The sequence below is a fragment of the Canis lupus genome, chromosome 26 (genome assembly GCF_048164855.1).
Source record: "Canis lupus baileyi chromosome 26, mCanLup2.hap1, whole genome shotgun sequence".
Classification (NCBI taxonomy): domain Eukaryota; kingdom Metazoa; phylum Chordata; class Mammalia; order Carnivora; family Canidae; genus Canis; species Canis lupus.
In genome coordinates, this window is record NC_132863.1 from 22,958,343 (window position 1) to 23,029,129 (window position 70,787).

Sequence of the window (70,787 nt, forward strand, 5' to 3'; positions counted from 1 at the left end):
AAGACACATTTGTCTACAAGACCTCCACCCACTGCCCTGTGCATCCATCCCACTAGTCCAGGGCCCCCTCTGAGCCTGACATAGAACAGACGAAGTCATGGCTCAGCCCAGACTCTTCAACCCTCCCTCAGTGGTCTCAGGACATTCTCTCCCATCTCCCATGGTTTGTCTAGATTCCCTACAGTTTTCTAGCCTTCTCTCCTGTAGGGCTGGATCCGAAATGGGATGGATCACCATACAAAACTCAGTCTCTCACCATGTTTTCCAATGGATGAAAGACAGACAAGGGTAACAGATGCATGAATTTTAATAAGGGGTCTTGACAGCAGGTTGAAGATGGTGATCACCAGCACTCAAGATATTTTTGGCCAGCGGTTCTGTTGACTCCAATCATCTTTCTCCTCTCTGCCAGAAATACTTATCCTCATGTAGGACTGGAGGCAGCATGACTGATAATTTAGGCAGTAGAGGTAGGGCTGTTCAGTCTTTCTGCAAGAGGGTCTACAGATTCCGGTGTTTCCCATGCATCGAAGGATGTGATGTTTGCCTGGCCGAGACAAACAAACAAAATACAAATAGTTAATTTCCACTCAACACCAACCTAGATGTGAGGCATCAAGGAACATAGTCAAAATAATGATAATGAGATGCCACTGCACACCTATTAGGATGACCAAAATCTGGAACACTGACAACACCAAATGCTGGCAAGGATGTGGAGCAACAGAAATTCTAACATGCTGCTGGTGGCAGTGAGAAATGATGCAGCCACTTTGGAAGACAGCTGGTCAGTTTCTTACAAAACTAAACTTACGCTTACCACACAATCTGGTCATTGTGTTTCTTAGTGTTTACCCAAAGAACTTGAAAACTTATGTCTACACAAAGATCTGCACATGAGCTGCTTCATGCAGACAGTTTGAAAATAAAGTTCCAGAGAAACAAAAGCTATTTTAGGAGGATAATGGAATTCCAGCACATCTAAAGGGCAGATGCCCTCCTGTATAGAGCTTGTGTGATGCATCCTGGACGATGCTCACAGTTGGTGGAACAGCATATGCCATATATCAGCTAGCTGTGGCTCCATTTCCCAAGAAGCAGGAGTGATTTCAGTTTATTATCTCAGCAGGATCAGTTTCATGTAGCTCTCTATGGACCACTAATGAATAAATTACTGAGTGCTTCTTTGAAGATCAATATTTATTGATTTATACTATACTAACTGCCACGAATAAAGCAGTCTTTAAAAAAAAAAAAAAAGCAGTCTTTACCATGAAAAAAAAGAGCTATACATGATGTTTGTAGTAGCTTTATTCACAACTGCCAAAATTTGTAAACAACCAAGGTGCCCTTCAGTAGGTGAGTGGATATAAACTGCGGCACATCCAGACAAGAGAATATGATTCAGTGCTAAAAAGAAATGAACTACCAAGTCATGAACAGACTTGGAGGAATCTTAAATGGCTATCACCGAGCGAAAGAAGCCAATCTGAGAGGACTACATATTGTGTGGTTCCGACGATACGACGCTTTGGAAAAGGCAGAACTATGGGGACAATAGAAAGATCAGTGTTGCTAGGGGTTGGGGTAGGAGACAGATGAATAGATAGAACAGAGGATTTGGAAGGCAGTGAAATTACTCTATATGATCCTCTATTGATAAATTCATGTTTTTACGCGTTTGTCCAAACCCAGAGAATGTACAACACCAAGAGTGAACCCTAAGGTAAAACGTGGACTTTAATGATGTGTCAGTGTAGGCTCATCAGTTGGACAAATGTACCACTCTGTGGGGGAATATTGATAATAAGGAAGATTGCGCATGAGTGGGAGCAGAGGGTGTGTGGGAAATCTCTGTACCTTCTTCTTGATTATGAAGTGAACCTAAAACCGGTCTAAAAACATAAAGTCTTTTAAAAAAAAAATGAAAGAAAGAAAGAAAGAAAGAAAGAAAGAAAGAAAGAAAGAAAGAAAGAAAGAAAGAAAGAAAGCCAGCCCTGGGCACTCAGGTGGCTCAGTTGGTTAAGTGTCTGCCTTCCACTCAGGCCATGATCCTGGGGTCCTGGGATCAAGCCCCACGTCGGGCTCCTTGCTTACCAGGTAGTCTGCTTCTCCCTCTGTGCTCTCTCTCACTCTCACTCTCTCTCAAGTAAATAATTTTTTTTAATCTTAAAGAATCCCTTAAAAAACAAATAAAGATGTTATGTTATGTTATGTTATGTTATGTTATGTTATGTTATGTTATGTTATGTTATGTTATGTTATGTTTGTTATGTTATGAACATTCATCTACAAGGTTTCAAAACTAAATTTTCACTTCTCTGGAATGAATGCCCAGGAGTGATTTGCTAGGTAACATGGTCAGTGTATATTTAACTTTTAAAAAAGGAAACTACAGGGCACCCCGGGTGGCTCAGCAGTTTAGCGCCGCCTTCAGCCCAGCCCTGGGCGTGATCCTGGAGACCAGGGATTGAGTCCCACGTCAGGCTCCCTGCACGGAGCCTGCTTCTCCCTCTGCCAGTGTCTCTGCCCCCACTCCTCTCTCTCTTTCTCTGTGTCTCTCATGAATAAATAAATAAAATCTTTAAAAAATAAAAAAGTAAAAAAAAATAAAATAAAAAGGAAACTACAGAACTATTTCCCAGAGTTTAACCACTTCACACTCTCACTAGCAACGTGTAAAAGATCCAGTTTCTCAGCATCATTGCCAGCGTTTGATATTGCCACTATTTTTAATTTTAGCTTTCCAACTAGTTATGTAGTGAAATATCATGTGGTCTTAATGCACGTATCCCTAATGGCTAATGATGCTGAGCATCTGTTGGTGTGCTTATTTGCTTATGTGCTTATTTCTGTATATCCTCTTCAGTGGAATGTCTTTCCTTCTAGTTTGATTGGTTTTTACTGTTGAGTTTTGAGAGTTATTTCTATATTCTAGATACATGTCCTTTGTCAGATATGTGGCTTGCAAATATTTCTTCCACTCTGCAATGTCTTTCCATCTATCCTTTCCACAGGCCTTCTTGCAGAGTGAACATTTTAAATTTTGATTAGGTCCAATTTATTGATTTTTTTCTTTTGTGAATTGTGTTTTCTTATATAAGAACTTTTCACCCTACCCCTAGGTCTGAAAGATTTCTCCTATATTTTTTAGAAGTTTTATATTTTTATATCTTATGCTTAAATCTATGATCCATTTTCAGTAAATTTCATATGTGAGGCTGAGATTGAGGTTCTTTCTTTCTTTCTTTCTTTCTTTCTTTCTTTCTTTCTTTCTTTCTTTCTTATGCTCCAGCACTATTTTTTGAAAATGGCATCTTTCTCCCACTGAATCGTTTTTGCACATTTTGAAAAATCAGTTGTACATATGTGCGACTAATTCTGATTTTCTATTCTGTTCCATTGACCCATATGACTATCTCTCTACCAATACCACACAGTCTTGATTATCTTAGCTATATAGGCCTTGAAATCTGGTAGAATGCTTCCTCTGACTTTGCTCTTCTTCTTTAAACTTGTTTTAGCTATTCTCATTGTTTTGTCAATTTCTCTACAAGCAAGATATAGAGAAAATAATCTTATCTGTATCTACAAATGATGTTGCTGGGATTTTGATAGAAATTGTGTTAAGTAATTTGCTTCAACGTGGATGGAACTGGAGGGTATTATGCTGAGTGAAGTAAGTCAGTCGGTGAAGGACAAACATTATATGTTCTCATTTATTTGGGGAATATAAATAATAGTGAAAGGGAATATAAGGGAAGGGAGAAGAAATGTGTGGGAAATATCAGAAAGGGAGACAGAACGTAAAGACTGCTAACTCTGGGAAACGAACTAGGGGTGGTGGAAGGGGAGAAGGGTGGGGGGTGGGAGTGAATGGGTGATGGGCACTGGGGGTTATTCTGTATGTTAGTAAATTGAACACCAATAAAAAATAAATTAAAAAAAATAAAAAATAAAAAATAAATAAATTGTGTTAAGAATGTCTCAATTTGAGGAGAATTAGCATCTTTGCTTGTTGAATTTTTTTTGAAGATTTTGTTTATTTATTTAAGAAAGCAAGTGAGAGTATGAGAGAAAGAGAAAGAGAGAGCAGGAACAGAGGGAGGGGCAGAGGGAAAGGGAGAAACAGACTCCACAGTGAGCAGGGAGCCAGATGTGGGGATCAGAATGTGGGGCTCAATCCTAGGACCCTGAGATCATAACCTGATCTGAAAACAAACACTTAACTGATTGAGCCACCCAGTTGCTCCTGCTTGTTGAATCTTACAATCTATAAACATGATATGTCTCTTCATTTATTTAGATCTTTGATTTCTTTTATCAACATTCTGTAGTTCTCAGCATACAATTGCTACACGTGTTTTATTAGATATACATGTAAGCATTTATATTTTTTGGAGTGATTGTGAATGGTACTGTATTTTTCATTTGAATGTTCACATGTTCGATGATAGAATATAGAAATGTAATAAATTTTTTATGTTTATCTTGTATCCTGTGGCCTTACTGAATTGAATTATTAGTTCTTGATTTTTTTTGTAAATTCCTAGGTATTTTCTACAGAAACCATTATCACATCTGTAAATAGGCAGATTTCTTTCTTTCTTTCTAACCCATATGCCTTTTTTTTTTTTTAAGATTTTATTTATTTATTCATGAGAGACACAGAGAGAGAGAGGCAGAGACACAGGCAGAGGGAGAAGCAGGCTCCACGCAGGGAGCCCGACATGGGACTCAATCCTGGGTCTCCAGGATCACGCCCTAGGCTGAAGGCGGCGCCAAACTGCTGAGCCACCGGGGCTGCCTTTATTTCTTCCTTGCTCGAATGCATTGGCTAGAACTACTCAGATTTAAAAGGAATGATCTTTTTTAAAGATTAAAAAAAATTGATCCACACAACTTGGATGAATCTCAAGAGCATAGTGCTGACTTTAAAAAGGCCAATCTTGAAAGATTACATATGATTCCACTTATATAACACTTTTTAAATGATAGAAATTAGAGAGATAAGAAATGGATTAGCAGTTGCCAAAGGTTATAGTGGCAGAGAGTGGAGTCAGGAAGAGAGTCTGTGCTGCTATAAAGGAGGAGGAGAAACGAGGTGTCTGGGGGGCTCACTTGATTAAGCAGCCAGGTCATGATCTCATGGGCTGTGGGATGGAGCCTAGCATTGGGCTCCGCGCTCAGTGGGCGTGGGGGTTGGGGCTGCTCAAAGATTCTTTCCCTCTGTCCCTTCCTCCACCGGCTCTCTCACTCACTAAAAGAAATAAATAAATCTTAAAAAGGGGCGGAGCGGGGGAGGAGGAGACTAGTAGAGGGAAGATCTTTATGCTGATAGAATAGCTCTGTATCTTGATCACAGTGGTGATTACACAACTCTACACTTGCAATAAAATATCATAGAAGTCTGCACACCCATTGCAGCAGTATCAGTTTCCTGGTTTGTATATTGTACCATATATAGTTCCGTATAATATAATCTTTGGTGGGAAGAAAACTGCATGGAAGGTACATGGACCTCTCTGTGTACTATCTTTGCAACTTCCTAAGAATCAACAATTATTTCAAAATAAAAAGTTAAAATAAAAAATTGATAAGGGTGTGAAGAAAAGGGAACCCTTGTGCATTGTTGGTGGGAATATAGAATTGGTGCAGCCACAAGAGAAAACAATATTTTCCTTGAAACATTACAAATAGAATTAGTGTATGATCCAGCAATCCCTCTTCTGGGTATATACCCAAAGGAAAGGAAAACAGACTCTCAAAAATATACCTGTACTCCTACGTCTACCGCAGCAGTATGCACAGTAGCAAACCTATGAAAACAATCCAAGTGTCTGTCAACAGATGAATGGCTAAAGGTGATGTGGTATAAATATATAATGGAATATTATTCAGCCTTGAGAAAGAAGGAAATTCTCCATTTGCAACAGCATGGATGGAACTCGAGGGAATTATGTTAAGTGAAATAAGCCAGAGAGAGACAAATACTGCATAGTATCACTTATACATTTAATATAAAAAAAAAAAGTCTAACCCCTAGAAACAGGGAGTGGAAAAGTGAATGCCCAGAGGTAGAGTGGGGGATATAGGGAGAGGTTGGTTAAATGGTACAAACAGTCAGCTATGAGATGAATAAGGTCTAAGGATATAACGTACAACATGGTGAGCATAGTTGATAACACTATATTGTATAATTGACATTTTCTAAGAGACTACAACTTAAATATTCTCTCACACACACAAAAAGATAAATTTGTGAGGCAATGGATGTGGGGAATTAACTAGACAGTGGAATCTTTTGCAATCAAATCACCAAGATGTACAATTTAAATATCTTATATGTTTACATGCTAATTATATCTCAATAAAGCTGAAATAAATTAGAACACAAATAAAATAACCTAAGGAACTATGGAGTGGTTAAATGAACAGGAAATGAAGTCAAGAACTTTCAAGTTCAAATCCTAGCTCCTGCTTTACGTGCTGGATAACCTTTAGCAAATTTCTTCACTTCCTGCTTCCACCCTTTCCTCATCTACAGAGTGTAGCCTATAATAGTCCCTCACATTTAGAGCTGTGTTAATAGCTTAATAAATAAATGGTGGGGTGCCTGGATGGCGCAGTCAGCTAAATGTTCAACTCTTGACTTCTGCTCTGGTCACAATCTCAGAGTCGTGGGATCAAGCCCACATGTTGCTCTGCATTCAGCAGGGAGTCTGCTTGAGATTGTCCCTCTCCCTCTGCCCTCCCCGCTGCTCACTCATGTTCTCTGTCTTTCTCTCTCTCTCTCAAGTAAAAAAATAATTCTTTTTAAAAAATAGCTTAATTGGGATCCCTGGGTGGCTCGGCGGTTTAGCGCTGCCTTCAGACCAGGGCATGATCCTGGAGTCCCAGGTCAAGTCCCACGTTGGGCTCCCTGCATGGAGCCTGCTTCTCCCTCTGCCTGTGTCTCTGCCTCTGTGTGTGTGTGTGTGTGTGTGTGTGTGTCTCATGAATGAATAAATAAAATATTTTAAAAAATAGCTTAATAAATGGAAAGCAATTACGGACTGGCACATAGTACTAAATAAATGTTTTCATTATTACATAAAGGTCCTCTCTGAAGGACCCATTTCTGCCTATGCTATAACGATGAATGATTAGATCGGGAATACACTCATGAAATCAGACAGACATTTAGACATTTAGTCCCTCAGTGGTAGCCAAAGTTTTTTTTTTTTTTTTTTTTTTTTTTTTTTTGGAGGCTGTGTACACATAGAAACCAAAGACACAGTTCCTAGTCTACAGTAAGCATTCAGTAAATGTTAGCCATTAATATTACTATTCTTCCCCCTTGGGACTAAGGTCTCTGAAACAGGAATGATCCTTTGACTGGAAAGAAAAATAAAAATAATGACCATTACCATTTGCAAAGCACCCACTGTGAGTCTTGTGATTTATGGTAAGTTGTTAAATGTTTACTATAACCTTCTGAAGTAGACATCTCTATTTTTCCTTCTTGCATTGTAGAACAGAGGCTCAGAGCAACCGTGTTCTGGCAAAGGCCCCGTAACTGTTGGAGACAGAAGGAGGCCTCAGACTCCACTCAGTATGGCTCCAAGCCCATACTCTTTTGGAGGTGCAGCGCCACCTTCTCCACATTCTGGGACATGGCTGGGAAATGTTGGTACCTCCCTGGAAGTAACAGCTGGAGCCCTGGCCAGCTATTATCTTCAAAGTCAAGCCCAAACTTCAGAACCTGGCATGCATGGGCCTCTCCTCCATTCAACAACAATTAACAGCACCCAGTCTTTGCCAGGCCTTGAACTTGGTGGTAGGCACATAGGGTCCTTTGTGTCCAAATGGGCTTAATACAAAGCCTAATGTGCACACACATACACACACACAGCCTAATCCCTTGTATTAAGTAACAAGGATCTACTCCATTTAATTTTGACCAGAGAAGCCTTTCAAGACACCCTTTCTGTCACAACCCCCAGAGATAAGATCTTTTTCCATCTTCCCTGAGAAGAAGGGCCCTTGTGAGATTAACATCCAAAAGAGGGGTGTACATGGTGTACATCTATCTGAGAAGGTGGATCAGATGGGCCAGCTGGCTTCAACTTTTACCCCTGGAAAGAGACTGTGGCACCCAAGAAAGGGCTTCAAAACTTTTGTCAGGGGTTTGCAGCTCCTAACTCCTGGCCTCCTGTCAGCTCCATGTCACTCTGTGCCACCACTCAGTGTATCACCCACATCTCTATCACATCCTTTCCATGTCCCCTCTGGCCCCCCACCAGAAACCAGAGAAACTGTTTAGGAATCCCAGCACTGTCTCAAATCTATTTATGAATGTAGGTGATGGTGCCTCCTTGGGGCTCATTTTCCTCACCTATGAAACAGAAAGACAAGGGGAAATTGCCCAGATCAGAGATTCTCACATTATGAGGGCTATGAGGAAAGAAACAAGTTTGGCAGGGGACTTGGGGGGGGAGGGCGTGGAGCTTTATCTCCCAAGGGAATAGTCTCAGGGAATTTTCAAAATTTCACATGCCCAGACTCCAACTGCAGAGACTCAGACCCAGGTTAATTAAGCACTGGAGTTGCTTTTTACTTAAAAACTTCACATGGCTCGAGGATGAGTTCCAAGCCTATTTATCACCTTCCCATCCTATCACTTTCCAGAGTTGTCTCTATGTGCATGTGTAATGAATTACGAGTGAATTTGATGGGGGCGTGATGGCTGTGTGTGGAGACATTAACACCAGGCCCCAGTATTGGCCACCCTTCGACTCTCCCCAGACCACCTCCCACTCTGAAATCTATTATGTCTTCTGAGAGCAAACTAACTGGTGAATGATGAGAACCAACTTGAGCAAGCCCCCAGAGCTGCTCTGCATCCTTTCTAACACTGCCAGCCAGACCCATATATATATATATGTTTTTGATACCACAGCTCTCTGATCTCTCTTACCCAGGAAGGAACCCATCCTGATTCCTGGAAGCTGGCATCACCAGGCATGCAGATATAAATAAGATGATGTCTCAATTGCTGAGGATTTCCACCCAGTCTGTATGTGTTTGAGGGGATTGGTGAGAAGTGAGCAGGGACGAACATAATTCTATGATAATGTGACGTGTCATCCCTGCTTAAGGGTGACACTTTGTGAAGCCGATCAGAACTTACTGTGAACCCCTGCTCTATCTTACCGTTGTGTGACCTTGGCCAATTATACCAGTTGTCTAGGTCCCAGTTTCTTCTTCAGTAAGATAGGGATAATCAGAGGGCTTTGGGGGGAATGGAATGATTTCAGGCCCCTAAACACCAAGCACAGTGTCTGACACATAAGGAGTGACAATGGGAACTATTATTAGAGCTATTAGTATTATAATTATTAAGAAATAGTGAGACAACTCAGAGAGGGAGACAGACCATAAGAAACTCTTAACTCTCGGAAACAAACTGAGGGTCACTGAAGGGGAGGATGGGGTGAGTGATGGGCATTTAGGAGGGCATGTGATGTGATGAGCACTGGGTATTATGCACAACTGATGAATTATTGAACTCTACAACTGAAACTAATGATGTACGCTATGTCAGCTGATTGAATTTAAATTTAAAAAAAGGAATAGTGAACCAGAGCTTATGGAAGGCTTTCATGGGTAGGGACATCAACTGTACTTTGAGGGTGAGAAGGAATTCATCACAGAGATCACCCTGGTGGTGAGGACAAGGTGGAGGGAAACCATGAGCAAAGGCAAGGTTGTAGAGGGTTGGTCTGTGAGCAGTGGTCATGGGAAACGAAGCTGGGCTACCAAGGCCATTATACCCAACCCTGGACAGGAAGGGGCAAAAGAAGCTATCTAAGCAGGAGAGTAACATGGTAAGATGAATTTCCTAGAAAGAATCCCTCTGATAATAGACACCAATGTAAAGAAAATCTGGAGGCAGAGAAGCCAGTGAGGAAATATTTTGGGTGGTCTCCTCCAGGACCTTGGGGCCCAGGTAGCTCTGTTGTGCAGATCTAGAGTCTCTCCAGATCACATAGGTGTTAAGAATGTGAAAGCACAGGTGAAGCAGACCCTGCCTCTGAAGAGAGCCTCGAGATGCGTTGTGAGCCAGAGCACGATCCAAATTCCAGACACAACCCTACCGTGGGTCCTGGAACAGGAATGCAAATGGAGGCTCATTTATCATATGTCTGCATACTTGACAGCTATGAAGCAAGCTAATGAGTGGGGTAAATAAAGTTTGTCCCATGGCCCTTCTTCATAATGACCTGAAAGAGCAGATTTGAATTTATAATTCTTGGATTCTTCAGAGTTCTGTGCAAAAATGAATGTCCTGGGCATGAGAGGAGCTGGCTCAGCCCACAGCCCAGCTTTCTTCTCTCATCCACAACTCTTCCCCACACTGTGAAGACTCTCTCATGCAAGACATGGATACTCCATCCTGAACAGCCAAGCTGGCCCCCTGCCTCTGCAAACAGGAGCACCCCTTGGCTCAGGTGCACACACAGTGGGCCCCATCTTCCAGGCGTGGAATTAGAGAAAGTCCATGTGGTCCCTGAAAGCAAGCACAAGTATTCTCTGGACAGGGCTTCCAGGGCCAGCTCCTCAAAGCATGGTCTTGGAAGGAGAAGAAGGCATAGTCTCTGCATGGATATATCCCACTCATTCCCATTGATTCCTAACCCTGCGGGGAGGGACTTAATCCAGAGGATGCCCTAACTAGGACCAGGGCCAGAGAAAGAGGCATCTCTCTTCCCAGAGTCTAAAGGCAGAAATATTGAATTGAGAACAAATTATCTCCATGGATCAGAGTGAACTCCTTCTATCCATCTCCGTCATGCACCCTGCTTTACAGAACACTCCTGGTCTCTGACCTCTGAACTGCAGAGGTTCCGGGGTGAACAATCATGTTGGATAAATGGGGTCCAGAGAACAGGATTTGAGATAAAGCAAAGAAGATATCCAGGCCCTCTAGATTCCTGATCAAATGTTCCCCATGGCTTAGTCTCCTCCCGAGCTAAATTCTTAGTTCAAATGAGACAGGCTTCTGTGTCTCTCAGAGTCTAACACAGCTGGAAGGCACACAGCATGTATTCCTTAAATGCTTGAAGAAATCAATGAGCGATGATAGCAACAGCTAACATTTATTAGGGCTTACAATGTCCTGGGCACTGCAAGCTCCATTCTCTCCTTTCCCACTTCCCCCAATCCTGAGATAGATTCTAGGGTTCCAAAATCACAGCTGGGGAATCTGGAGTGTGGAGAGGGGTATGAACAGAGTCTGACAGCGGTAAGTGGCAGAGCTGGGGTGACTGAAGATCTAAATCCAGGAGAGAACAGAAGAACTGAACAGTGGATGTACTCATCTATAAATGGGTAAGTTCACATGTTTTATCTTTTTTTAGCACTTGGAAACCTTGTGATCCTTGGAGTTGTGGGATCAAAAGCCATCTCAGCCAACTTTCTTAGACACCCAAGGATTTGGGCTCTACTCGGTCCCTGTCCACCCCTAGCCTTTTCACCCCTAAGATGGAGCAATTCTCCCGCCCAAGGGCTCTCCTCCTCTCTTGGTGTCAGCTGTGTGTTTCAGGCTCTTGGCTTCCCCAGGTGTGCTTCTCAGTCCACTCCAGTAGCCTTTCCTGCAGCTGATAGATGAGGAACTACCTTCAAGACTGTCACCATGACCCCCATTGCAATGTCTCTCTGTTACCTCTTAACCTCCATCCTGCCATCCCACCCACCCATCCTCACCCCCACCCTCAATCTGTTTGGAGCATCGTTCCTCATGATTGATGAACACAAGAAACAGCTTGATGAGTTTTAATGGACTGTGGGAGCCAAGGAACCTGGAAACAAAGCCATTTCTATCTACCATGTACATTTCTGTTCTGTTTACTGTCAGGTCTGTGCTTATGTTTCACAGGTTTGGGTGTGTGAGGAACGGTCTCAGGTTCTATTCTTTCAACAGTCATTGGCTGGACCGTTAAGTAGCGACTAGGGACACAGCACCGTTTACGATTTTCGCAGCGTACGACACTGTCTTCATCACTTTTGCACACCAACCGGCATTTTCCATTCATCCAACACTCTTCTGTTGGGCACAGGAACAACCAGTAAGCAGATAGATGTTAGTATTCCTCAAATGGCAAGGTGAGAGGGGCAAGGGGAGGAACAGGGAAGGGGAGAAGAGGAGACAGCTGTGTAAGTAACAGTGAACACAGTCCCAGGAAAGGGGAGGAGTGATCTTGAGAGAGGAGGGAATTGGGACTATTCCAACCTTGGAAACTCCAAGGCTTTTAGGAAAGCCTTTTTCAGACATCCCACCCTCTATCTTCCTATGCTCCAACCTGCTACTCCTAACTTTGGGATCAGGTAATGCCGATGAAGATCCCCCCCGCCCCAATGGAGCTTAGGAAGGATGGGAACGGACAATAAACACCTGTAATATTAGGGGATGGAGGGGATTCACCCACACTTCAACAGATCCAACTCTTTATCAATAGCCTAACCCGACTTAAGCCCACCTGGGTCCAGCCACAACCCAACCTCCAATCCACTTAACCATATTCACCCAATTCAAACTAAAACCCCATCCAGTCTTAAGTAGAACTCCCAACTTTACCCAGCTCAATGCCCCTTGAGCCTGAATTCCAAGCCAAACCCAAATTTAATCAAGTCACCAACCTAGATCCTGAGCAGCAGTCATCAGACACCCTGTACTATTTAGTACCAACTCCCAGCTTCAGCCCAAGCTCCAATCTACCCCCAGCACCATCTCCACTCAATCCAACAATCCCATCCCCTCCCCCTCCCCAACCCACCCCAAACCATCATAGGAGCCCAACACCTTATCTCCGACTCACCCTAATTTTCCCCCTGCCACTTCAACCCCAAGGTCTTTCTCCACATCACAGCTCATGCCTAGCCTCTCTAATCTTAATGCCCCAGAGCCCCCAATAAGTCCCCTAATCTGCACCCAACTGGTAACCCCTAAATCCTCTCCCATGATCCCACCAGAAAACCACCCTGCTCTTAAGTGTCAGGTGCTCCAAAGAGCTACCATCCCACCACCTCGGCAAAAAAGAATCAGAGAGATGTGGATGTGAGCTGATCAGGAGAAAACCTCTGAAAGCTTCATAAAATGAAGAAAAAGTTTCATGCTGCCTACAGGAGAGAGAAGAGGAAAGCAAGAAGTTCATGACCAAAATCCCAGACACTTGTGAGAGACCCAAGTTACCTGATATCACTGGTTCCATGGCCAGAAGGATGACAAAAAAGAGGAAAAACTTCATGGCTGGCAGGTCACAGGAGAAGGAGGTGGCTATGCTGCAGGGGATGGATATAGAGTTCTCTGCTGCAGGGATGAGCCTCTCTTTTATTGGCAGGCTTGTGGGCAGTGAATTATCGCAGGAGAGGATTTATATGAGATCAGCCAGGCTGAAGGACAGTGTGTAGCAGATGTCACAGCAAAGCACAAGATGAGAGTGTGGGAAACTGGCCAGCACCTGTGCCAAGAGTGGCTTGCTTTCCTGGTGAGGAGACAGATAAAGGCCCCTTGGCCTTTTAAGACTCACAAAAGGATTAATTAATACATAAATATTTATTTGGGAGTATCTGGGTGGCTCAGTTGGTTAAGTGCCTGCCTTCAGCTCAGGTCATGATGCCGGGGTCCTGGGCTGGAAGCCTGCATTGGGCTCCCTGGTCAGTGGGGAATCTGCTTCTCTCTCTCCTTCTGCCCTTCCCACTCCCCCTTACGTATGCTCACTCTCTCTCTCTCATAAATAAATTTTTTTAAAGATTTTATTTATTTATTCATGAAAGACACAGAGAGAAGGCAGAGACATAAGCAGAGGGAGAAGCAGGCTCCCACAGGGAGCCCAACACTGGACCCGGGATCTCGCCCCGAGCCAAAGGCAGACGCCCAACAGCTGAGCTACCCAGGCAACCCTCTCTCATAAATAAATGTAAAAATACATTTCAAAAATTATGTAAATATGTATCAAGAAACACCTAATTTTTAAAAAATACTTATTTTCAGTTTTCTAACAGAAGAATACATAATAAGCATATAGTTCTGAACTTTGCTTGCCAATCTAGTTCCCAGTTCAGGGCTTTAGCATTTCTTATTTGATTCTTCCTGTAAAGTTCTTCCTTCAGATTCTTCCATGGGTGGCTCCGGTTAATCATTCAGTCTCATCTCAAATGTCACCTCCTGGGTAAGCTTTTCCTGGTCACCCTAGATAAGGGGACCCCCACCTATAGTCACTCTATGTCATTATAACTTGATTCATGACCTGCATAGATTTATCTGTTCTTCTCAATTTTATTTTACATGGTTAATCTTTTGTCTTCCATTAGAATGTCAGAAATTTGCCTTGTAACCCCCAACTGCCCATACCATCAGTTAGATTAGGATATTAATTCAAGTGTTTCAACAGATATTCTCCCCAAACGAGGATTCCAAAAGATAGACATTGGCTTCTTTCTTATGGAAAAGACTGGACAAGCAGTTGAGTGTAGCAGCTTCCTGGTGCTGCAAGGAGCAAATTCCCCTGTGGCCTGATGCCTCTGCCATCCTCCACAGGCAGCTTTGTTTGATGACCCAAGGGGGCTGCTCCAGTTCCTGCTGTCGAGTTCCCATGGTAGCCATTGGAAAGGACGAAGGAGAAAATGAAGTGCACGCTTTTCCCTTTAAGGGACACCACTTAGGATCAGCACATACCACGTCCACTCCAGTCCATTGGCCAGAACTTATTCATTCAGGTGGCCACACCCAGCTGCAGGTAGGCTGGAAACGTTTTCTTTACTCTGGGCAGCCACGCCTACCTAAAATTCAGGGGTAGTCTCACTAAGAAGAAAAGGACGGTAATGAGGAAGAGCTAGCGACCTCTGACACACCCAGCACATCACAGTACTTAATTAATACCTATGGTCTGAATAAATAACATACATTGCGAAAGTGACCTGTGAGAAGCGACCTATTGGGGAAGTAACTCAAGTTCTTTTAGAGAGTAGAGAAAGCACATAGACTGTGTCCCTTCAGTCAGCATCTCAAGAAACTGAATAAGGACTGGGTTTCCTGCAGAACCTCAGAAATTCTGAAGGGAGAAGAAAAAAGAAAAGAATTATAGAATCCTAGAATACCAGCATTGGAGGATAGTTGAGTTTTTTTTAAGATTTTATTTATTTATTCGTGAGAGACAAAGAGAGAGAGAGAGAGAGGCAGAGACACAGGCAGAGGGAGAAGCAGGCTCTGTGCAGGAAGCCCGATGCAGGACTCGATGCAGGACCCCAGGATCATGACCTGAGCTGAAGGCAGACGCTCAACCACTGAGCCACCCAGGCACCCCAGAGGATAGGTTTTGATTTCATATAGATTTGAATTTGAGTGTTGGCCTTGTCGTTTGATACCTTTGACCTGAAGCAAGGTAAATTTCCTGAGCATCCTACAATAAAATTATAACTATCCCTATTTAATTAGGTGGGACAGATAACTTATATAAATCGCTTAGCAAAGTACCTGACACATAGTAGGTGCTGAATTATTGTTAACTATTATTACTGTTGTTTTTCATTGTCTTTATTATTATCATTGTCATCTTCATATCTATACTTTTTGTTATCCTCAGAAGTGGTTATTATAAACCTCCAACTTGGCAGCCCGGGTGGCGCAGAGGCTTAGCACCGCCTGCAGCCTGGGGTGTGATCCTGGAGGCCCAGGATCGAGTCCTATGTTGGGCTCCATGCATGGAGCCTGCTTCTCCCTCTGCCTGTGTCTCTGCCCCTCTCTCTCTCTGAATAAAAAAATAAATCTTTTTTAAAATAAATAAATAAACCTCCAACTCACTTCTTCTTCTTTTTTTTTTTTTTTCCCAACTCACTTCTAACAAAAGTGAGGTTGGGCAGGTGACATGAACCCTCAGGGGCTTCCCAGGGAGAACAGAAGACAGAAAGCCAATTTCCTCAGAGGATGGTCAGGAGAAGGTCAGCAAACAGTTATGGTTGTGAATGTTTGAGACAGAAGGGGAGACCCAGAGGGAGACATGAGGCAGACACCCCATCATCACATGAAGGGGATCCTCTTCGATGCCATGATCAAGGCTGGGGCATCCATCCTGTGGGCAACGGGGAATAGTAAGATCTTTTAGAGAGTGGGCATGCCTGTGGGGACATGGTCAGATTTTTTTCCTAGAAAAATCACTCTGGCAGCCCATATTGAAGAGAATTGCCAGGGCAGAGGCAATTAGAAGGAAAGACTAGCGAGGAGGCTGTTTCTCCTCCGGGGAGAGATTATAAGGCCTGCGTTATAGCCAGAAGAGTGTAGACATAAAGAAAGGGTGTAAAAGGAGTAAACATCCAGCAAGTGCAGTGGAGACCTCAAGCGTTCCATCTGCTGCAGGACTGGGAACTGAGCAGCTTGTGTGTCCTTGAGGATGTCATTCAGTGTCTGCTGGATCCAGCACAGAACGAGACAGCAGAGCAGGAGGTTGGCAAGCCTGGGTTCCAAAGTTAGTCTCCTCGCAGTAGTACCTTGGAAAATGTTATCAACTCTGAACCTGTTTCTTTGGCTATAGGATGGAGGTGATAATAGTACTTATTTTGTTGTTAATGAGGTTAATGAGGTTGTTAATGAGGACCAAATGAGTGAATACACAGAAAGCGTGTAGTGAATACACAGCACACATCTGATACTTCCCAATTGCAATTAAAGTATCTGCTTTATTATTGCAAAGTTCCACCCTGGGGACTCCCGGCCCCTCCCCATGATGGTTCTTGGCAATGCTTCCTAAGCCCCTTGACGAATCCTCAAATCCTCACAGACACAGATTGCCAGGAAGCATGGGGAAGATTCAGAGAAACAGCCTTGACTGAGAAAAGGAGAAACGCAAAAAGATGGGTTAATTGCAACCACACATCTCTAGTTGGGTATCTGAGTTTACATCTGTATTGCATTGTATCTCTGTGTATTTATGCGTGTGTATAAATTTGTGCATAGCTGTGTAGGCTCACATTTTGTGTGTTTCATGTATATTTTGAATGCCTGGATTATTCCTGTGTATTTTATATATCTGAGTATGTGAACGTTTACAAGTGAATATGTTTATACTTGCATATCATTTGCATGTAGACGTGAAATTGAGTGGGTGGGTGTTTGTGTATTCTTGAGTGCGTGTGTGTATGCATATTTGTTCTCAGATCATCAAATGGCAAGACCTAGGGTTCTGTCCAGTTCAGCCCCACTGGGACAGTGCTCTGACTTTGGAGCATGACAGTTCCATGGTGATTTTCTGTTAAGCCAGGAGACCCCAGCCAAGGTGAAGGGAAGTGGGCAGGAGGGGGCAGGGGCTGCCAATGTGGCCAGCAAGCAAAAGCCACTGTGGGAGAAGAGACCAGGAGATAGGGAATGAGGCAGACCTTGGTCAGAGAGCCAGCCTGGCCCGTGGGAACTGTGTAGTATCTCCCACATCCTGCCAAGACCAGAACAAACCGTAGCTTCTGTTGCCTCCCACACGGTACAGCCCGGCCTGGCCAGTTCCCTAAGACCTGCACCACCCACTCCCTGAAATCTGCACAATTGCATTTTTCAGCTCTTGAAAGGCTGCCCACTCTCCGCAGCCTGAATCCCATGATGCAGAGGGTGAGACAAATGCTAGTGCAAGTTCCCAGCAGGTCCCACACAGGCCTTTTTATCTCCACAAACCTTCCCTCTAACCTATGAAGTTAATTATATGACAAGAAGAGGCGCTCCCGGGTGGCTTAAACGTCTGATTTCACCTCAGGTCATGATCTCGGGGTCCTGGGATCGAGCCCTGCATTGGGCTCCCTGCTCATATATCTTTAAAAGATAATGACAAGAAGGTGGAAGAAACTAGAACCATAAATCACAGCCTTTTACAGATTTCTTTGACTTGCATGCACTCACATCTTCCCCTTACTTTTCCCAGGGAGGCAGGAAAAGTATCCAGATGAGGGGTTTTGGCTTTCGAGAGGTGATATGAGGCCAAGTTTGCATAAAAGTGTGGCGAGGCTGTGACAGGGGGGCTGGCAGCAGGAGGAACCCCTACACCAGTATAACCCCCATTGTGTCTTGCAAGCTTCAAGCAATGTGCCATGACGCAGATGCTAGTGAGCGTGTTGCTTCTAAAAGTCATTAACACATTAATGATCACATACCAGTTATGAATGCTCTGCCAACACTCAAGCCTCAACGAGTGCTTTCTTTATTTATATGTATTTCAATCTCAGCTCCAAGACACAACTTGCGAAGTTGGGGAGATGTCCAATGTCAGTTGCTGTTGGGGTTTCCTGCCCTCCTCCACTTGATCCTATCAGGACTCCATGATTCCGGGAAATGAAGAGGAACCTGTTCCTTGCTTCATCATGATGATGCTCATTTCTCTTGCTCCTCATGCTCAGGTTATTGCTAATGAATTCCACCTGCCATTAATCAGGCAGCTCTGGGCATTGGAGAATTGTTCCTCCCCAGGGCCCAACCCCAGAGGCCTTGCTGTTTCTCCCAGGACTACACCTTAGTGGCTGTCTCCACAATGGTTGTCTCCATGCCGGCAGTCCCATGCAAGTACTTATCAGCTCAGGGCGCTTTATCAAACAGCCTGGGAGCCAAACCCCCATCTCTTCTCCCAGTTGGGTGGAGATTCAACACCTCCAAATACCAGGCCACTCCTCTCCAGAACCTGAAGCTAAAATCTCCATCCCACTGCTCCTAAGACAATCCAATCTAACAGCCCTCCTTGTGCCTGGGCCTCTCTAAGGAAATGAGGATGGGGGGAGGAAGGAGAGTTGTCTTCAGGGCAGCCCCTGAAACTCTAACTCTCTCTCTCTCTCTCTCTCTCTCTCTCTCTCTCACACACACACACACACACACACACACACACACACCTATTTTTTTTTCACTTCCCCAGTGGCAAAGGAAGATCAGGATTCAGAACATAAAATCTTGGCCCCCCTTCCAATAACTGGGCAGGAAAAAAAAAAAAGATAAAAAAAAAGATCCTTTCCCTCTCTATGTTGATGCTTGCTCAAGTAACATGGGGAAAAAATTATCAGGTAATTGCTACATTAAATTCTTAATATGGCGGATCCCTGGGTGGCTCAGTGGTTTAGCGCCTGCCTTTGGCCTGGGGCGCGATCCTTGAGTCCCGGGATCGAGTCCCATGTCGGGCTCCCAGCATGGAGCCTGCTTCTCCCTCTGCCTGTGTCTCTGCCTCTCTATGTCTATCATGAATAAATAAAAAATAAATCTTAAAAAAATAAATTCTTAATATGTCACCCTGTCACAACATGTGTTTTAAAAATACAAAGTATATTTGTATAATTGATCTCATTAATACATAATGATTTTACTTTTAAGACAAAGCATGGTGTCCACAAATACTCCAGACATTTGGAGAAGTCATCACCTGACTCACACAAGTGCACCTTTCAATCCAATCCCATAATGGAAGTGTTGCCCAATGGCCATCACAGTGATGGAAGGTGTAACTGTACCCATCCTGCTAAGTGTCTAGTCTTACAATCGCAATGTGTATCTCTAATACCATTCTGTGGTTTTTGACTGTCAAACACTGACTCTATTCCGTTGTGAAATGATGCCTGAAAGAGGGAATTCTCTTGTGAGACCATTCTTGCTATCTATTTTAAGTCAAACATATATCTAATTAAGTCAAAATTGTTCAACTAATATTGACTGAATGCTCAATTTGTGCTAGATTCTGTCCTGAGATACAGAAAAAAAGTCAGCCATGGTCTCTGCCCTCATGGGAATGACAGTCTATCATGAAGACAGACACTGAACAAATATAAACACAGGCATGGTGCATGGTGCAAAGGAGAAGTGCAGGATGCCACTGGCAATGCTGGGACTCGGGGGAGGCGAAGGAGGTACAAGGAGACACTCACATGACCCTGAGGGTGAGTGCCCCCTTCTATGTTACACCATAACACTTCCCCCTGCTCACCTAATCAAGGATGTGGCGGTCAGAAAGGTCAAAGTGGAAAAGAAACATTCCAAGTGAAGGCAAAGGCTTGGGGTAAGATTCCCTGGTAGGGATCACTTGCAGCATCTTCAGACACTCAGCTTCTGAGAAACTTTCCATTCTTTGGCTTTTGATGGAAAGGAGGGCTGATGTCCTACTACAGAAAACACTAAAGGCAAATATTATTTTGCCCCACTTCAAGAGTTAGTGGGCAGGCATATAACCCAGGCTCAGCCAACTGGGTGCTCCAGCAAAGGACTTTGAATCCTAAAGGACTAAATTCAAACCACAGAGAAGATGGAGACAATACTCACATGGTAGCCAGCAGGCAGAAGCCACTGTGGGAGAAGTCCAGGCAAGACTCCAGATGTCCAGTGCCAGGATGGCAATGCTCTGGTGGGATCCCGGTAGATTACTTCTGCAGCTCACTCTCCCTTGGTCCTTCAAGCTCAATTGTCTAGACTACCTATAGGTTTTATGAGCTACATGGGATCCTTCCAAGAAAGGCCCTTTCTGTTTAACTTTGTCTCTGATGAACTCAAATCATTACGTCCAATGACATGTTTAAGGTATGTTATCATCAAATATGTTGAAGAATGTTGCTGTATGCCATAAGGAACCCTTGTGAAATTGGGTGCCAGGATGTGGGACAATCTGACCTGTGAGGGAGATGAAAAGATCAGCAGCAAAACTCAAGGTAGAAAGCCTAGAGTGTGAGAAAGAAGAAGGAGGATGCCAAGGAAGGACTGAGTGGAGACAGCAGCCCTGAAAACAGTGGGAAATAATAGGGTGTGTACAAAGGCATTGCCAAGGAACATTCAAGGGGCCAAGATGGCAGACCTGATATGAAAAGGGAAGAGGAGGGCATTCAAAGTCCTATCAGAATCGAATGTGTACTACCGTCTATGCTGGGCATTTCCTACCTAAATATTTCATTTAATCTTACGACAATCCTGTGCCTCGGGCAGGATGAATCCTCACTTTAGAGATGAGAAGATAAAACAGAGAGGGTTAAATGACTTTGCCTAGCATCACGCAGCAGATATGTGATCACGGATTTGAACGGAGACCTTCAAAACTGGCTGAGGCCAGTTTAGTGTTCTCATATGAAGGGACTGGATGGTGAGGAGGTAATGCTGAATAGAACCTCTCAATTCAGAATAGAGAATCAAGTCCTTTATGATTAGTCAGATAAGCAGCAAGGGTTGGGAATACTTGAGACCATGACTCAAATCATGGGGCTGGTGATGGGAAGATCCTCATTGTCTCAGTTCAGGATCAGTCCTAGAAAAAGACTAGCTCACAATTCAGTATCATGAGGCCTCAACTGGGAGGAAAGGAAAGACATGGAGCAGGAACCCACATGAAGCCTGGTACCAGCTCTCTGCAGCTTGAAGAAAACTGTGAGACACAATCCTGGAACCCCTAACAGGAGAACTGCAAGTCTTATCAGGGGAGGGTTGCAGCCTTTTGGGATGAAACTAGAGAAAAGGAAGCAGTCTGTATCTCAAGACCCTAAATCTACAGTGTCCAATATGATAACCACCACCTACCTTTAGCTATATAAACTCAAGTATAGATTAAATTAAATTAAATATTCAATTCCCCAGTTACAACTAGCCATGTTTCTTTTCCCCCTCCTCCTCCTTCTTCTTCTTCTTCTTTTCTTCTTCTTCTTCTTCTTCTTCTTCTTCTTCTTCTTCTTCTTCTTCTTCTTCTTCTTCTTCTTCTTCTTCTTCTTCTTCAATGTCCTCATGGAGCTTAATGCCTTTTGTGGGGGAAGAGATATCATGAAAATCACATAATATGTATTTATGAATGATTTAAAAAACAAGTGATCTGCATCTGTATTTTTGTCTGCTGCTGACTAGATACATGTACACGTACCTTTAGAAAACATATAGTATTAGTTGATGTTTTGTTTTCCATTTCAGGGAATGTCTTTCTTTTTTCATCCCACAATAGGTCTTTTGGAGTCAGGTATGTTTACATCATCTTTTTTCAGTGATATGTAGTAGTCACTAGCATAGATCCTTCTTTTCCCTACTGATGGACATTTGGAACGTTTTTGGGGTTGGCTTTTGCATTTCGAACAAGGGTGCAACAGGTAGAGACCCGCACTTACTCACTAGCCACATCTCAAATGCTCAATAGCCACTTCTGGCTAGTAGTTACCATATTAGACAACACAGAGCTGGGACACTCCATCATTGCAGAAAGTTCTACCAGCAGTGCTGGCCTAGAAAACAAGAATCGAATGGCTGGAATGAACATTCCTCATTTACAGCATCTGGGACAAGCGATGGGCCAGCAGGCTAGGAGCTTTGTGCAAAACAGACTATCACTACCTACTGGTCCACCCTGTTCTCCTCAATCTGCACACACATACCTTCCTTTGCTATTGATTTGTAAGTCTAATGAGGCAGAACTGCCCGACACAGATGGTACAGCCAAGAATGATTTAACAGAACAGTGGGCTCTAATGATGTTGGACTCAAAGTTAAGCAAGAGGGGACAGCTTGCAGAGGTTACCCCAGGCTTTCAGGTGCGCTTGAGGATCCAGCTCCGATAGGCACATGCTTGGGGTGTACACAACACTTAGCTTCATTGGTGCACAATATATGGAATACTTCATTCTTCTCACACGTTGCTCTGCACCTTCCCAACTTACCCCAGCAAGACATGGCTGAAATGAAAAGGGAAGGAGAGAACAACAACAACAAAAATTTTTGTTTTAAAAAGGAGAGAGCAGGATCAGTCTTGAAATAAAGCAGAAGCCTGGGGAAGGAGGAGGTCAAAGTTCAGCAGAGAAAACGTTAGTGAGGAAAATAGGACATATGTGGGGAAGAAGCCCTTACAAGGCATCCTCCAGATTTAGGAGAGAATATGGGCCATTATCCTTTCTTTTCTCATTTGTGTCATCAGTCACTGCCCTAAAGCCCTCCCCACTTGGTGGCTTGGGACCTATGAAGCAGCTTCCCCTCCCTGGCCAGCTTCTTTGGGGAAGACAGGAGGTCCCCCTCTCTCCCAACGGTTCATCTCCCCCATAGAATAATGGAAGCAGGTGCCCAGTATCAGCTACCTTTCCCCTTTGCTCTCAGTACCCTCTCTAACCATATCAATGAGATGGGACAGGAATCCAAAATACACTCATCTGGATATCTGCAAATCCTCTAGGGCATCGTAAAATTCCCAAGAATGTTGTACTCCCTACTCCACAACATCCTAGACCTTTTCACTGGTCTTAACCAGCCAAGATCATTAGGAACAGCTGCTCTGAGGAACCTAAAAGAGCCCAGATAAATTGAAGTTGCCTGAGAAAGGAATTAGAATCCTCAATCAGAAATTCAGGAACTGTGTTACCAGGTGGCTCAGTCAGTTGGGTGTCTTCCTTCAGCTCAGTCATGATCCTGGGGTCCTGAGATCGAGCCCTCCATCAGCCTCCCTGCTCAGCAGAAAACCTGCTTCTCCCTCTGCTCCTCCCCTGACTCCCCCAACTAGTGTGCATACTCTCTTTCTCTCTCAAATGAATAGATGGAAACTTTAAAAGAAAATAAATTCAGGAACATTTTCATAGAGGCAACCCTAGATCAAAATTCAAGTCCCCTCCTCAATATTTTTGGAAAAGTACCCATTTTCTCTATATTCCACATCCAAATCTCTCTTCCATGTATCCTCTTCCTAGATCATCATCTTCCACTCTTCCAGAGCAAAGAAGATCAGAGCAGTCAAGTAAGGGCAGTGGCAAAATCAGTTGGTATCAGACAGCTCAAATTTTCCCTTGGCTACAGAGATCATCCGAAGGCCTACAGGGAGCCTGCCATCCTCCTCGCCCAGGCTGTTAGGGCCCCCCAGAATTCCCTGAACATGACCCACTGCTCCTTGGGAGAGATCCTGTTTACCTTGGGTGACCTGGACCAGGAGCAGGGCAACAGCCAACATCAGGAGAATGAGCTTCATGAAAGCTGGATGCTCAGGGGAAGATTAGGAGGCTTGAGGCTTCTGGGCTGGCAAGACAGGCAGAGGTCTCCATTCTGGGCAGTCCACACTGCTATTTATTGCCTCGGGGAACATAGCAGGCCCATGATCAGTGAACCAGAAAGGGAACAGTCATTTAAGATTAGACAGACAGGCAAGTAGTCAACCACACTGGTTGATTGGCTACTGAATATACCTCCTTGTCTGCACTTCCAGAGGAGGTCAGGACAGGGGGAAGAGATGTTAACAAAGATGTTAACAAAGACATAGGCTTGCCTTTGAAGAGGTTTATAATATAACCGGGGAGCCAAGAAGGGGGAAACGTTTTTACTATTAATTCATGATGTCTGGTAAAAGAAAAGAGAGAGCAATGAGACAGAAAAGGACTGATACTTCTGTATTCCTTGGGTTCCCTCCAGCCGTGAGGTCACCCTTGGATGTCCCATATGTTGGTGGTTCATTTAGACGATAGTAAAGAAGGGGCAGAAGCAGAGGGAAATACCTAATAGCTCCATGGCCATCGCCACTAGAAGCTCACATATCAGCATTTGTGGAGTGGAATGAGCAGGAAGGCCACAGACCTTACTTTTAACATGTGTGTTCGAGAAGAACAAGTAGCATCTTCCTAGGTGGCAAAGGAAAGGCCATTTGCTCCCATCGTGGTGTTTCCTATGACACATGGTAGACTGTACTATTGGCCCCAATTTTACACCCCTCCTTGAATCCACACATTTGTAAGGTCTCATTCCAGGAGGGATGTGCTTCGCTCTCCCTCCCTTTTGTCTTGCCTATGTGACTTGCTTCGCTAATGATGCATGGGCAGAAGTGACAATGTGCCAATTTTGAGCCTAGGCTTTAAGAAGCAATGAATGTTTTCACTTGCCTTTTTGTGCCTCTGCTGTCACCATGAGAAGAACATACCCAGTGGTCCAAAGACGATGAGAGATACATGGAGTAGAGCTACTCCAGCTGACCCATAGATTTGCAGTGAGAAATAAAGCTGCCCAGCTACTCCAGCCCCAAGCAGAGCTATCCAGCCAAAGTCCAGTTAGCTGCAGGCACCTGAGTATTAATAAAGCATTTCTGTGTTAAGGCCCTGAGTTTGGGAGTGGAAGGATATATAGTAATGGCTTACTGGTACATAAGGCCAGCACATAGATCAGAAAAGAGCCAAATGCTTTTTAGTACAATAATGGGAAGAACTGGGATGCCTGGGTGGCTCAGGAGTTGCGTGTCTGCCTTTGGCTCAGGTCATAATCCCAGGGTCCTGGGATCAGGTCCCACATCAGGCTCCCCTCTGCCTATGTCTCTGCCTCTCTCTGTGTCTCTCATCAATAAATAAATAAAATCTTTAAATAATAATAATAATAATAACAATAATAATAGGAAGAGCTATCATTTCAAAATGGGCAGAAACGGGGGCACACCAACAGAAGGAATATCTCCTCTCATATATGGAATAGGACTGTTGTCTCCAGGAAAAATTAACCCTCTAGGCCTCGGGTCATCAGACCTTTTCTGCAAAGGCCCAGATAGTGACCAAAAGCAACCACAGTGTATGAGCAAATGAGTGTGGCTGTGTTCCAATCAAACTTTATTTATAGACACTGAAATTTGAGTTTCATAGAACTTTCACACTTCCCTAAACATTATTCCTTTCATTTTTTTTCAACCATTCAACAATGTAAAAACCAATCTTAACTAATGGGCCATGCAAAATCAGGCAGCAGGCTGGCTCTAGACTGGCAAATGTTAGAAAGCTGAATAATGCCAAATGAGGTCAAGGAAATGAGAAGAGAGGAATCCTCATGTACTGCTGGTGGAGTGTGGACCAGAAGAAGAAAGACTATGAAGCTCATGTAGGTTCAAGGTCTATCGCTTGCTTGGATTCTTATGAGTGTCAAGAATTCTAGAATGTTCTAGCTAAAGAGGAGAAACAGGCTGTAATCAGGAAATGTTAGTAAGTAAGCATTTCAGGCTAATGATCTTAAAAGGTCTCAGTCATCTATTGTAATTGCTTAGCTCATTCTCAATACATACTCACTTTTGGACCTAATTTTGAGCTTGTAATTTTATGTTCTTTTTTTTAAAGATTTTATTTATTTATTTGACAGAGAGAGAAAAGGAGCAGGGGAAGGGGCAGAAAGGAAGGGAGAAGCAGACGCCCACTGAGCAGGGAGCCTGATGTAGGGCTCCATCCCTGGACTCCAGGATCATGACCTGAGCTGAGGGCAGGCACTTAACCTGCTGAGCCACCTAGGCACCCCTTCTGTTATTCTTAAAAAGAATCCTCAAATTCTAAAAGTGGCAGGCCCCACAAAACCTAGCTCCTACTCTGAGATGGAAGGAATCTAATGACATGCAGTTGAATTAAGTTTAAGCATTTGTTGTGACCCAGAAATGGTCCAAAGAAATCTCCACACTTTCCATTAGGGAATATGGTGAGAGCTATCATAAGCTGGAGAATTAGATGCACAAAAATAAATATGGTTGAATGTTGAAAACCAGTGCTCACTATAAAGGTATCACCCCTTTGAAAGTCATTTTGATGGGGGTTTTGGTTTGGTTTGGTTTTAGGGGTTTTATTAAAGATTTATTTTAGAAAAAAGAGAAAGAGAGGCAGGGGTAGGGGAGAGAGAGGCAAATGAAGAATGAGGGAGAATCTTAAGCAGGCTCCATGCTTAGCACTGAGCCTGACGCAGTGCTCAATTCCGGGACCCTGAGATCATGACTTGAACTGAAATCCAGAGTCAGCCACTTGACCCACTGAGCCACCCAGGCACCCTGGTTTTTTGTTTGTTTGTTTTTTAGTTTGATGATTTCTTATCAAGTTAAACACACTTAGCATACAATCCAACAATTCCATTTCTAGGTGTTTATCCAAGATAAAGAAAGAGTTACATCTATCCCAAAAAGTGCACATACATTTTCATAACAGCTTTATTTATCATAAGTAGAAACAACTTAAATATCCATCAAGTAGCAAAGAAATAAATGGCAGTTTATCCATCTAATAGAATACTACTCATCAACAAAGAAGCATTAACTGCTGCTGTACATCATATGCAGGAATCTAAAAAACATTGGACTGAATGAAAGAAGCCACACCAAAAGGGAATATACTGAATAAATCCACTTGTATGAAACTCTAGAGAAGACAAGTCTAATCTACAGTGACAAAAAAACAAACAAACCAACAAACAAAACAAGACAAAACCACATCAGTGATTCCCTGGGGCTGGTGAGAAGAGGTAGGGTAGGCATTGACTGAAATGAAACACGAGAGAACTTTAAGAATGTTCTACACGTAGGAGTCAAAGCTCATTAAAATTTACCGACTTAAAATAGGTGCATTCTGATGTAAGTATAGTGTTTTACTATACATTGGCAAATGAATTTCAATTTTAAAAATGGGTACATTTTATTTTGTGGAAATCATAGCTGAGTAAAGTTGACTTCTTTAAAAACTAGTGCTAGTTTTAAAAGATAAGCAACAGAATGACATATACGACCTAAAGCTACTTATGTAAAATAAAAATACCTACATTTTAAAAAGGTACACATTAAACCATTGGAAGAGGGACGCCTGGTTAAGCATCTGCCTTTGGCTCAGGACATGATCCTGGAGTTCTGGGATCCAGTCCCACATCGGGCTCCCTGCATGAATAAATAAATTAAATATTTAAAAAAATACAAAAACCATTGGAAGAGTTGCCTATGAAGGACATGGTTGGGAGTTGATTGTGGGGATTTAAAAAAATCAATAAATCAGTAAAAATAAAATAAGAGAAGGGCTGTGCATAAAACCAACAACAACAAATTTGCTGTAAATAATTAACTCAATCCTTGCAACAGAGAACTAAAAGAAAGAAAAAAGTCAGGGAGCCTGGGTCGTTCAGTCAGTTAAGCATCTGCCTTTGGCTCAGGTCATAATTCCAGGGTCCTGGGATGGAGCCCCCAGTCCATGCTCTTTGGGAAGCCTGCTTCTCCTTCTCCCTCTGTGATTTCACACACACACACACACTCACACACGCACACGTGCGCACTCTCTGGCTCTCTATCTCTCTGTCAAGTAAATAAAAGAAAGTGTCCATCGAAAGATGAATGGATAAAGAAGCTGTGGTCTATGTATACAATGGAATATTACTGAGCCATTAGAAATGACGAATACCCACCATTTGCTTCACGTGGGTGGAACTGGAGAGTATTATGCTGAGTGAAATAAGTCAGTCGGAGAAGGACAAACATTATATGGTCTCATTCATTTGGGGAATATAAAAAATAGTGAAAGGGAATAAAGGGGAAAGGAGAAAAAATGAGTGGGAAATATCAGAAAGGGAGACTGAACATGAAAGACGCCTAACTCTGGGAAACGAACCAGGGGTGGTGGAAGGGTAGGTGGGCGGGGGGTGGGGGTGACTGGGTGATGGGCACTGAGGTGGGCACTTGACGGGATGAGCACTGGGTGTTGTTCTATATGTTGGCAAATTGAACGCAAATAAAAAATAAATTTATAAAAATAAAATAATTAAAATAAATAAATAAAAAGAAAAAAGAAAAAAAAAGTGCTCCTTGACAAGGGCTTTTTTCTTCTATGGATTACTAGTAAGGAAATCAGCCCTATGGACTAGAATTCATTTCCTTTCCTTCCAGAAAGGTGGCTGAAAAGAAACCCAAAGTGCCATTTGAGTTTACAAGACTCCAGGCAAAACCAAGGCACAACTTCCTCCATTCTTGAGAAGAAGATTGTTCCTAGAGTCATTAAAGACTGGAGAGAGAGAAGAGGGCATCTTGTGGGAGCCCCATTCATGCAGAAGCCTTAGGCTTAAAGGGACTTCCTTTGTACATCCAAAGAACCCTGAAAAGCATGGAGTTTTTTCTCCACTAAACTGTTTCAAGATCTACTTCTCCTAGTAGAGAAGTTCATCATAACCCTGTGTGCTTGTTCTTATGGATGCTGATTAGCAGAATAAATGGCCTAACAAAGGAAGGACATGCAACCATTATGTGCATTATTTAGCAGAATCAACACTGGTTTTCAGTAGTAGAGGAGACTCTCCCATCTACATTTTGCTTCATTGCAGTCTTTGGGAGTGGGGACATTGGAGATTGGTGGGGAAAGATGATGAGACTACTGGCCCACATGATGCTTGGAGATTTTCTGGCTTTCTATGTTTATCTCTATTACATTCCTGCTCTCTGGCTCCTGGTGCTATGAGTAATTAGCAATGGCAGCAGATACGCGGGCACTTTTTCTTCAAGTTTCTTGAAATGATGTATGACAACCTATCACCAGGGCCAGCATGGGGCAAATTTAAAAAAAAAAAAAAAAAAGAAGAAGAAAGTTTCGAAAACAAACAGATCTGGGTTTAAATCCTCATTTTCTCACTTCTCAGCCACGTGACTTTTTCTTTTTAAGTTTTTATTATTTATAATTATTTTTCTTTTTAAGTTTTTATTATTTATAATTATTTTCTTTTTAACTTTTTATTATTTATAATTATTTAAATTTGTATTATTTAAATAAATGATAAAATAATTTTTATTATTTATATTTATTTAAATTCCAGTTAGCTAACATACAGTTGCAGATGTCCAATACAGCGATTTAGCACCCCTGCAACACCTGGTGCTCATCACAACAAGTGTGCTCCTTAATCCCCATCACCTATTTCACCCATCCCCCACCTGCCTCCCCTTTGGTGACCATCAGTTTGTTCTCTATAGTTAAGTCTGTTTCTTGGTTTGCCTCTCTCTCTCTTTTCCTCTTTGTTCCTTTGTTTTGTTTCTTAAATCCCATGTATGAGTGAAATCATATGGCATTTGTCTTTCTCTGACTGACTTATCTCTCTTAACATTATACTCTAGCTCCATCCATGTTGTTGCAAATGGCAAGATTTAATCCTTTTTATGGCTAATATTCCACTATATATATATATATATATCATTATCCATGTGACCTTAAGCCAATTAATGTCCTTGAACCTCAGTTTTCTATTTCTAATATAGAGACAGCACTGCTGACCTCAGAGGTTTGCTGTGAAGATTAATAAGGCAATACCCATAAAGTGCATGGAGCAATGTCTGGCATACAGGAAAGCCCTGGTGACATAGCTGTCAGTATTTACCATGAATTCTCACCTGCCTGGACTTCTTGGAGCATATGACTGTTGACCTTTTTCCTCCCTGCGACTCTTCTGGCTCCTCCCTTGTTGACAAAATCAGTATTCAATAAAGGGGGCAAGGATGTCAGTGATTCAGAGACCTCTCTGCTCACTGTGCTTTTTCAAATCAAGGTTGAAAATTTCAAAACTAAACTAATGTCAAGTCTAAGATCCAGAGTGTTTACCCAGAATCCAGGCTCAAGGACTGATCTGTCTTCTGTGTCTGGAGCATATACAGTGTATCTCTGTTTGAGCTCCAGTGAAAGACTGTATCAGAGTTTCCAAGTGTATCCTTGTTTCTAGCTCTCTTGTGCCTCCTAGGATTACTTCACTGGCTTCCTTGCTGCAGCCCAAACCTTTCTAGAAGCTGCTCTTTCTCTCAATGCATCATTTCATTTGTCTTCTTTCCCAGGAACCAACCACTGCTGTCTCCAGATCAGGTCATGTTTCCATCCCTCCTAGAATGTCTTTCTCTAACTGGCCCCTACACACAACATATCCCCCCTATGCAGGCCTCAATTTATATTCCTGTGGACTGGTACCCAGGACACAGTGGCAGAGGAACTATCCAAGGGGTTCTTGTCCCTAAAATGCTCACAGCTTCTTCAGGAAAATGGAAAGCAATCATTCTTAAATGAACTTCAAAAAACACTTAAGAAATGTTCGCTAAATAAATCAGATCTTGATTGAGCATCAACTATGAACAAGGTGCTCTGTTGAGCATCAGAAATACAAAACATTATAGGATACTATCCCCCAGTAGTCAACTGTATTAGGATAAACTAGGTTATTGTGGGACCCAGGAAATTTAACAAAAATCCCCTACCCCTGGACTAGCAGAGCAGGACTAACTCCATTTTGTGCTGCACCCACCACCTCCTGCATCACTCCCACATGACCTGCTTATTGCTTAAGGCTGCTGGGCACACCCTTACCTGACACCGGCTCATAACAATGTAACCCCGCCTTGTGTCCACCAAAACTGCCCGCCAATTCTGACCAAAGTAATAGGCCAGTTCAAATGGATACTATAGGGTAAAATGTAATTCAATTGGCCACCTGCGTGTGGACCCACATGACTGTGCAACTTTCTGCGTATGTTACAATCCCATTTGCCACTGGCCCCTATAAAACTGCTACGCCTCTTAGTCTCGGGGTCCAAGTCCCTGCTCCACTGTGTAGGGCAAACTTGGACCTAAGCTCAAGCTTGTAAATAAACCCTCGTGTGTTTGCATCAGTGTCGGCTCCTTGGTGGTTTATCGGATTCACAATCTTGGGCCCAACAGTTATGATGCAGTGAAGGGGGAAGACAAGACTTGATGGCTTATAAGAACAAAAGTTTATTTTTCATTCATGCTACATGTCCATTGCAGGTTGGCTGAGGACCCTGCTCTACATCTTTTAACTCAGGAAACCAAACTGATTGATAGCGACTCAGTCATTGATAATCACCATGGCAGAGGAAAAACAGACCTCTGGTGGGTCTTCAACTGCAGGTTTCATGCCCTGACCTTGGACATAACTCACTGGCTACAACAGTGACCTGGGCCTAGGCCCCATTCAACCACAAGAGGGCAGAGATACTAAATGCAGAAAGCAGGAAATATTTGCTGAATAGTATTAACAACCTCTACATACATCATTACAGTGGTCAGGTGGAATGGCCACATGAATAAAAACAATACAAAGTTGTCTGTGTTCAATCAAAAACAAAACAAAACCATATTCCAGTAGAACAGAACATGGGACAATCTGCAAAGGCCAGAGGGGTCAGCAGAGCTTCATGGAGGACCTTCTTCAGAGCCTTGAAAGAAGACAGACTTCAGAGAAATGGCAGAGAGGAGGGTATAAGAGCGTATTGCAGGTAGGGGAGCTGTTGTGGGTAGGGGAGCCCCTTGAGCAGAGCAGTGGCGACTGGAGGGCTTGTGAGCCATTTGGAAACAATGAAAATATGGCATGGCTATAGCTGGGAGTTCATGCATGATATAATGTTGCAGAATTGCCTGGCCCTAAGGATTTTAAAATCTTGAACGCAAATATAAGAAACTTAGAGTTGGTTTTGGGGTCAAAATCAGAAAATCCAGAGAGGCTAAGAAGGTAGGGCTCTGGCCCCTCCCTTTCTCTTCCAGCTTTAACCTAAGCATCTTTCCTTTGATCTGTCTGAATTCCATTCAGGTCTTTGCTTTTTAAAAGTTTTCTGTGGCTTTAAAAACATGTTGAAAATCCGTGATGTTGCGGCTGCACTGCGGGCATGGGTGAGAGCCAGAAGCCGGTTGGAGTTTGGGCAGAGCGTTGTCTTTGGAGGATTCTTCAGTCACAATGTCAACTGGCACAGATGTTTTTCTTTCTTCATATGATGAAGATCAGGGATCTAAACTTATCTGAAAAGCTAGAGAGGCACCATTTGTTCCCATTGGAATGGCGGGGTTTGCAGCAATCGTCGCATATGGATTATATAAATTAAAGAGCAGGGAAATACTAAAATGTCTGTTCACCTGATCCACATGCGTGTGGCAGCCCAAGGCTTTGTTGTGGGAGCAATGACTCTTGGTATGGGCTATTCCATGTATAAGGAATTCTGGGCAAAGCCTAAACCTTAGAAGAAGAAAAGCTGTCTTGGTTTTGTTGGTGGTGCTTGCTTTTTAGTTAGGTTTGATTTGCCTGGTAACCAAATTACTTGTGACCAATTAACTAGCTAGGTCATTCACGGGAGTCAAATTAGCACTAAAGAAACATGTCACTTTTACATGCAGTGAGAAAATATTCTCCTTCTTAAACTCTTCTGTTAAAATTAGTTGTAAAGAGGACAGTTTGCCAATTCTGAAGTACTTCCAATTGCTGCAGAATATCATATGCTTTTGATGTTATATAGGAATCCTACTTAACTTTTTTCTGCCTGTTTTGCAGACTGAGTACTTCAGTTTTTAGGGCTCTTAATCCTTTCAGAACAGTGCAAAGAATATAAGCTTCCCCACAACTGAAAATATGTGTATTTAAACCAAACCCAAAAAGCCGATAACAGCTGCTTAGAAGTAGTATTTATTTCAGAATCATACTTGTAAACATGAGAATAACTTAACTGTGGATCCCAGTTTAGCTTTTTTTGTAATTGCAGAGTTATATTTATGCTGCTGTTGTATTAGAATTTTTAAATGTCATCTTGAAATAGAAATGTGTATTTTAAACTAATGCAAAGGTAAATGAAAAATACTTAAAAAAGAAAAAAGAAAAGAAAATCCGTGATGTTAACAATATGGAGGCTTTTTTTTTTTTTTGAGCATAGATTCTTAGAATTCAGAACTAAGAGGCTGTCTCATCTGTTACAGATCAGAAGCAAAAATTGACCCTAAACAATCCTCATCTTTTCTTTTAAAACATGTCCAGTGATGGACAAATTAGTACATGTCAAGATAACACATTCAATCCCTGGATTCCTGTCATTTTACGAGGTTATTTCTATTGAACCAGAATTTACCTTCCTGTGACATTTACCCATCATCCTGATTTCTGCCCCCTAACAGCTACAGAGAATGAGACTAGAAACAACTCCGTGTCAAGTACTAGAAAACAGCTACCATGGGTCTGTTTGGTCTTTTCTTCTCCAACTAAACATCCCAAGCTTCTTCTCTCCACACTGAATGCAGGGCAACGTGATCTCTTATTCTGGTGAGATCTCTCAATATACTTTTCTTCCTTCATTAAAGCAGCAAAAAAATAAAATAAAATAAAATAAAGCAGCAAACATTTCAAAGGAGATGTTTAAAGAAGTGTAAGGCCCAGTAGCTTATCTATACAAAGTTTCCCTCCAAATTTGAACATGTTCTGAGTCAGAGAAAACTTAGGTGGTCCTTCAATTTGAACCCTCATTAATAACCTGGAACCTAAGATAACCAAGGCACCTAAGGTAGGATACTGCCATGGTTAAGAGCAGAGGCACTGGGAGTAGACTTATCTGGGTGATAGCCTAGGTCTACCTCCCTATTAATTGGGTGATATATATATTTGTGTGTGTACAAGGAGCTAGGCAAGGATGTGTTCCCAGCTGGAGAGCATCTTCAGCCTGACCTCACAGGGAACCTGCAGCATGAATTGTACCAGAGTTGGTCCTACCTTGAGGCAAGGAGACCATCCTCATACATTTCTGTGTCAGTCAGCCTGGGGGACAGACTGCCCCTGAGAGGAGGTTATGTAAGCCTCTGGGTAAGGCAGTGCCCATGTCATCTAGCCAAGGGCAATTCTCCTGAAAAGGAAGCAGCTGTGACCCTTGCAGCAGCAACTGGGGATGGGAACCTTTGGTCACGAAGGAGTCTGGCAAGGCATCAGCAGCATCCACCGCTGCTGATAATAATGTTGATAATAAAACAATAGCTGAAATTGCAAAAAAGTATAGCTTCAGTTACACAAAGTGATGAACACTCTCTCTCTTTCAACCAAACTCTGCTCAGCTTCTTTTTCAATTTGGTCTCAACCAAACTCTTTTTCAACTGGGTCTCAACTTTTAGGCTTCCCAGTTTGTCTCTGCATTGCCCAGTTTTAGCGAGAATTCTGCTAAATTGGTCTAACTGGAATCCCCCCATCCTCCATATCTGATCACCCTTGATATCTCATCGGGTTCCTCAGCCTCCACTGTCCCACAGATGATGTCTGCTCACACTGCCTTCAGCAAGAATCCTGCTGGGTCATATTAGCCAGAATCTGCCCCCACACCCACCCCTGATGAGTTTTGCTGTGGTCTAAATGTTCGTGGCATCCCCCTCCCAAATTTGTATGTTGAGATCCTAATGCCCACTGTGTGGGAGGTAGGGTCTTTTGGAGGTTTTTGGCCATGAGGGGGGATCTCTTGTGAATAAGATCAGTGCCCTTATAAAAGAGACCCCCGACAGCTCCTTCAATCCTTCAGCTGTACCCATGCGAGCTTAGAGAAAAGACAACTGCCTACAGAGGAAGAGTCTTACCAGATACTGCGTCTGCTGGCACCTTGATCTTGGACTTCACAGCCTACAGAATTGTGAGATATAATTGTTTGCTGTTTATAAGCCACTCAGTTTATGTATTTTTGTTGTAGCAACATGAATGGACTAAGACATTTCTTCTTGGCAATTTTCCAACCTGTAACCCTCACCCTGCTCCCTGGCTGCAAATTCCCACTTGCCCACACCATGTTCAGAATTGAGCCCCATTTTACCATGGGGTTTCTTTTCCCCTGCTGCAATAATCCTGAATAAAATCTGTTTTTACCACTTTTAACTACGTTCAAGTCCAGTTTTTCTTTGACAAAAATGATACAGATAAAGTACTTGTAGAGTGTCTAATACATAGTAATTACTAATAAAGGTTGGCCATTATGAAAGAAAAGAAATATATATATTGGTCTTTGTCCCTGTCTCCTGGACTGAGCTCCTAAAACCTTTGCAATTTCCTAAAACAGCTCCCTGTTTTCTTCTAGGAGTTTAATGGTACAAGTCTTACATTTAAGTCTTTAATCCATTTTGAGTTAATTTTTGTGAATGGTGAAAGATATTTTCACTCTTTTGCATGTGAGTACCCAGTTTTCCCATCACCAATTATGAAAAGACCATCTTCTCTCTGTTGAATATTCTTGGTTCCTTTGTCAAATATTAGTTGACCATATAGGTGTAGGCTTATTTCTTGACTCTCAATTTTGTCCCATTGATCTATGTGTCTGTTTTTATGTCTGTTTCACACTGTTTTGATTACCATAGATAGCTTTGTAAAATAGTTTTAAATCAAGAAGTACAATGCTTCCAGCTTTGTTCTTCTTTATCAAGATTGCTCTGGATATTCAAGATCTTTTGTGGTTCCAGGCAAATTTTAGGATTGTCTTTTCTATTTCTGTAAAAAAAAAAAAAAATGTCATTGGAATCTTGCTAGAAATTGCACTGAGTCCATAAATGTCTTTGGGTAGTAGAGACATGTTTACAATACTAAGTCTTCTGGTCCATGAACATGAGATATCTTTCCATTTATTTGTATCTTCTTCAATTTCTTTTAACAAAGTCTTGTAGTTTTCAGTATCCAGATCTTTCACCTTTTTAGTTAAATTTATTCTGAAGTACTTTATAGCTTTTTATGTTGTTGTAAATGGGGTTGTTTTTATTTCTATATTTTCCAAATAATTCGTTAGTGCACAGAAACACAGCTGATTTCTTTTTTTACATGACTTATTTCTTTTTATTTTTAAAGATTTTATTTATTTATTCATGAGAGACACAGAGAGAGAGAGAGAGGCACAGACAAAGGCAGAGGGAGAAGCAGACTCCATTCCATGCAGGGAGCCCGACATGGGACTCAATCCCGGGTCCCCAGAACCACACCCTGGGCTGAAGGCAACACTAAACCACTGAGCCACCCAGGCTGCCCTACACAACTGATTTCTTATGTTGGCTTTGTATCCTCTAACTTTGCTAAATTTGTTTATTAGATTTAAGTTTTTTGGTGTAGCCTTTAGGATGTATTATGTATAAGATCATGTCATCCATCAACAGAGAAAATTTTATTTCTTCCTTTCCAATTTGGATGCCTTTCATTTCCATTTCTTTTTCTTGCCAGATTGTTCTGGTTAAGACTCCTAGTATTATATTAAATTTAAGTGGTAAGAGTGGGCACCTTTGTCTTTTTCCTGATTTGAGGAAACTTTCACAGCTAAGTATGACATGCTCTGAGATGGAAAGGGGAAAGATGGGGGTGGGGGAAATGCCTTTTCTGGCTGGAGTCCACCATTGGGTGGGCCTGTTGGCTGGGCTCTGCATTCAAACAGAGCTGCTAACTGTGCTCCATGGTCAGATGGGACCACTACAAGGGCTCTGCAATCACCTTTGGTTGGATGAAATCTTAAGTTGTGTTTCCTGACATGATGATACCACTGGGTATACTCTGCAGCTGGGCCCGGCTAAGGCTGGGCTCCATAATCACCTCTGGTCAAGTGGGGTTTTGGGTTTTACTCCCAGGCCAGATGGCACCACTGACTGGATTCCATGTTCAGGTCAAGCTGCAGCAGGGCTTTGTGGTGCAGTCTAATGAAACCTCAGGCTGTGCTCTGCAGTCAGATGGGGCTTAGGCTGTGTCTTAAACTTGAGCAAGGCCACTGCCTGCTCTGAAGTTGGACAAAGCTGCTGGGCATACTCTGGTCAAGCAGTGCCTCCAGATGTATTCCACAGTTGGGTGGCACTAGAGGCTGTACTCCATGGTCAGTGGGGTTGCTGTTCAGACTCCCATGAGGAGTTATAGCCTATGTGTGACAAGTGGGTGGAGTCACTGGCTGGGTTCCCTGCCTGCGAGAGGTCACAGGCTATGTTCAACAACTGGGCAAGGCTGTAAGCTGGGCTGGGCTGGGTTGCAGGGCAAGGATGTGGGCTAGGCTCCTCCTCTGGGAAGTACCATAGACTGGGTTCAGAAATTACCCAGGTCACTGTCCAGGCTCCCTGGTTTTGTCAGGCCAGAGGCTATATGCTTAACAGTTGGGCAGAGCTGCTGGCTTGGCTCCCTGCCCAAACATAACTGTAGGATAGGCTCTGTGGCTGCCCAGGTCCTCTGGCCAGACTCCTGGTCAGCAGAACTGGAGGCTATCCTCAACAATTGGGCAGGACTGCAAATTTGCTTCCCTGCCTGGGCAGGCCATAGGACGTGCACTCTGGCTGGTGTGGCTCATTGGCTGGAAACATAAATCAAGTGAACTGTTAACTGAGCTCCCTAGCCATTTGGGATCACTGGCTTGGCTCTACAGAGGCCAGAAATGCTGGCTGGGATCTCTGCTCAGGTCTGCCGCAAGCAACAGTGCAATCCAAGAGCTGAGTACTGGTTACTATAAGCCCTGCCCCCTTCTCCATCTCTATCTGTTTCTCTGTAGTCAAGTCCTGCAGATTCTCACAGTAATCCCCATGAAGCAAGACCCCAGTGAGCCCCTCTGAAAGCATCCCATATGGCCCAGCTGGATGTCCACTTTAGGTTCTCTTTCTCTCCCTGGAGAAACCCTAGACCCATGGGGTCCTTCTTGGTATAGCACTATGCTGGCCTGGGAGAGGGGTGGTACCATCAGAGTGTAAATTTTTTCTCTGTTTCTGAGGTCCAGGGGTTGTTTCCATCTCACCCCCAGGTTCTGGAATTTCCACAGAGCTGTTTTGTCTATGGATAGTTGCTAGTTGGTCTTTTTGTGAACAGGACTGAAGTTGAGAATGACCTATGTCACCATTTTGATGCTATCACTCCCCCCTCTTAGTTCCTTGAGGAGCTTAGGAAATCAGGGGACCCTGATTTGATAGAAATCAAATTTCCACTATCTGGAGGAATGAAGGTTTATAAGTGATACAGACTGTGTTATAAAAAACAAAGTTGTACTTCCTGTACACACTGATGGAGAACTCTCCTGGGGTGAGGAAAGGGTAGATAAGAGGCAGGGAACAGGTATGTAGGGGGAAAGTAGAAAGGACTTAGTAGCTGGTAAATGAATCACACAAGTACTCAGCCCCACAGTGAATGCCCAGGTTTGGAATCAGAGCCAGAAGAGGAACCACATTTGGGGGGAGTCCTGGTGTCAAGCCCCAAACTGCAGGGCTAATGCTGTTGAAACCCCTTCTCAGTTCTGACTCTTGGGCCAGGGCAGGGCCAAGCTTTTAGCTGAGAGTAGCAAAAAGATATGAAGCCAGGCAGTACCCACCTTCTGGGTGAAGATAGCCCACTAAACTATACATGCTGATGTATGTGCTAAGTGTCAGAATTGCACAGACCTACAGATGGAGAGAGAGAAAACACATAAATACAACTTTCTGCTTAACTCTTTAGCTTCTACAACAACCCCAGAAAATAGGACCCCCTTATCATACTGCCCTCCCTAGCTTTTTATGGGAGAGATTTGAATAAATACAATATGCATTTCTATTTATATTAGCTATAGTCTAGGAGGCAAGGGGCTATTTTCAAGCCTGTATGCAGCCCGGTATGTAATCCCAGTATCTCCTCATGTTAGTTATGTGAATAGCACTGGGTGAATCACTCCACTAGTCTGAGCCTCAGTTTCTCTATCCATAAAATAAAAATGAGAACCATAACTACCTCTCAGGTTGATCTAAAGAAATAGATGATATAACAAATACATCCAGCACATGGTAAGTCCAGTTTCCTCTCCTCTATCTACTTCTCCACCCAAGTCTCTTCTAACTGAGTTTGATTAGGTGTACTAAGAGAAAAATACAGAACACAGCCAGGGGTATTTTTTAATAAAGCTCAGGAATCTGCTGAGATCAGACTTGGGACAGGGTTATCTTCATTTTTGTGCCCTTAGGCTTCAAGCACTGATTCACCTCTGTAACATATTTGGCTGGAACTTGGGCTTCAGACAGCATAGTTTTCCACTCGTGCAGAAAATGTAAAGCTTTTCATTCTTGATGCATTTCTCACGGCAGGAGCCACGAAGATTCCAGCATTTTTCAGCACTGCCTAATGCAAAGAGGAAAAAAGGGGAGGAGTCAACATCAGCCCTGAGGGAAGATAGGTCCTGGCCTGAGATGGCTAATAGCCTCGCAGAAGATCATAGAACACGGAGTCACCTCTAGATTCATAGGGTCATGGTAGAGTCTCAATCTCACCTCCTTTCTGGACACCCATCCCAATCACTGCTCTCCCTGAATGTTCCCTCTCACAGTTTCAGTGGGTCATAATAATTAGGAGCAGGGACTATTGGAACCCATCGACCTGGACGTGAGGTCTGCCTATACCACAACCAACTGAAAGAACTCAAGCCAGTTACTTACTTTCTCAGAGCAATTTCCTCTTTTCCAATTTCCTCTTTTCTTTTTTTTTTTTAATTTTTATTTATTTATGATAGTCACACAGAGAGAGAGAGAGAGGCAGAGACACAGGCAGAGGGAGGAGCAGGCTCCATGCACCGGGAGCCCGACGTGGGATTCGATCCCGGGTCTCCAGGATCGCGCCCTGGGCCAAAGACAGGCGCCAAACCGCTGCGCCACCCAGGGATCCCAATTTCCTCTTTTCTAAGAACAAGATACACCATCTGTCTCCAACAGTTCTTGTGGGGATCCAATGAATAGTGTATAAAAGCCACTTGCATGAAAAAAATTCAAAGATGACATGACAGGACCTCAGAAAAAATTGTAGATTCTAAAAATCATTTCATAAGTAAAGACTAATCTGGAAGGAACACATGATCAAATAAATATGGCAGAGAATGGCCTAAAAAAAATACAGAGTGAAAAAGAGGATGTTTTTAAAAAGAAAGAAAGAAGGGATCCCTGGGTGGCTCAGCAGTTTAGTGCCTGCCTTCGGCCCAGGGTGTGATCCTAGAGTCCTGGGATCGAGTCCCACGTCAGGCTCCCTGCATGGAGCTTGCTTTTCCCTCTGCCTGTGTCTCTGCCTCTCTCTCTCTCTCTCTCTCTCTCTCTCTGTGTCTCTCATGAATAAATAAATAAAATATTTAGAAAAAAAGAAAGAAAGAAAGACATAAGAAGGAATCAACCAAAAGTTACAAACATTGATGATGTCATGATGGGTAAAGGAAATCCAACATACAATTAATAGAAACCACTAAAGGCACCAAGGGGAAAACAAAATCAAGGGAACAGAACAAATATGACAAAGTAGGTTCAATACATTTTTCTGAAATAGATAAATATTTGAAAACAGATACTGAAAGAGGAGACTGCATACTTGAGAATATTGACCCCAAGCAAGATCCATTCTAGTAAAATTACTGGACATTAAAGAAAAAGAATTCTTTGAGCATTTAGGCCTTCCATAACACAAAGTGACATAAGGGAGAAAAAATAAAACTATATTATACTTTTGACAATAATGCTTCATGCCAGAAAAAACATCGTGTCACATATTTAAGATAGTCAAGGAAAGAAAAAAGTAGGCAAACAACATTATATTCAACAAAACTGACTTTCAAGTCCAAAGGACAGAAACAAACTGTTGTCAGGACCCTGAAACTCAGGAAATATTGTTCCCACAAGCCTTTTCTAAGGAATTGACTAGCGAGAGCTTTAGACAACCAAATGAGAGAGGCATTGACATAGGATTAATATGAACATTATTAAATATAGTCATTTGTACAACCAGAACTACCAAGGGATAAAAAGAAGTGAGCAGAGGGGTGCCTGGGTAGCTCAGTTGATTAAGCATCCAACTTTTGATTTTTGACTCAGATCATGATCTCAGGGTCATGGGATAAAGCCTTGCATCAGGCTCTGTCCTCAGTAGGGAGTCCACTCGAGATTCTCAATCTCTCCCTCTGCCCCTGAACCCATTCTCTCCCAAATAAATTAATTAATGTTTTTTTTTAAAAAAGAAGCGAGCAGAGCATGAAATGGCTATGTTCTGACCATCAATACAGTATACTACAATCATGGGAGAAGAATCATGAGGGTAGGTATTAACTAGAAATGTTAACTAGTTAGAGTAATCATGTTACTGTGACAGTATTGATGTTATTATATTAAAACTATTGTACATGTAATGAAGGATAAATCAAATGAGCAACTTTGGAGTGTTCTAATTCCATCATCCTCTGCAACCTAGAGAGCCAAAATTCTCAGTATAAGGAATAAAATACTGATGTGAGATAGAAGAACTAAATTTAAGTTTGAGCTTCTTAAAGATATGGCTTATTCCAGAGTTCCTAAACAGGAAATTATAAAATGAGCCTGAAATAGTCTGCCCTTAAAAAATATCAAGCAAGCTACCAAAGACTAATGGGGATATATGCAAAAAATTCCAGAGCCAAATTGAAGAGGTTCTACTGTCAAGAATAGGAAGATGTGCATTTCAATAGGGATAATTGCAATAGATTGGACTCTTAACTTAGAGCCAGGGGTTCAAAACGATATTTAGGAAAAACTAACTTCTCAATCTCAGAGACTAACAGAAAATGAATTCATTATCTTGCAAACTGACAAGCAAGGATAGTCAAGTGTTTATCCTGCCTCTCCTCTCTGAGCCCTCAAAACCCTAAGGTAATCAAATAGATGAAGGAAAATGTGTCCTTTGTAAGAGCTCAGCTCATAAATAAATGCTCTTCCCTACGTATTTGGGTGGCTCACCCCCTCACTTCCTTCAATCTCTGCTCAAATGTTATCTTTACAGTGAGACATTCCTGTAACATCTCTTTTTGAATTGCAAATCCACCTCCCTAGACTTTTGCGCTTTCTCTGGGAAAGAGATTTTGTTTGTATGTTTGGTTGGTTGGTTGGTTGGTTGGTTGGTGGTGGTTGGTTGGTTGGTTGGTTGGTTAGTAGGTTGGTAAGTTGGTTGGTTGGCAGTTGTTTGATTGGTTAGTGGGTTGCCTGGTTAGTTGGATGGTTTACTGCTCTATCTCCAGCACCTGCCCCACTAACTATTTGCTGAATAAATAAATTATTTAAATAAAGAATGACATATTCACTATCCTCTAAATTCAGCTGCCATCATGGTAAGAAGGGGAAAGGGTAAAAGGAGAAACACTGGAAGACTAAACATTTACCCAAAGCAGAATAAATTAATAAGAGGATGCTTTAAACTAGAAAAGATGGATATAATTATCTGCTGAGTTTATGTACACCCCCTGTGCCATGTCCAACCTCCAACTGTCCCATCAGTGGGAGGGAAGTTCCTGGCAAAGTTTAAAGGAGTTATGGAAAATAGAGAAGCTACATTTGTTGCATACCAGAATTGTTGACCCCTCAACCTAATATATTATTTCAAATTAAGAAATATTGGGGTGTGGGATCCCTGGGTGGCGCAGCGGTTTAGCGCCTGCCTCTGGCCCGGGGCGCGATCCTTGAGACCCGGGATCGAATCCCACGTCGGGCTCCCGGTGCATGGAGCCTGCTTCTCCCTCTGCCTGTGTCTCTGCCTCTCTCTCTCTCACTGTGTGCCTATCATTAAAAAAAAAAAAAAAAAGAAAAGAAATATTGGGGTGTGTGAGTGGCTCAGTCAGCTAAGTATCCGACTCCTGATTTCAGCTCATATCATGATCTCAGCATTGTGAGATTGAGCCCTGTGTCGGGCTCTGTGCTAAGTGTGGAGCCTGCTTAAGATTCTCTTTCTCAGGCATCTGGGTGTCTCAGTGGTTGAGCATTTCTCTTCAGCTCGGGTCATGATCCCCAGGGTCCTGGGGTCCTGGGATCGAGTCCATATCAGGCTCCCTGCAGGGAGCCTGCTTCTCCCTCTGCCTATGTCTCTGCTTCTCTCTGTGTGTCTCCCATGAATAAATAAATTAAAATCTTTTAAAAAATAAAAATGAAAGATTCTCTCTCCCTCTGCCCCTCCCCCTGCCACCTCTCCTCCTCTCTTTTTTCCTCTAGAAGAAGAAGAAGAAGTAGAAGAAGACGGAGGAGGAGGAGGAGGAGGAGGAGGAGGAGGATAAGAAGGAGGAGGAGAAGAAATAATGAGGAAAATGGAACAGAGCTAATAAGTGGTAGGGCAGGGTCTAACTAGGGGTTTGGAGGTGCTTCCCTTTTCCCTGCGTGAATGGTGTTTCATGCATGTGTCTACCATGAGCAGACACAAGCAATCCATTCCCATCCTGACCCTGTGGAAAGACTAGAGAGACGCCGAGGGTAGCAGAGGTAGAAGCTTCTGTCAGATTATAGAGAGGGTTTCATGCTAACCACTTTGGGCTGGGCAAGTTTGACAAAGAATCTTCTCTACTTAAACCTACTTAGACCTTTTTCAAGGCTCCGGTACAGGGGCTGGCACAGACAAGCAACGGTAGTTACGAGATCTTGCCTTCCCTAAGGCAGCTGTGAATGGTGCAAAAGCCAAGTGATTTCAGGGACTATTGTCTCCCTCCTTCCTGCTTTCCCTGTCCTCCCCCAGTCTCCTCACACACCAGACCTCCTCCCCCCACTCCTGGAGCTGACCAAGGAGTCAAGGTCTGGGGGTGCCAACAGAAAAATTTGGAAGTTACACTTGGCGCCTAAGTTCTGGCACCTGCTACTGGAGAAGATATCTGGCTGGGTGCTGGTTCTCCTTTTCTAGGGATTTAGAAAATAAAGAGGCTATGTGTGTTGCATTAAATTTCAGTGTGTTCCATGTTGAGCCTTCAACCTGACTTATTATTCTAAACTGAAGAATGAGACATTAAAACTCAGAGGAGCCAAGTGGTTTGCTGGAGATGTCACAGAGCTAGTAAATGGTGGGGTAGGTCCCTCCCAGGATTTGGGGGCTCTTCCCTCTTCCCTGGATGAGTAGCATTTCACATTGGCACCTGCCAGCCCATCCTCCCAGGCATTGGGGTATCCGGGTTGAGACCCCCTCCCATGCCATGCCTCCCCCCTGAAGATTCCTAGGTTACCTGAAGTGACCTGAGACAAAAGCACCAGCGCAGCCAAAGTCAGCAAAAAAGCCTTCATGTCTTCAGGCAACTCAAGGACTCGTCTCTGGTCTTGAGGAAGTGACAAGCAAAGGAGAGATCTGGACTCTGCGCCTTCTAATCTACTGGAACACTTGCCACTTACACGTGCCTCAGCTTCCCACAGTTGTGCTCAGCCCTGGAACAGCCTGCCTCCCTCAGACTTCTCAGTCACCACCCTGACCCCTCCACACCCACAGCTCACCCCTGAGCTGACGTGCCTCGCTTTATCCACTCTCACCTTTCAGAGACCTGCAGGGAGAAATCACACAACAGCCAGAAAATGTTTTATTTTATTTTATTTATTTATTCATGAGAGACACAGAGAAAGAGGCAGAGACACAGGCAGAGGGAGAAGCAGATGCCCTGTGGGGAGCCTGATGTAGGACTCCATCGTAGGACCCCAGGACCATGCCCAAGCCAAAGGCAAATGCTCAACCACTGAGCCACCCAGGCGTCCCAAGATTTGTTTTTAAATACATGTCAGCCCTTTTTATAACTCAACTTAAGGGATCCCTGGGTGGCGCAGCGGTTTGGCGCCTGCCTTTGGCTCAGGGCGCGATCCTGGAGACCCGGGATCGAATCCCACGTCGGGTTCCCGGTGCATGGAGCCTGCTTCTCTCTCTGCCTGTGTCTCTGCCTCTCTCTCTCTCTCTGTGACTATCGTAAATAAATAAATAAAATTTAAAAAAAAAAGAGAAAATAACTCAACTTAAAATCCTCCAAGACTCCACACCATACATAGAAAAGAAAAAAAAAAGACAATCTTTATTCTGCTCTACAGAGTCCTACATTATCTGGTCCAGAGATCCACTATTACCATTTTCAAACAGATTTCCAATTTGGGAGCAGAAGGATAGAGAAGAAAAGACATTCATTCAGACCTTGGGAAAAATACATCTAATTCTTTTCTCTCGAAGAGAAGAGCCCCCCCCCCCATCCCTGCTCCATGTCAGGGAGGATTTGGGCATTGAGGGGGAGAAAGAAATGAAAATAATTGAGCTCCCTGTATGGGCTCACTGGCATGTGACCTTAGGTGGACCACTGCTTCCCTCCTTGGGCTTCAGTCTCACCAAAGAGCAGACTGGAACAGCTGAGCCATAAGGATAAACCCAGTCCTCATGTGATATGGTTCTTGGGATGCTGAATATCATGGAAAATGGAATGCAGAAGAACTTCATGTTTTTGCCAACATAGGCCAGGTTAATTGGGTTTACATAAGGATTCACGAGGTTGTCCTCATCAGGCTCCAACTCTTGTTTATACTCTGGAGTCAGAGGCCCCTTCCCTGGATGTCCACACCCCATATGCCAAATGGCACTTGCAAACTACAGTCCCACTTTGGGCCACTCTTTGAATAGTTATGCGCAAAGATTCTATTATGTATTTTTATTTAAACCTTAATATTCTCCCCCATGGTCCTTGCATGGATCTCACTACATCAGGCTGTTTCAGGAATGGGGTCCATGGGATACTCATTTGGGAGCAGAGAAGACCCCACCCTGTTCAGCCTGTCGCAGCTCTGGACACACTTCATACGTCACATGTCCATAGACTCATCAGAATCCAGGAAAAACAAATTAAAGTAACATTGAGTTATAGAATTCTTCACCTTTCGGGCAGCCCCAGTGGCGCAGCGGTTTAGCGCCGCCTGCAGCCCAGGGTGTGATCCTGGGGACCGGGGACCGGGGATCGAGTCCCACATCGGGCTCCCTGCATGGAGCCTGCTTCTCTCTCTGCCTGTCTCTGCCTCTCTCTCTCTCTCTCTCTGTGTGTCTCTCACGAATAAATAAAGTCTTTTTAAAAAAGGAATAAAAAAAAGAATTCTTCACCTTTCAAACTGGCAAGAGCTTCTTTTTAAAAAAAATAATAACCCCAGAATTTCATAGGATCAAAAATGTAGCATTTCCATATTCTGCTTGTAGCAGTGAGCATTGGTGCAAACTTCCTGAAGGACTTTGGCAACTTCCAAAGCCTTACACGTTCAAACTCTGCAATCCAGGATTTCTGTCTCCAGTACTCCGTGGTGGCCAGCCTGTCTTCCTTGCCCACTCAGCATTTATTCCAAGCCCTTCTAGTGGCAGTACCTGGATTTTCCTTTGGGCAACTACCCTTTCCTCATCCTCGGCTGATGGGGTTCCAGGGTCGCTGGCCCCACCTTCCTGGCTTCAGAAGGTGCACGTGACCCAGTGGATATCTGGCCAAGTGCAGCCAATCAGAATCTCAGTGATAGGTTCAGATATGGGAATTTGACTGAATGTGGTCATCAATCAGATCCAATGCCAAAACTTCTGAAAGAGACATTACCTTAGTCAGCTTGGGCTGCTATCACGCAATATCAGACTGAGCGCTTAAACAACAGACATTTATTCCTCAGGGCTCTGGAGGCTGGGAAGTCCAAGATCAAGGGCCCCACAGATTCAGTGTTGGGTGAGAGCCCTCTCCCCAGTTTGCAAATAGCTGCCTTATTGGTGCCCTCACGTGGTGAGGAGAGAAAGCTCCGGTATTTATCCTCTCTATGAGGGCATTTACAAATGCCCCATCCAGGGATCTCCACCCTAATAACCTCGCCTAAACCTAATTTCTTCCCCCAAAGCCTCACCTCCTAACACCATCACATTGAAGATTAAGGTTTCAACACCTGATTGGGGGGGAGGGGGAGCACAACATTCACTCCATAGCAGAAATCTTCTATCTACTGGAGTTTCACCAGTGAATTCCCAGCCAAGGAGCACAGTCACTCTGTAATAGGAAGTTAGATTCTGACATTTTAAAAGTTGTGATATTCCCTCAACTCTACCCATGTATTTGATCTGGTAACACTGAGACGTTTTTTGTACCTTCTGTAACAGATTGCAAAGTTGTCCACCATATTTGGCAATTCCTCCTGATGAGAGAGGTCAAGGCCCCATGAGGGAGGTCCTCAGGATCCTCCCCAAGAGGGTTATTGGCTTTACACAAGAAAGAATTCAAGAGCAAGCCATTTAGAGAAAGAGACAAAAATTCATTAAGCATAGAAACAAGAAAGAAGCTACTTCATAGATAAAGTAGCAGTCTCTTCCGTAGGTGAGGAAGAAGACCCACCCACCTCTAACGAAAGATATTATAAGGTCTTTTGTGGTTAATTAGCCAACTATACAGGGAGGGGCTTACTCTTTTCCTTCAGTTTTATCACTTACATTCAGCTAGTTTTTCCATTGTCCTGGAATTACCCACAGGGAGCAATTTTCAAGAATGTCCATCCTGTGTGGCTTTTATTGCCAGAGGGAGCGGGGTCTTGTGATTTTTCCACGAGTTGGATGGTGTGACTCTTTTTATGACTTGCTTACTTTTAGGTTACGGGTCAGGCTAAAACTAAACTGACTTTACTTTGGTCAATTTGTCTTCTGAGCCTCCCTTCCCTCCTCCCAACAGAGATGGAATCTATTTCCCCATCCCTTAAATCTGGGCTGGCCTCAGCGATTGCTTAGACCAATGTGACATTAGCAACAGGATGTAAGAGATCTGAAAAGTGCTCACAAGTTGAGATACATCCCCCCACCGTACTGATCCTACTGCTGCTCTTGGGAACCCTTTGATTTCTATCATGTGAACAAACCAAAGCTAACCTGCTAGCTGATGAGAGATGTGGGACCCAGGCATCTGCAGTGGCCATCAAGTCAATCACCAGACATGTGAGTGATACCATTCTAGACCATCCAGCCCCAGCTGAGCCAACCCAGCCCCCCCAAAAATGGTCCAACCAAATGATAGACTTAAGAGAAATAATGAATTTTTTAAAAGGTTTTATCTATTTATTTATGAGAGACACAGAAAGGGAGAGACATAGGCAGAGGGAGAAGCAGACTCCCCATGGGATCATGACCTGAGCCAAAGGCAGGCGCTCAGCCACTGAGTCACCCAGGTGCCCCAGAAATAATGATTTCTTTTTAAGATTTACTTATTTATTTGAGAGAGACAGCATAAGCACAAGGAAGGAGGGGCAGAGGGAGAGGGAGAGACAGTCTTAAGCAGACTCACCACTGATCCTGGAGTCCAACTGGGGGCTCAAACTCATGACCCTGAGATCATGACAGCCGAAACCAAGAACCAGATGCTGGATGCTTAACTGACTGCCCCACCCAGGCGCCCCTAAGATCTTATTTATAAGTAATCTCCATACTCAACATGGGGCTTAAACTCACAACCTTGAGATCAAGAGTCACATGTTCCACCTAGTAAGCCAGCCAGGTGCCCTGAGAAATAATGACTTTTTAATGTATAATATCACTAAGTTTTGAAATGCTTGCTACATAGCAAAAGCTAAAAGACACAACATCCTTTCCTTTCACTATTAAGGGAATAATATGCCAATTATTTTTTTTAAGATTTTATTTATTCAGAGACACACAGAGAGAGACAGAAACAGGCAGAGGGACAAGCAGGCTCCACGCAGGGAGCCCGATGTGGGACTCGATCCCAGAACTCCGGGATCACTAATATGCCAATTATTAAGCTAACTTTGTATTAGATGGAAACCAACCCTTCTAGTCTCTGCCCCGCGATGCAGAGGCTGAAACTGCGAACTGCATTTTTCATTTCCCTGCCAGTTTCTGATAGTCCTGCCAATAGGGGGCGATAGAGAGACAGACTGTAGGCTGAAGGAGACCGAAAGGACTAGCTCCTTCTTTCTCCCTGTCCTCTCAGTGCCAATTCAGCAATGGCCTTTCACCCTGTGTGCAGCAGCTAGTTTTAGGCTCCTTTATACTTTTTTTAAGGCTTTATTTTTGTAGAGCAGTCTTAAAATAAAATTAAGAGGAAACTAAGAGATTTCCCATAGGACCCCTGCTCCCACACAAATATAGCCTCCCCATTATCAATATCCCCTACTATTTGTTACAATTGATGAACCTACACTGACACATTATAATCAGCCAAAGTCCATAGCTTACATTACGATTCACTCTTGGTGTTGTATGTTCTGTGGGTTTGGACAAATATATGACATATCCATTACTGTAATATCATACAAGCATTTTTCACTGCATCCTCTATGCTCTGCCTATTCATCTCTCTCCTCTCTCCAACCCTAGCAATCCCTGATTTTTTTATAGTTTCCATAGTTCTTGCCTATGTCATATAGTTGGAGTCATAGAGTATGCAGCCTTCTCAGATTGGCTTCTTTCACTCAGTAATGTGTGTTTAATAAGATTCCTCCATGTCTTTGCAAACTCATTTCCTTTAGCCCTAAATAGTATCCCATTGTCTGGACGCACCACAGTTAAGTTATCCACTCACCTACTGAAGGATATATTGGTTGCTCCCAAGTTTGGGCAATTATGAAAAAAGCTGGGGCACCTGGGTGGCTAGGTTGGTTAAACGTCTGCCTTTGGCTCAGGTCATGATCCCAGGGTCCTGGGATCAAGCCCTGAGTCAGGCTCTCTGCTCAGTAGGAAGCCTGCTTCTCCCTCTCCCTCTGCCTGCTGCTCTGCCTACTTGTGCTCTTTCTGTCAAATAAATAAATAAAATCTTTTAAATCACCAAACTGTTTTCCAAAGTGGCTGCACCATTTGCACTCCCACCAACAGAGTATAAGAATTTCTGTTGCTCCACATCCTTGCCAGCATTTGGTGATATCAGTGTTTCAGATTTTGGGCATTCTAATAGCATATAGTGATATCTCATTGCTGTTTTAACTTGTATTTCCTCAATGACATGTGGAGCACTTTTTCTTCCTTTTTTTTTTAAGATTTTATTTATTTATTTGAAAGAGAGAAATTGAGAGACAGAGCATTGGTGGAGGGAGAGAGCCAGAGAGAGAAGCAGACTTCCCCTAAGCAGAGAGCCCAATTTAGGGCTCCATCCCAGGACCCTTAGATCATGACCTGAGCCTAAGGCAGACATTTAACCAACTGAGCCACCCACGCACCCCTGGAGCATTTTTTATATGATTATTTGCCATCTATAGTTCTTTGGTGAGATGTCCATTAAGATCTTTGGCCTCTTTTTCAATCAGGTCGTTTGCTTTTTATGGTTGAATTTTCCATATTTTGTGAATTGCACTCCTAACACAGGCCTTTTTTAAAAAAGATTTTATTTATTTATTTGAGAGAGAGAGAACGCGTGTGTGCATGTGGTGGGGGGGGAGCAGAGGGAAAGAGAGGATCTCAGACTCCCTGCTGAGCTTGGAGCCCAACACCATGAGGCTCAATCTCATGACCCTGAGATCTTGACCTGAGCCAAAACCAAGAGTCAGACACTTAACCAACCAAGCCACCCAGGCACCCTAACATAGGCCTCTTTACTTCTCTTGGGGGAACAACTTCAGCTGTCTGGTGCCCCTCCTCATAGGTCAGAGGATGGGCAAGCATCTCCTCTGAGTTCTGATGTGCCTGTAGGAGCTAGGAAGTTCCTTTCCCTCAAAGTATAGATCCCAACCCTGTGGGGTCCTTGTCCAGGCAAATACTTCCAACCTCCTCCTTTTATTCCCTCAACCTTTGGAGCTAGAGCTGCTTCCAGCAATTATTATTTTTGTGTCATTTCAACATCCTCTCTCCTTTCGTCAATACCTGTTTAGCCAATACTTTCTCTCCAGTCCTCTTTGTTGAAATATCTGGCATTGACCATTACAAATAATAATGGGATCATAAGGGATCCCTGGGTGGCGCAGCGGTTTGGCGCCTGCCTTTGGCCCAGGGCGCGATCCTGGAGACCCGGGATCGAATCCCACATCGGGCTCCCTGTGCATGGAGCCTGCTTCTCCCTCTGCCTGTGTCTCTGCCTCTCTCTCTCTCTCTCTCTCTGTGACTATCATACATAAATAAATAAAAATTAAAAAAATAAATAAATAATGGGATCATAACCACAATGTTTATCACTGTTTACAATGCAAACAATTAGAAGCAACCTACATGTCCACACAGAGGTCTGGGTAAGTAAATTGTGATGCAGCCATCTGGTTGGTACCAGATAGGCCAAAAGAGGAGTCCATGACATTTCCCAGGGAAAGTAGGTCCAACGCATCCTCACCAAGTTTAGTTACTACGGTTCATATGAAGTGCTGTGTTCACACTCAAACCATCCTGATGGGATACCCTCCATGGAACAAGACTTCCTGCCAAGGCAAAAGGTCCCCAGAATCAGGAGCTGGAAGAGTCACAAGAAGTCAACCAGAGAGCTCATCATCACTTTTGGGAACAATATAGTATGTGCATCCTCTGAAATATCCACAGAGGGGCCCCACAAATAAGCCAACATTTGGATGCCCACCATAACTGAGAAGGAATTTCTCATCTATTCTTGAGGAACTTGGAGGCCCTGGGACAACCTCACAGTTGAGAATGGGTGGAACAGCAACTGACTGGTCTCAACTCTTCACTGCCCTTGACAGAAATGTCCATGCAAGTGCCCTCTGGCCCAGCTGGGGAGAGAAAGGACCCTTCTACCCCAGCCTCCTCACCTAGCTCAGCAACAGCTTCAGCAGCCCCCAGCAGCTCTGAAAGGAAATCTCTTGGGCCTGAAGCTGCCAGAGTTGTCGAAGGAAACCATCTACCTAGTTTCTCAACAAATATCATGTCCTGTCTTTTCACTTTTGCCTGGAACGCAATGCCTGGAACAAACGGTATGAGTCTTCTATGGTACTCTGAATGGGAAGAGTGGCCATATATTGGAAGGCTGGCATTCCCATATTTGTGGTAAAGACCAAGCTGTCTGTCCAAGATTCTTGTGGTTTCATTGTCATCTTAATGTGGCACATGGGCTACTAGGCCTCCCCCCAGTACACCTCTGGTTGCTGGCAGGTGTTGCCTTTGACAACACCAGCACCCCCAACAGGGTTGTGTTGGAGATCCAGGTAAATGTTTTAAGGAAGACACCCCCACCTGGTGTCTTTATGGAAAAACTATATAAACAGCCCTTCATTACCACTACCAACAGCAGCCCACAGTCTCTTCTTACAGTTGGCTTCATAGAACCTTGACGTTGTCTGCACCACAATGATATTCAGCCTTGGAAGTTTCTGTGTTGTCCAGAGCACAGCACAGTCCCCCTTTTAGCATTATTCACATTAATACTTAGTATATCTTATTTCAATATTTATTCAAGATTTTAAAGATTCAACAGAAATGCCTTCTTTTTCAACAACTTATTTGGCTGGAGTTGGAGATAAGGACAGACGTGATAGGACATGCAGTACTTTTTTTTCCTTTTTATTTCTTCAGAGGTAAATTCAGTGTCCACAAGAAAGTAAGTGAATACATTAAGAGTTTGCTGTCCTAAATGACCTGGAGCAGATTTTTTTTTCTTCAGAAAAGAAGGAATAAGGGCACGGATGTTTCCATTTGGGCAGAAACAATATTCATTGTTCATTGTCATAAACACCTAAAGATACATTAGTGTTAGTAATAACAAACTTGATATGATGATGTATCCATTTTCAAGAACTGCCATGACAAAGGACCACAACCTGGGTGACTTAAAATAACAGAAATTTTATTTTTTTCTAAGATTTTTTATTTATTTATTTGAGAGAGAGAAAGAGCGCGCATGCATGCACGCATGAGCAGGGGGAGAGTCAGAAGGAGAGGGAGAAGCAGACTCCCCGCTGAACAGGGAACCCAACATGGGACTCAATCCCAAGACCCCAGGATCATGACCTGAGCCGAAGGCAGACACTTAACCGACTGAACCACCCAGTGGCCCCTCTTTTTTTTTTTTTAAGGTTGCTTGATTGATTGATTGATTTGTGAAAGAGTGAGAGAGAACAGAAATTTTCTTCTCTCACAGTTCTGGAGACTAGAAGTTCAAAATCAAAGTGTTGGCAGGGTCACTTCCTCCTTGGGGGCTCAGAGGGAAAATCTGTCTGGTGCTTCTCTTCTAGCTTCTGGCAATTGCCTTGTTTCTCTTGACCTGCAACAGTGTCACCCCAATCTCTGCTTCCATTGTCACGATGCTTCTCCCTTAGTGTCTCTGTCCAAATTTCACTCCTTTCCCTTTTCTTATAAGGCTCAGTCTGATCCAGTATAACTTCACTTTAACTTGATTATATCTGCAAGGACTCTCTTTCCAGATAAGTCACATTCACGGGTGCTTGGGGTTGGGATTTGAACATCTCTTTTGGGGGCCGGGGGAGGGGGACGGCAATTCAATCCACAGCAGATTTTTTTTAATTCTTATTATGAGTAAAGTTGAACATCTTTTCACATGTTCAAGAGCTTTTTAATTCTTTTTTGTGAATTGTCTATATGTATTTTTGTCCATTGTTTCTCAGACTTCTACATCAGCTCCCTTAGTGACTGTACAAAGGGAGTCTTTACTTTCCCAGCTCCTTCTGCAATTGAATAGAGTATAATTCTTATAATAAATTCCTTGTCGCATAATACTGTTACAGTTCTGCTGTTTCCCAGATTGAATCTCAAGGAATACATTGTTTGAAAAGATGAGCCTTTTAGGGGCACCTGGGTGGCTCAGTGGTTGAGCATCTGCCTTCTGTTCAGGGCATGATCCCAGGGTCCTGGGATCGAGTCCCACATCGGGGTCCCCAAAGGGAGTCTGCTTCTCTCTCTGCCTTTCTCTGTGTCTCTCATAAATAAATAAATAAAATCTTTAAAAATAAGTTGTTTACACTTCCTGACCTCATTATTTTTCCTATTTTTCAGTCTTCAACCTCCTCACTCTGTTGCCCCTACAGATATAGTTTTCGAGTCATTTTGTCTTGTAAACCCTCTATATGCTTTTATACCCTTGACGTCTGTCTCCAGTAGCGTCCAGTCAGGAAATGGAAGCCACACGGGATATTTAATTCTGGGAACTGGTCACACACTGTTGGAAGACTGAAAGAACAAGAAGACCCTAAAAACAGAATAGTGACGACAGGAACAAAAGGGAGACAAGGGGCTTTCCAGACCTGGGAGTTCAGAGGGACCCCAACAGCTGGTTCCTGGATCTAAGGAGGGGCTCAGCTCGGAGTCCAGAAGACGTGCCCCACCCCCCCCTCACCCCCCACCCCCCCACCCCCCCCCCCGTCAGGTGCCCGGCGCGGTTGGCGCTCGGATGGCCGGATGGCCCAGGGCACGGCCAGGCTGGTGCTGGGAGCTTCATCTCTCACCATCGTTCTCACGGGTTCCCTCCAGTTACATCATGCTTCTCACTCCCACCCCAACGTCAGCCCCGGGGCGGACTTCCTCTGCCTGGGACACCAGGTGGGCTCACCTGCAGCGTGCAGGTGCCGCGGGCGCCTGGGTGGGGTCTCCCCGGCCCCTCTGCGTCCCGCGTGCGTGGCGCCCCCTGGCGATCCCTCGGGGCAGGCGCTCTAGAGCGGGCGGAAGGACCTGGGGCCCGGCTGCCTGCCCCGCTACTTCCCCCTACCTCCCCCTCCCACCCCCGACGACCAAATGACCACAGGAGGCGTGCCAGCTGCAAGAGTGGCCGCAGACCCTGGGCGCAGGGAGTGTGGGGGCCGAAGCCGCGGGCGGCCGAGGGCACGCGCCGGTGACATCGTTCCGGCTGAACAAAGGGACCGCCAGCCAGAGAGGCTGGAGCCCTGCCCCGTTAGTTTTGCCATCGCCTCGGACTTGCAGCCTCGCCTGGGGCCACTTCGAGCCATGAAGCTCCTTTGGCTGACTGTGGCTGCACTGCTGCTCCTGACCCAGCTCACTCCAGGTAACCTGGACCTCTGCCAGGAGGGGCAAGGGGGTGGAGACTGAGGCCTGGTCTCGGAATCCCCTGGCCCGGGAGGATGGGAACTTCCCCTTTTAGAAGCTCAGAGAGGAGGCCCCTGGCTCGCAGCAAGAGCCCAAGCTTGGGTACCAACCACGACATCCAGAGCTTCCCCGCGGCCTCCCCGTCCCTCTCTCCCTCTCCGGGAGCAGGTGCAGGTGGCCTCGCGTGTGACAAAGAATGGAAAGAGTGCACAGGAGAAGCAGGAAGAAGGAGGCAACAGTGGGCCTTTTACAAAATAGTCCCCAGAATGATGGAGGCTTTGTAAAGATCACAACCACCTTAACCAGAGAGAAAAACTCACCTACACTGTTGCTGCCTCTGTGGCTAGGGCCACAGAGATAAAGGATGCGGCCCTGGGGGAGACAACGAATGACATTTACAATCCAGAGTGACCTGAGCAGTGACGGAGGGGTCTACGGATCTCAGGTGCATATGGGAGGGACCAGCCCAGTCTGAGGGCCAAGAGAGTCCTCCTGATGGGATGTTGAGTCCCAAAAGTATGTTGAGATTAGAAGGGAAAGGAGAAAAGAAGGAAGTAGGAAGGGTGTCTCTGGCAGAAACTATCTTGTGCAAAGGAAGGTCCAGCTGTGGGAGAGCGCCTGGCGCCTTCAGGGAACTGGCACACAATTGAGTGGGTTAGTGGCATCGTGAGGGGGAAACTGAGGAAGCATTCAAGGTTCAGGTGTTGATGGGCCTTGACTACCAGGTGAGGAAGCCATGGGAAGGCTAACCAGTCCAGGCCACGGTCAGTCTTGCCCGATCCACCATCCCGGCCTAGCTGTCCGCCCCTCCTGCTCAGCTGGCTGGAGGATCTGCCCATACCAAGGCTTTCACCCCACCTGCCCAGAGAGTCAGATTGTGTGAATTTCCTCAGCCAAGCTGACCTCAGCCCTTGCATCTGCCTGTGGCAAATGCCTGACACACCACTCACCACAGGGTACAGACGAAAGCCTCAGAACCTGGTCAGGATGCCCCACCATTTGTTAACTTCGTGACTTCTAGCAAGCAGCTCCCCAGCTCAGAGTTTCAATTTCCTCCTCTCAAACTGCTACAATAGCGTTTGTGCCGTAGTATCAGATTGAGGGGAGAGATGGAACACAAGATGTATGCAAAACAATGTTATCTCCTTTACTTTCCATAAATCATCTGAATTTTCCCAGGAACTTCCATCCCGCTGGTGGGACAAAAAAATGGTTTCCATGTTAATTGAGCTCTTTCGAGCAAATACTCCGTCTTTCAGTATTTCTTCTGTCTTTTCTCTCGTCTTCCCCTTCTCTGGACAGCATCTGGGTTTAGGAGAAAGTCATTCGATATGTCATAAAGGAATTAAGTGATTCAATAAGCACGGTTGAGTGGATTTCATGTTCTAGGCACTGCGATAGGTTCTGGAGTCAGAGCATTAAACAAATCAGAACAAAATAAGGTGAGCAAAGTCTCTGTCCTCTTGAGTTTACGTTCTGCTGAGGAAGGCAGAAATTTTTTTGAAAACTAAGTGAAACATATGCAATGATAGCTGATGAGTATAATGAGCAGAATTAGGCTGGAAAGGTGATAGCAAATACCAGGGGGTGGTAGATTTGCCATTTCGAAGGGGTGCCCATAAAATGGCTCACTGTGATCTGAGGGAGAATAAGGTGTGAGCCATGTAAATTTGTGGGGAAGAACATCCAAGCTGGAGGGAACACCATGTGGAAAGGCCCTGGGGCAGGAGCAGGAGGAACTGGGCTAAGGCCCTGTGCTAGACCTTCACTGACTTCTGAGACAATGGCCCTCATGTGTCACAGGTCAGTGAGTGTTCTGATGGCACTTGATACGGGATCCCATGACTGTTGAAACATCCTGGTCCTGTTGAGGGCCCCATTGACTGAGCCCTTCAGCTCAGCCAAATTTTCCTTCTGGTCCACAGGTTCGGGCTGTTCACCCCCTCCACACATACAACCTTCTGTGTAGGGGTCTACTCTTGGCAGTTCCCTCAGGCTGACAGTCTGGTTTTCCTATGTCCACTAGAGACATGAAGAAAAGTGGGGGCCTTCTAGATCTCTTTTATGCCACAGGAGAGCAAAGGGAAGACACTCAGCCACTTCCCTCGACCATTTCTTAATCCCCCTCCTGGTGGCACCATGATGTGCTGTATCCCTGCTGTTAGCAGTTTCCCTGGGCTGCTCTGAGAGGCAAGGAGTGAATGCCCTCTCCTCTGGGAGTTTCTCCATACCAATCTGGGCGTTTCTAGAAAGACACTCTTGCCCCTGTCTTTCTCACATTACTTATCTCTACTTCCCAGGTATTTAGGTCGATCAGCAGACCCCTAGTAGGGGAGGAGTGAAAGGCCTTAGTTTCTAGCCTGCTGGTAGGTCCAGCAGTCTGATGGCTGCGAGACATGGGGTGTGGATTCTAGAGGAGCTTTCAGGCCACCAACTGCTGGTCCTGATGAAAGAAGTGGATTTAAGTACCCCGTTTCCCCTACAGAAAACATTTCCCTTCTACTTCCTGTTGGGTATAGCAGTGATAACAGAGACTCAACAGAAGTTTCTTTAGCTGGACCCTCAGCCTTTACATCTTATGGCTTATGGTCAGGCAGTATTTTCTGAAACCATCAAGCCACCTAATATATAAAATAGCTTTTGAAATTGGATCAGGAGCTCCTGATCCTTTTTGATAAATTTTGGGTTTAGAAATTATTTTCTTTTTTTTTTTAATTTTTTATTTATTTATGATAGTCAGAGAGAGAGAGAGAGAGAGGCAGAGACACAGGCAGAGGGAGAAGCAGGCTCCATGCACCGGGAGCCCGATGTGGGATTCGATCCAGGGTCTCCAGGATCGCGCCCTGGGCCAAAGGCAGGCGCCAAACCGCTGCGCCACCCAGGGATCCCTAGAAATTATTTTCTTATCATGAACTAAAACAACTCTTCTTGTTTAAGCTAAGCAGTGACGTGTCATTCTAACTATTATGTAACATCCTCCTAAATGCCAGAAACTGCCTGATGCTGCTTTTTGGCAACCAAGGGGGGTCTCGAGATGAAAGAAGGATGAAATATATACCACTTTAATATGTTCAAAATATTAAGGTTAGGTTAATTGTGGAAATTCAGGACATATATGTAAAGCCCGAGAACCCAGCAGAAATTAGGTTTAGGGGAGACGTGTCACTTATGTTTGCCACATTATATCTACATTATATCTTCTCAAAACACCCAGAGTTCCTCCTTTATAACTGTCATTACGACCCTGGTCAGTCAAATGTCTGGGTGGCTATTTCTTTCATGGCTATTTCTCCTCCCACTAAACTAGAAGTTCTCTGAGGGCAGGTATCTATCTCTCACTTGTTTAATTAGTATCTTGAGTGTATAAGCTTCTTAGTCTATACATAGGAGTATTTCCTAGGACAGACATCTAGAAAGGAAATGGCTGGGTAAAAAAAAAAAAAAAAAAAAGTGCATAATTTTTAAATGTAAGTTTTTTTTAATTTTAAAATAAAGTAAAATGTTGTAAGTTTTTGCTAAATAGCCTCCAGAGAGACAAAACAACGTATGAGGACATCTTTTCCCCTCACTCTCACCACTGGTTATGACCATCAATTCTTTGCATTTCTGTATACTTCCATTGCTAAGTATGCACCTCTAGACACCCTATTGTTGACATGCTCACTTTGAAAATCTGCCATCTCTTGAGATTCTTTTAATTTTTTAATGTTTGATTATATCTTCATCCCTCTTGGTCTTTATAATTTATCCATTGGGTCATTTGAGCTACGCTTTCCCATGCACAGACTCTACTGATTGCATACTCAAGGTGAAATTCAGTGCCTTCCTCTGACCTCTCTATTTCCTGAAAATTGGTACCTGTATCCAGGGCTGTAATCAGGCTCAAGTTCTACCCTTTTTGGTAAACTTTTGATGATAATAATATTCTTTCATCAGGAGGCACATAGTATCCTGGTTGTCTCTCTTTTAGTGACATTTATAATCACTGATGCTCAAAGCTCACCCACATTAATTCTTTGGGCATTGCAAAATGGTGATATTCTATTATATGATTTTCACTAGTTTGCTGGAAATTTATTATACTAAAATAATAAAGACACTCATCATCTACTATTTGGTTACTCAGTAGGACAATTTATATAAGAAAAACAGAATAAATGCTTGGTGGTTTCCCAAAATGTGTGAATCTGCAAGATAATGATCTATTTTCCTATCATCCCCCAAATGTGATGAAATAGTTTTTAATATATTTGATGAATTTTCATTCAATGCAATCTTTATTCCTGTTGAAACTCAAATTGTCCCAAATTGTCTTTGGCTTATGGTAGCCTTATTTTAGATATATCCCTGCCACTCTTTGATAGTTTCCTTATGATGCAGTCTATCTTATAGACACCACAGGAGACTCACTTGCAGTCTGACAGATAACTTGGCACAGCAGAGGAAAATACACACCTAAGGAGCCGTGGGGCAAAAGAAGGAGCAAATAGTTTCTATAGGATTAAGGAGAGGGACAAAGTTCGGGTAAAATGTAAATGAAGTTGTGTTTTTTGTTCTGTTTTGCTTCAAGTTTTTATTTAAACTTCAGTTAGTTAGCTTAGAGTGTAATATTGGTTTCAAGAGTAGAATTTAGTGATTCATCGCTTATATATAACACCTAGGTCTCATCACAACAAGCGCCCTCCTTAATACCCAACACCTGTTAGCCCATCCCACACCCTCCTCCCCTCCAGCAAACCTTAGTCTGTTCTCTATAGTTAAAAGTTTATCTTTTTTTAAATATTTTATTTATTTATTCATGAGAGACACACAGAGAGAGGCAGAGACATAGGGAGAAGGAGGCTCCCATGGGGAGCCTGATGCAGGACTTGATCTCAAGGACCCTGGGATCACAACTTGAGTCAAAGGCAGATGCTCAACCACTGAGCCACCCAGGTGCCCCATATAGTTAAAAGTCTCTTACGGGTTGCCTCCCTCTCTTTTTTTCTCCCTTTTCCTTATGTTCATCTGTTTTGTTTCCTAAATTCCACGAGTGAGATCATATGGTATTTGTCTTTCTTTGTGAGTAGTGTTTAATAGACTTCATGTGTAAAGGGATTAACATCAGGCTGAGGAATGGATTCAGGGTCCCATTTCTATGGAAAGTACAAAATTAAGAGAGATGTGGAATCTCACATCCCAAAACCCCTTCTCTGACACTCTGCCCTTGGGTCTGAAATCAAGGATACTTTTCTGTATTGAAAAACTGGCTCCTCAGGAAAGAATGTAATGTTCCAGTCCTGCAGATAGGATTTCAAATACAAAGTTTCAGACCGATGTGACTTGAGACTTTGTCCTTTTGTGAAGTAACAAAAGCAGTTTCAATGGTTCATAACTGGTTATCTGGTGTGACAAGATATTCTAGGTTCATCTTGCACAATTCCTGCCCTAGATCTTGAATTCCACATTTCTTCAAGAAGCTCTGATTTTTTTTTTAAGTAGGAAAATGGTACTTCAGAACCATGATCTAGATGCTAGAGGTATTCAATGCCCTAAATTAGTCCTTCGTTCCACATCTTTTCATCAGATAGAGCTAGGTATGAAAATCAACACATTGAATACATATAAAATACCTCATGAATTCATATTAATACTTCCCATTCAAAGTGATCTAGGGGCACCTGGGTGGCTCAGTGGTTGAGCATCTGCCTTTGGCTCAAGTCGTTATCCTGGAGTCCTGGGATCAAGTCCCACGTTGGGCTCCCAGCACGGAGCCTGCTTCTTCCTCTGCCTATGTCTCTGCCTCTCTTTCTGTGTCTCTCATGAATGAATGAATAAAATCTTAATTTTTTTTTCTCAGAGCACCTGGCTGGCTCATTTGGTGGAGCATGGGCTTCTTGGTCTCAGGGTTGTGGATTCAAGCCCTATGTTAGATGTAAAGATTACTTAAAATCTTTAGGGGCATCTGGGTGGCTCAGTGGTTGAGTATCTGCCTTTGGCTCAGGTTGTGATCCTGGGGCCCTGGGATCAAGTCCCACATTTGTCTCCCAGCACGGAGGCTGCTTCTCCCTCTGCCTAGGTCTCTGCCTCTCTCTCTGTGTCTCTCATGAATTTTTTTAAAAAGTGATCTTGATTAGACATCATAGGGCACACTTAATGAGTGATATTCCTATGAAGAGAAAAAGCATCAGTAACAAAAATGTGCACCCAGGACCAGAGTCCTGTTTGGAATATCCAGGAAAAGCCACCAGAAGCAAACTCATTGGTCCCAGAGGTCAGACTATATTGTTCACTCAACAAATGTTTTGGTTGCTTATGCAGATGCACTCACATGCGTACCACACACATGCGTGTGTGCACATGCACACATCAGAAAGGTTTCTAGGAAATGTGAATGTGGCAGACATTACCCCCATTTGCCCATCTGGCTCTCTCACATAACAGGATGATGTCTAATGCCAGGTGATGACAGACAATGGTTTTCTGGAACTCAGAATTGGCAAAAGACTACACTAGTGTTTTAGTGACATTGTCAGCAGCTCAGATGCTTCATGAATGAACACATGGAAAACTCAGGCAGTGGGATGAACTTTTCCAATGTCCTCCAGACTGTTTCTCTAGAAATTGCCATAGCATAAAACCTATCCCCAGTCCGGGTAAGCCCATCTTGATTCCAAGTTTTTCAGCTTCTTCACGCAATTCTTTTCATCACCACATGAGAACAGGTGTTTTGCAGTTAACCCCAACCACTGAGTTCAAGAGTGAGAGTTTAATTCCTGACGTGAAAAGGCAATAAATTGTTCCAGCTTAATCCAATTGTACAGCAAGAAAACAAGAAAGAGCTGGTCAAGATATCATGGCCTTTTATAATTTTCTGAGGGAGAAAAACACTAAATATTAGACCCACAAATAAATTATGAGTCACTCAGGCTCTCCAGGGCCTTCTGAATTCTTCTGTCAGTATAGGAAGCTTTAATTTTAATCTATAACGAGTTCTACTTATTTTTTCTGAGGATTGAAGATGATAAGGCATGATTTTTGGCAAAATTGTCATTCCTTAATTAAAGTCCCAATCAAAAGAGCACCTTAGTCACTAGAAAGGCAGATAGGGTTTCCCAATTTTAGTATACGTGGTGCCGAAGCAAGCACCAGATAAGGCTTCCCAAATAGGAAAGACAAACTACAGTTGTTTCTAGTCACAGGAAATGCTGTTGCTTTCTGGCAAGGAAAAGCATCTAGTCCTCCATAGAAAAGGCTGATAGTACGTATTCAAATCCTTGAGATTTAGGGAGCTGTATAGAGTCCCTGAGATGGTGGTTCCTTTTCATGTCCCACTTACACTGTTTTCCCAAGAATGATTAAGCTAGCAGGTGGGACATATACCAGCGCTACCCTCATTAATCAGTAAAAACTTCTCTACCAGCGTTGTCTTAGAATAGTTTGTAAGTTTTGGGGGGCACTGGGCTGGCTGAGTCAGTGGAGCATGTGACTCTTGACCTTGAAGTTGTGAGTTGAAGCCCCATGTTGGGTGTAGACATTACTTAAAAATAAAGTCTGTAAAAAAAAGAATAACCCTGGGGGTACCTGGGTGACTCAGTGGTTGAGCATCTGCCTTTGGCTCAGGTTGTGATCCTGGGGTCCTGGAATCAAGTCCTGTATTGGGCTCCCTGTGGGGAGCCTGCTTCTCCCTCTGCCTGTGTCTCTGCCTGTGTTTCTGCCTCTCTCATGAATAAATAAATAAAATCTTTTTAAAAAAATAATTTATAGGTTTTCTTTACTGTGGGTCAAATTTTCCTTCAAGCTCCATTTCAGACAGTCCAAAAACACCAGTTAGCCATCTTAACTGTCTCTATAACACATCAGATTTCTCTCAGGATGTTTTTTCAGAACCTAGTTCTTTTTTTTTTAAGATTTTATTTATTTATTATGAGAGACACAGAGAGAGGGGCAGAGACATAGGAAGAAGGGAGGAGAAGCAGGCTCCATGCAGAGAGATCGATGTGGGACTCAATCCTGGGACTCCAGGATCACACCCTGGGCCAAAGGCAGACGCTCAACTGCTGAGCTACCCAGGCATCCCCAGAATATAGTTCTTATGATGCCAATTTGCTCAAGGTTCAAAAGAAGGGTTTTTTTTTTTTTTGAAGATTTTATTTATTTATTCATGAGAGATACAGAGACAGAGAGAGGCAGAAATGCAGGCAGAGGGAGAAGCAAGCTCCATGCAGGGAGCCTGATGCGAGACTTGATCCTGGGGCTCCAGGATCATGCCCTGGGCCGAAGGCAGGCGCTAAACTGCTGAACCACCCAGGGATCCCCTCAAAAGAAGTTTTAAAAGATAATTTGTAAAATACCACCAAACTCCTGGCTTATATATACATACACACACACACATACATATACATATATATGTAAATAAACATATGTGTGTATATATGTGTACATATATAGATATGAACACATGTTAAAGATTTTATTTAACTCGTAATGAGAGAACAAGGGAGATTTTATAACTGAATCAAAGCAAAAATAGAAATTGGCTTTTTTCCCTCCCATGGTGCAGGGGAAGAAAGGGAGTCAACTGAACCTCTGTGCAACAGAATATCCTTGCAAATATAGAGAAATAATTATTTTTGCCCTACTATTATTTATCAACAGTTCATTGGGTTATAAAATAACCCCCACTTAATCAAAATCAGATCACCCTAAAGATTGTGATCTACCTAGACCAGGAACTATTGACACTACTGGCAATTATTGACCTTTGGGCACTATTGACATTTTGGGCTAGATAATTTTTTGTTGTGGCTGTCCTACGCATTGTAGGATATTCAGCAGAATCCTTGGCCTCTACCTACTAATTGCCAATAACACGTCTCACCAGTTTCAGCCACTAAAAATGTCTCCACACATTTCATTGCCAAAATTCCCCTCAGGAGCAAAATCACCCCAGTTGAGAATCACTGCTCTGGACAATGCAGTTTCCACTGATTCACAAATTTCCCCTGATAGTCTCTTCTGTATTGGTCAAAAGATAATCTCAAAGAAAGCTTACTCCTGACCACAATATAAACCTGGTCAAAACCTATAACAGAAAGGAAGAAAAAGAAAAAGATTACAAATTAATGAAACTTACAATTAACTTACAAACTAATGAAATAGAGAATAGTCATGGCTTGAAACTGACCCAAGCTTTATGGTTTAACAGACAACTGGAGGTAACAGGCTTTGTTCAACTGATGGAATGCCTGAAGATCCAAGTCAGAGCAGGCTTGGGGCTTTTACAGAACAAAGAGAAGGATACAGGTCCCTGTTCGGCTCAAGTGGAGGATTTCATCTTTAACAGCTGCAAAGCCTGTGGTTGGAATAGCAAAACTGTTCCGCATTTGTGTGCCCCTAGGCTGAGGCCATGGGTACCATTCCACCCCCACAATTGTCTGAACACTTCTTTCAAGAGCTGTGTTTGCAAGCCTTACAGTTTGTTGGTTGGTTAAGAATCCAGGACAGGAAAGACACCAAAAACACTGTAGATGGGTCATTGCCAAGGGCTCCAGGGGAGTGGAGAATGAGGATTACTGTTTAATGAGTATAAGAGTTCCAGTCTTACAAGATGAAAACAGTTGCTCAGGTGGCTGATGATGATGGCTGAACACAATGCAAATGTATTTAATACCACTGAGCTGTGCACTTAAAAATGTTTGAGATGATAAGTTTGATGTTATGTGTCCTGTACTACAATTAATGAAAAAAACTAAGGAGAGCCACCTTCTTAATGATAGGCCTTGGTAAAAACAAAACAAAACAAAACAAAAATAAAACTATGAAGAGAGTGATGGAATGTTGTCAAAAACAAAAACAGAAACAAAAACAAAAAACAACCAGTATGGATAAACCTTGAAAACATGCTAAGTGAAAGAAGCCAGACGCAAAAGGCCACATATTGTATAATTCCATTGGCGTAAGATATCCACAGTAGGCAGATCTATAGAGAGGAGGGCAAATGGGTGATTGCCCAGGGCTGGAGAGAGGGGTGCGGGGTTTCTCTTTGGGATGATTAGAAAGTTCTGGAACTAGATGGTGGTGGTGTGGTTGCACAAAGGCACTTGTGAATGTACTTAGTGCTACTGAACTGTGCATTTTAAAATGCTTGGGTAGCGGGGTGGAGGCACCTGGCTGGCTCAGTAGGAGGAGCATGCTATCTTGATCTCAGGATCATAGGTTTGAGCCCCACATTGGGTATGGAGACTATGTAAATAAATAAATAAGCAAACAAACAAACTTAAAAAAATAAAATGCTTGAACTAGTAAGTTTTATGTTCTTTTACCACAATTTTACCACAACTTTTAAAAAGGGAAGGAAAGAAAAAGGAGGCCAATGGTGAAAGGCAGGGGAACCTGAGGACCCTCTATAGCACACCTGCTTTAATACCTCTTCTCAGGGCTAATAATCTCTCCATTCTTCTTTCTTTTTTGTGTCAGGTGGCACCCAAAGATGCTGGAATCTTCACGGCAAATGCCGCCAGAAATGCTCCAGGAGAGAAAGGACCTATGTTTACTGCACAAATAATAAACTGTGCTGTGTGAAGCCCAAGTTCCAGCCGAGAGAAAATCTATGGCCATTTTAAGTTCTTGGAAGCCAGAAGCCATGAAAATGCAGATGTAGGGAGATGCCCTGAGTCTAGCCCCAGTGGATTCCTAAATTCTGTCAAATAAACATGTGTGGCTGATCTCTGTGTTTGCCTGCTAGTCTACCCCAGCAGTTCTCAGGAAGTCCCCTTTCGGGTGAAGTCAAAATAGTTTCATCATAATAATAAGATAGTATTTGCCTTTTTCAATCTCACTGTCTCAGAAGTGTGCGGTGAAGTCTTCTGGAATCTATGAGACATACGGTGATGTCATTGTCCTGGCAGCTAATGAAAAGTGTGTTTATACATCCTTGTGTTTCCAGAATTTTCTGAGGTAGCAGGCTTAAAGCAGAGGGTGTTCATTTTCAGAGATTCACTCCGCTTGTTCTTAGTAATTGTATTGTACTCTTACTAGCCATCACTAGTTACGTGATTAATCTCCATAACCTCAATGATCAGCTAATAATAAATCATTACTTTGAAATCCCAAAGTTTTCCTTGTACCTGTGTATGAACCCAGGGAGAACCAAGAACACTTTGTTATCTTGGTTTGCAGAGGCATATTAACAACCGGTACCAACTTGCTAACAGAGGAAAGCCTACACTCTCCCTGAGTGAAAACAACACCTACTCCACTCTCTGCAGTTCTTTTAAATACAGTTTCTAACACACAATTAAAACATATTAAAAGACATTCACAGAGGAAGGAAACTAGGATCCATAACCAAGAATAAAAAGTCAACAGCAACAAATCCAAACATGGCACAGGTGTTGGAATTCACAGACAACTTTAAAATAACTATTATAAATATGTTAAAGAAATTAGAAGGGAAGATTGAAAGGTTCAATAATTTAAACCAATACATAGAAAAATACTGTATCAGTTTTCTATTACTGCATGATAAACCACTCCAAAACTTAGTGGATTAAAATAACAACTATTCATTAATTCTCAGATTTTTGTGTGTTAATTGAGTGGTTCTTCTGATATTCTCACCTGGGGTCACCCCTATGACTGCATCTCTGTCCACGTGACCTCTTGGTTTCAAGGACATTAACTTTGGTTTCTTACATAGATAGGTCTAAGAGGGTAAGCCCCAATAAGGTGCCTTTTCAAACTTCTGTTATGCTTTCTTAAATACCATTGGCCAAAGCAATATTTTTTCAATTTAAATTCTAGTTAGTTAACATACAGCACGTAGTAGAATTCAGTGATCCATCACTTAGATACAACACCCAGTGCTCATCACAAGTGCCCTCTTTAATGCCCATCCCCCATCTAGCCCATCCCCCACCCACGGCCCCTCCATCAACCCTGTTTGTTCTCTATCATTAAGAGTCTCTTATGAAAAAAAAAAAAGAGTCTCTTATGGTTTGTTTCCCTCTCTCTTTTTTAAAGCATAGCATAGTCAAACAGCTAACAACCAGAAGAAAACATATTTCCCAATACCTTTGAATATTTCAAACAATACATACTCAATAATTTTATGGAAAAAATTAGAAGCCTTTACTGAAAGACAATATAGAAAGCCTAAATTTATAGAGACATACTGTGCTTATAAATCAGAAGACTCAATGCCTTTTTTTTTTTTAAAGATTTATTTACTGGGATCCCTGGGTGGTGCAGCGGTTTAGCGCCTGCCTTTGGCCCAGGGCGTGATCCTGGAGACCCGGGATCGAATCCCACATCAGGCTCCTGGTGCATGGAGCCTGCTTCTCCCTCTGCCTATGTCTCTGCCTCTCTCTCTCTCTCTCTCTCTCTCTCTCTCTCTCTGTGTGACTATCATAAATAAATAAAAATTAAAAAAAAAAAGATTTATTTACTTATCCATGAGAGACACAGAGGGAGAGGCAGAGACATAGGCAGAAAGAGAAACAGGCTCCATGCAGGGAGCCCAATGTGGGACTCCTGTGACTCCAGGATCACACCCTAGGCCAAAAACAGACACTCAACAGCTGAGCCACCCAGGCGTCCCGACTCAATGTCTTTTGACATCAATTCTATAGGAATTGTTTCCCAGATTCAGTGATAATTAAATCAAAATCTTAACAAAACTTTTTCCAAGACTTGATCAAAATGTTCACTTATTAACAAGTGTTTTGTTAGGGGCATGGACATAAATGATAAAACGAGCAGTAAAACACAAATTGAGGATAATGGTTAACTCTTAAGAATATAGGAATTGGCAGGGATAATGGTGATAGTCCATTCTTTTATCTGGATGTAGGTATAGAGATGTTTGTTGTCTTATTATTTTTATGCCTTTATAAATATTCTTTTGACTTCTCAATCTATAGTAAAAATCAAGTTTCTCAAAGAGAGATAAAATCCATGAACATTAAGAGGTGCCTGGGTGGCTCAGTTAGTTAAGTTTTTGCCTTCTGCTCAGGTCATGATCCCAGGTTTGGGGATTGGGCCCTGCATCAAGCTTCCTGCTCAGCAAGGAGCCTGCTTCTCCTTTTCCCTCTGCCTACCACTCTCTCCACTTGTGTGTTCTCTCTTTTTTATTTTTATTTTTTTTTTTTGCTCTCTCTTTTTAAATAAATTTTTAAAATCTTTTTAAAAATCCATAAACATTGTCTTAAAATCTTTAAACCCAGAGGAAAAGGAAAAGGAAAAGATAAACCAGTCATGAAGACCCAGAGAAGAAAATATGAGAAAATTACATGGTGGGAACGTAAAATAGTGCAACCACTTTGAAAACACTAGACAGTTTCTCACAAAGTATAATGTACCATATGATCCAAACACATCTAGGTATCTACCCAAGAGAAATGAAAGCATATGTCCACACAAAGACTCATATATAATTGCTTATGGTAGCTTTATTTGTAAAAACCCAAAACTAGAAACACTCTAAATGTCCATCAACAGATGAATGGATAAACAAGTTGTGGTATATCCATACAATGGAATACTACTCAGCAATAGTGCTGAATGAAATTCCATAATGCTGAATGAAATAAATCAGACAAATCATGAGATCTTCTTGGTGCAAAAATGTCTGTACAGTCTGATCTCCATGCATCCTCCAATTTTGACACATGGCATTTTGGGGCCCTAGATACTAGAGTCAACTCAGAAACAGCATTGCCTTTCCCAAATATAGAATCATCCTGGTCAATGGCCACAGGTGCCTTGGCCTAAAGAAAGATTTTCATTACGTACTTTTGGCATTGGTACAGAGTTCTTCCTCAAAGGGACACAACTTTCACTTCAGGCAAGGGCTTTGGGGTCTATGAATTTAAATGAGAAGCCATGGTTCTCCACAGAGGCATCTCAACAAAGGATTTTTTCCCCAGGGCAGGAATTTATCTGTTTTGTCTCCTGCCAAATCCTCAGTGGTTAGAATAATGCCTGGCACATAGTCATTCATCAATAACTATTAGTTGAATTAATGGAAAACAGAAAAAGTAGGGTATTGATGCCTGTGAAGTGAAGGTGGGCATAGTAAGCTGAGTATAGTTGGGATGGCAGTGGAAACCATGAAGCATGCCTAATCAAGGAAGCCTAAGCCTCAACAGGCTCACTGGACTCTTGGTTCAAATAAGGAAGAAATGGAGCAAAATTAATGGACATGCACATAATGCTTGAAATATATCATTGAAAATCATATATAGAAGCACCTGGGTGGCACAGTCAGTTGAGTGTCTGCCTTCATCTCAGGTCATGATCTCAGGGTCCTGAGATGGAGCCCCACTTGGGCTTCCTGCTCAGTGGAGAGTTTGCTTCTACCTCTTTCTCTGCTCCTCCCCTTCCTCATGTGTTCTCTCTCACTCTCTCAAATGAATAAATAAAATCTTAAAAAAAAAAAAAAAAGAAAGTCTTAATTAAATGGCTATGAAACTAAAGATTTTTTTACCATGTCTTAGATCTACTGAACCATAATTCCCATAAAACATAGATTCATTTGTTCATTTAGTCATATAACAAGTATTTGTGGATACCTGTTATTTGCCAGGCACCAGGTGGGTCTCCAGTTATACAGTAGTAAATAAAACAAACATGCACTTTGTCAACCTGAAGCCTACAACCTGTGGAGGAAAAAGTCATTAAAGAAAGAAATTCATAATTATATATGCAGTAGGGTTATGAAGAGTGTAGTGATTGAGATTAGGAGTAGGGGCTCATGAAGAAGGTGGACCTCATATGAGCTGTCACAGTAACTCTCTGAGGGGGTAGCATTTAACCTGGGATCTGCAGGGTGAGAAGTCATGCTTGCAGAGAGTTGGGAGTGGGTTTGCAGAAGAAGATTCCAGGTAGAACAGCATGTACATAGGCCTTTGAAGAGGCAAGTGGCTTGTTCCAGAGACTGAAAGAATGGCCATGTGGCTAAAGCCTGGTGTATAAGAGAAGAGAGATACAAGAGGAGATTTGAGAGGCAGACAGTGTGATAGGCATGCAATATTGTGATGCTTGTATTTTTTTTAAGATTTATTTATTTATTTATTTGAGAAAAAGAGAGGGAAGTCGAGGGGAGGGGCAGAGAGACAGGTAGAGAAAGAATCCTCAAGCAGACTCCCTGCTGAGCGCAGAGTCCCAAGCCAGGCCAGGCGGGCTAGACATAGGGCTCCATCCCAGGACCCTAAGATCATGACCTGAGCAGAACCAAGAGTCAGCCAGTGAATCAACTGAGCTCCTTGATGTTTGTATTTAAAACACAACTTCTGGAACAATTTATGTATTAAAGTGAAGGAGTCTGCCTTTTCCCCATTTTTACTTACGGCTTCTACTTCCTCAAATTATGCTTTATTCCACCCCTGCTCCCACCACCCACCTCTGCTGCTCTTCAACCTAAACTTTTTTGTTAAGATTTTATTTATTGATTTGAGAGAAAGAAAGAGAGAGAGCATGAGTGGGGGAAGAGGCAGAGGTAGAGGGAAAAGCAGACTCCCCGCTGAGCAGGGAGCCCCATACTGGGCTGAATCCCAGCACCTGGAGATCATGACCTGAACTGAAGGCTGACTGCTTAAGCAACTGAGCCACCAGGCACCCCCAACTT

The 70,787-nt window shown here is 43.2% G+C and overlaps 3 protein-coding genes, 2 long non-coding RNA genes and 1 pseudogene across 7 annotated transcripts; 3 read left to right on the plus strand and 3 right to left on the minus strand.

Annotated features, from left to right (window-relative positions):
• Window positions 1–289: 289 nt before the first annotated feature.
• DEFB119 (defensin beta 119) lies at window positions 290–13,528 on the minus strand. Of its 2 annotated transcripts, none has more exons than XM_072800453.1 (2): window positions 13,235–13,443; window positions 290–547 (listed from the first exon to the last, which is right to left on the minus strand). In XM_072800453.1, the coding sequence occupies exons 1-2, from the start codon at window positions 13,287–13,289 to the stop codon at window positions 354–356; spliced, it is 249 nt and encodes an 82-aa protein (XP_072656554.1). In that variant the 5' UTR covers window positions 13,290–13,443; the 3' UTR covers window positions 290–353. The 2 variants fall into 2 exon arrangements, with proteins under 2 accessions (XP_072656554.1, XP_072656553.1); XM_072800452.1 differs by lacking the exon at window positions 290–547 and adding an exon at window positions 11,803–12,088 and having other exon boundaries at window positions 13,235–13,528.
• Window positions 13,529–19,302: 5,774 nt separating this feature from the next.
• Window positions 19,303–24,104, minus strand: DEFB121 (defensin beta 121). 2 transcript variants are annotated; one of them, XM_072800455.1, is made up of 3 exons: window positions 23,897–24,089; window positions 22,527–22,680; window positions 19,303–21,762 (listed from the first exon to the last, which is right to left on the minus strand). In XM_072800455.1, exons 1-3 carry the CDS (start codon window positions 23,952–23,954, stop codon window positions 21,756–21,758), a joined length of 219 nt encoding a protein of 72 aa, XP_072656556.1. In that variant the 5' UTR covers window positions 23,955–24,089; the 3' UTR covers window positions 19,303–21,755. The 2 variants fall into 2 exon arrangements, with proteins under 2 accessions (XP_072656556.1, XP_072656555.1); XM_072800454.1 differs by lacking the exon at window positions 19,303–21,762 and adding an exon at window positions 21,771–22,233 and having other exon boundaries at window positions 23,897–24,104.
• A 7,671-nt stretch (window positions 24,105–31,775) lies between these two features.
• LOC140618269 (uncharacterized) lies at window positions 31,776–35,369 on the plus strand. Its single transcript, XR_012018464.1, has 3 exons — window positions 31,776–32,000; window positions 33,658–33,802; window positions 35,037–35,369. It is a non-coding gene; the product is annotated as an uncharacterized lncRNA (long non-coding RNA).
• On the plus strand, window positions 32,441–33,309 carry LOC140618267 (HIG1 domain family member 1A, mitochondrial pseudogene; annotated as a pseudogene).
• A 3,983-nt stretch (window positions 35,370–39,352) lies between the features above and the next one.
• Window positions 39,353–56,470, minus strand: LOC140618268 (uncharacterized). The gene is made up of 2 exons (XR_012018463.1): window positions 56,131–56,470; window positions 39,353–39,589 (listed from the first exon to the last, which is right to left on the minus strand). It is a non-coding gene; the product is annotated as an uncharacterized lncRNA (long non-coding RNA).
• Window positions 54,857–65,886, plus strand: DEFB123 (defensin beta 123). Its single transcript, XM_072800456.1, has 2 exons — window positions 54,857–55,139; window positions 65,639–65,886. Exons 1-2 carry the CDS (start codon window positions 54,872–54,874, stop codon window positions 65,782–65,784), a joined length of 414 nt encoding a protein of 137 aa, XP_072656557.1. The 5' UTR covers window positions 54,857–54,871; the 3' UTR covers window positions 65,785–65,886.
• Window positions 65,887–70,787: the final 4,901 nt, after the last annotated feature.

What these genes read in the sequence shown, in the direction of transcription:
- DEFB119 (XM_072800452.1), bottom strand. Translation starts at nt 13,289, where the DNA reads ATGAAGTTTTTCCTCTTTTTTGTCATCCTTCTGGCCATGGAACCAGTG. An exon ending in CATGGAACCAGTGATATCAG is followed by an intron (nt 12,089 to 13,234) that starts GTAACTTGGGTC and finishes TGTGCCCAACAG; the next exon opens with AAGAGTGTTGGATGAATGGA.
- DEFB121 (XM_072800454.1), bottom strand. Translation starts at nt 23,954, where the DNA reads ATGAAGCTCATTCTCCTGATGTTGGCTGTTGCCCTGCTCCTGGTCCAG. An exon ending in CCTGGTCCAGGTCACCCAAG is followed by an intron (nt 22,681 to 23,896) that starts GTAAACAGGATC and finishes TTTTCATTTCAG; the next exon opens with CCATGTCTTGCTGGGGTAAG. An exon ending in AGCGCACCTGAAAGCCTGGG is followed by an intron (nt 22,234 to 22,526) that starts GTAACCTCTGCA and finishes CTTGTTTTCTAG; the next exon opens with GCCAGCACTGCTGGTAGAAC.
- DEFB123 (XM_072800456.1), top strand. Translation starts at nt 54,872, where the DNA reads ATGACCACAGGAGGCGTGCCAGCTGCAAGAGTGGCCGCAGACCCTGGG. An exon ending in CCTGACCCAGCTCACTCCAG is followed by an intron (nt 55,140 to 65,638) that starts GTAACCTGGACC and finishes TTTTTGTGTCAG; the next exon opens with GTGGCACCCAAAGATGCTGG.